The following is a 60,948-nucleotide window of genomic DNA, read 5'->3' on the forward strand; positions in this document are numbered from 1 at the left end:
GCGTTTCAGTCCTAAAGCAGAGCTGGACACTCCCCACGTGCTGGTCAAAATGGGGCAGCACTTTGGGGAACGTGGATCCCTCCTGGCCTAAACTAAATGGAAACAACTGAAACTTGGACAAATTCATATATGGACAATAAACACTCTTCTGCCAAGGAGGCTGGGGTCTGGACCACCAGTAAGTATTTATCACACGTCCGTCGCATGGCAAACACTGCCAGGTGCTGGACAAACAGCTGCCAACAAAACCAACACGACCTCTAGTTTTGCAGCACTTAACGTCTGCTTTAGTGGACAATTACGAAATAAAGTAAAGGGGACAAGGGTACATGGTCTTAAGTAGCGGGAAGGGAACAGAACAGGGCAACGTGGAGAAGGCGACGGGTGAGTGAGGATGAAAGTCTACGTGCGCCTGAAAGCTACTGAAGACGTGAGCTTCCCCTTAGACCTGGAAGCCAGGGAGAGTGAACGTGTTCTGATGGGCAGGAAGAGAGGCTGAGGCCGAGGAACCAAAACCCAGGATGGTTCTGAGACAGGAGAAAGCCTGGAGAATTAAAATAGAAGAAAAGAGGGTGTGGCTGGCACTTAAAGAGCCCAGGAGAAAATTTAGGGAGGGCGGGCCATGCCGGGGCTGATGGACCACAGTAAGCAGTTTGGATTTTACTGGATGTCCAAGGAGAAAACACTGATGGGCTTTTGCTCTGATATGTCCTCAAACATCCCTCTGCTGCTTTCGAGAAAAAGGACTAGAAGCAGAGGGGCCAGGTGAGACATTATGGTGGCTTAGACGAGGACGATAAAGAAGATGGAGATGAAGATAAGGCAACATCTGGCAACATATTTCATGGCAAAGTCAACAGGCAGGCACTTGCCCTCCCCTCCCCTCAATTAATTAACCGTGGAAAGGCACGTCACTGCAGGAGCAGGCGTGGGCTGACCTCAGCCCTCCTGCTTATTTTAAACTGCGGTGGCAACAGGTCTCACCCTCCAAGAACTAAAGAAAAATTCTCCTGGGGCCAAAAGAGACAACTTGGAAATTCGCAGTGAAAAGTCATAGCTATTTCGTAAGTGTAAAAAAAAAGTCGAAAACACATTCTGAAGATTCGGGTAAATAAAAATTTGCATGTTTCTCTTTTTAAATAAGCCTGGTAACAGAGCTGCTTATTTAAAACAGACAAAAGCTGGTAAATAGTATGAGGACAAATACACAGGTCAGAGTATAAGACATTAACCAAATAATGTGAAATGTGAAATTCTAGTCAAGACTGGGAAAATATAAAAGATATCTGAAAAATATATATAGTTGTGTTAAGAATGGATAAATGAGGAAAGAAACGAAAATAAGATAAAACAGTATTGGAGGGTGGTGAGATATAATATGCTACTACAGTAAAAAAAAAAAAAATCATACTTAAAAGAGAAATGCACTGAATGTCTGAATTTAGTGTAGCAGAAAAACAATGAATTACACCCAAGTGCCATGGTTTCTGCTCTACGGAGAAGGAAATAAAGTCTATGTTCAGGTATATGCTGTGTATAAGTTGGCTTTTTATGTGTCCAAATCATTGTTCCAATCAGGCATGTATTATTACATTAATTGTGATGATCATTTCAGAGACCAATTTTCTGTGAAAATCTATGGGTTTCTCTAGATATCGTAACACTTTAGTCAGAAGACTTTTTAAAATATGTATTTACCAGGAAAAATACTTTCTAATAAACAGATGAAATATAGCCAACAATATGGGAAATCATGATGCATTCAAGGATGATCCAAAACCACTGGTGTGGGCACTCACCATTTGGAATTCAGGCTGGCCAAGCACCAGGGCAGGCCTTGCCCTCATGCTGCTGGAGAGGGTCGATGGGCAGGCATCCTGGGGGCTCAGGGCAGCACCTGGTGCCCACCAGTATGGAAGTCTTTTTTGTATGTCAACAACCAGTACGGCTGCACCAGCGGAACATCATTCCTGAGCGTGTCTATCTAATACAGTCGTCTGCGGCCACCGTACACATCAGTATTTCACGGCATCGAGAGCCGCACCATGCCATGTTGTTACATGAATAAGGCAGGCTAGTAACAGCGTGTGTCTCCTGACCCTTCAGGTAAGTCGGCGTGTATGTGCAGGAATGGACAGACAGGACCGAGACGATTTATAGCCTCTAGTAGGATTGTGGGTGATTTTTTTCCCTAATGCTTATTTATAGCTTGTAAATGTCCTACAATAAAAATACAAGGTAAAATATTATGCCTAGAATATAGAATTATACTATTTTAGAAATTACAATGATTGGTAAAGAAAAATGGAAAGGGGGATGCGTATCAGTGAAGAAACTCTGATCCAGTCAAGGAAAGCTGCCCCCTACAGTTGGCCCCCTGTGTCTTCCTTCTTCTATTACCAAGAGTGACACTGTTCTAGAAATACAGCCCTATGCTCTTAAATCAGTTGATTAAGACTCTAGGTCCTGAATACTGGAATTCTACATACCTGAAGTTTTATTTTACTTTCAAAGAATCATGGAATTTTTCAGCAAGAAGGATCCTTAGAAGATCACATGCTCTGTGTTGAGGCTGGCAGACTTCCATTCAGGCATGCTTGGCAGGATGTGAATCCTGCTCTCTGCCAGGCTGGTTAAAATTCAAGGATCTGCCTCTAATGGGCAACACAACATACCCACTCTAGGTTCCCGACAAAAAGGATAAAATCAAATTCTTTGCTGTTCTATATGGATCAAAAGTTTAGTCTCAAAACATGTATTCATGGAGGGTTGCTCAGAAGAGGTGAAACCCACCTGTTGACCTACTCAGCGTATACTCTGTCCTTGGATCACACCGTACAGCGGAAGCGTCACACAGCACAATCATACTTCCTCCTACGTTTGTCACGTTAAAGAACAAACTTCAAATTAGGAGTTTGGGATGAGCAGATACAAACTACTATCTATAAAACAGATAAACAACAAGGCCCTACTGTACAGCACAGGGAACTATATGCAATATCTTATAATAAACCATAATGGAGAAGAATGTGTACATATGTCTATAACGGAATCACTCTACCCTGTTGTACATCAGAAACCAACACAATATTGCAAATCACCTGTACTTCAATAATAAATAAACAAACAAGCTTCACGCCATCACTGTGGGATTGTGATGAAAAATGCTGTTCATAATACCTCGTGGCACCAGTGTCACAAACACCCAAGGAAGGAACGTTTCCCAGGCCCCACTGCCCGGGGAAGCGGCACTTCCTCTGAGCAACAGCTTTAATTCCGTCAGGCCCGTCCTGAAGTCTTGCGGACAGCCCCGCTTCCCTTTTTTGTTTGACTTCCAGGCCGCTCTGCACCTACCTTATGACCGGTGCCGCGTGTGTGAACCTTAGTTGGTGGCTCTGATAATCGGATCAGAGCGTGAAGCCTGGAGCCGCACTAGCCACTAAGCACGTGACCGCGGGCAGTCACTTGACTGTGACTCAGTTTTCTCAACTGTAAAATGAGGGGGCTAATAGTCCCTACTCCTCAGGACTGGTTGGAGGGCTAAACGCGTAAACACAGGTAAACCACGCTGAGCAGTGCCTAGCACGCAGTAATCACTCTTATGAATTCAGACCTTTCCTCCCCTGTGAGGATACTGACACTGACCACAGGTCTCTTTCCAACGAAGGGAGGCAGCTTTCCTACTTGCCCAATGCTAACTCAGACTTTTGAAAAGCAAAAGGAAATAAGTAACTGTTTACAGCCAATGCATTTGAAGATAAGCTTCAAGTTGGTTTCAGAGCTTCCTTGTAGTGGGATGGGGGTGGTGGGGGTGGAGGTGGCTGCCTGGAGATTCACAGCATCTACGTAAATAAGAGGTTGCTCAGGAAAGCGCAGAAAATGGAGAATTAATGTCTTCCTCTCCTCCTGTCTTGACTTTCTCCTTCTTGCCTGGCATGCAGGGCAGATACAAGGGAGGCGCAGACCTCTTCCATAAGCTACAAAGAACACAAAAATGACCAGAGGGAAAGAATCTTTTGTTTTTGTTATTTTCTTATTTCCTGTTCTTGATCGACCTGGCTGGCTGACTCAAAGGACTTTATTAGCTTCCAGATACACAATAAATGGATGTTTGAGAATACAGAGAAATAACCATCATAACTGCAGTGACGATGCATTTCTAACAGTTGATGACTTTTCTGTGGACCTTTCCCCTTCGGAAAGCTTGAAGGCAAAGAAAAATATACTAGATTCAGTTTGTTTCAAGTATGGATTACAGCACGGTGAGTGATCTGATGAAAAGTTCTGTCTCGAAATTTCAAATCAATGGCCAAATGTAAATGGAGTTGGAGAAAATGGAGGTTGACAATTCTGGTATGTTTGACGTGCTGGTGGACGCGCTGCTGGAGATCCCTGGGGAGAAACTCTGTGACCACCAGTTTGCGTAAGGATCATAATCATTTCTATACAAGTGAACAAAACAAGGGTCTATTTTTCACTGGTCCTCAGTTCTGCTTTTCTTCATTCTAAGATGCTGGCCAGGGCGCAGCCTCTACCTGCCAGAATCATGGCAGAAGGAACAGGTAACAACAGTGAACCAGGTGCTGCCTCACAAAACTTGTGTTCACAAATGACGGGCATCACTTCCGCTCACATCCGTCCATCAGACCGAGTCACGTGGCCCTGCCTGACTTCCACTAGGTCGGGATGTATAATCCTCCTGCAGGAGGGGCCAACAGTGAGACCACGCCGTGAATCAGAAAGTAATACTAATGTATCTCTGTGAGGTTCATTTTTAAAAGACACAAAATGAAACAGAAAATAATAATCTCGGACTAAAATTTTAGATTACTCAAAATACAGGCATGTCACAAGGGAGAAATGGAGGAAAACATCAGGTTAAAAGCCTGATGTTATCTGACAGCTAGAGGTTAGACACTGATTAACTCTCAAATTGATAGATATATTTCAAACACGGCCAACAAAAATGTAAGCACAGAGATAAAAACCACCATCAATGAAACTGACAGGCAAAGGAGAAAAAAGAAATAATCAGGAAAGCTTAACAAATGAAAGCCATAAAAAAAAAAGCCAGAAATAAGGAAAAACGTAATTATTACACTACTCTTGTGAGAGTTAAATGAGGATGAAACAAACTCAGTGCCTCACATCTTATTTTATTTACTTAGAAAATTAAAAACTGGAGTTAACAAATTAACCTAGGCCATTTGAGACAGTAAAAGATTTTGGTACATGGTTCACATGCATTTAATTGGCTTTAGAAGTTACATGAATAAATGATAACTGGTCAGTACATAAATGTGTTCATTAATTTAAAAATATATAAGTAGCCACCTCTGGAATGGCCTTTTTCAGACCCTAAAAAGGACTTTCTTTAAAATAGTAAATAATGCCAAGACTGCAGGCTATCGGGTTAGCCTTTTCTAGGTCCATCTTTTAACTGTTCTTAGCCTCTCCAGGACACAGAAATCCTCTTGTGTTTATTAAAACCATGTGAAGTAGGCACAGCTATTCTTCCTCCCCTCCACCCTTTTTCTTAATAGACGAGGAAACTGAAGTCCAGAAATGTTAAGCAGTCTTTCCATGTTACACAGCTGGCAAGTCACGCTTGTAGCATTCAAATCCCAACCACTGACGCCGCAACCAACATTCAATTACACGGCCATCTCAGATACCACAGGCCACGTGGGATGGTCCACTCTGCAGTACAAGAACCACATTAGACCGTACCAAAGACCACCTAGAAACGATGGAAAGCTGTAACCATGCTCTCTGTTTTCCCTCACTCTTGGAAGATTTCTAATATTTAAGTTTGCAGTAGGAGCCAGTCTCCAGCGTAAGACTGCGTAAGAGCAAAATCAGGACGGTCCTTTGCTGCCCTCTTATGGAAGACGTACAAAGACACACAAAAATCTCCAGGCTCACTCTGCCCTAACTGAAGTACTGCAGGTGTACCTGGCTTCAAGTAACAGAAGAGTTTCTCGAACGGTGCAACTGGCATGTAAGAGGTACCTGATGAATGTTTACAGAAGTGAGCTGGAGGTTTTATCTGCTGAGTCTCTGATATGTACTAGAAACTTGACTTTGTAAGACTCCTACAAGTTATTTAGTTTATTTAGTTAAATGACTAAACACTTTCCAATTTCTAAAATATATTTTTAATTGAAGTATAGTTGATTTACAATATTGTGTTAGTTTCTGATGTAAAGCAAAGTGACTCAGTATGTATATATTCTTTTTCGTGACAGGTTATTACAAGATCTTGAATACAGTTCCCTGTGCTGTACAGTAGGATCTTGTTGCTTATCTAGTTTATATATAGTAGTGTGTGTCTGTTAATCTCAAGTTCCTAAATTATCCCCCCTCCGCCCTTTTCCCTTTGGTAAGAATAAGTTTGTTTTCTGTGTCTGTGAGTCTGTTTCTGTTTTGTAAATAAGTTCATTTGTATCATTTTTTTAGATCCCACATATAAGTGATATCATATACTTGTCTTTTTCTGTCTGACTTACTTCACTTAGTATGATCATCTCTAGGTCCATGCATGTTGCTGCAAATGGCATTAATTCATTCCTGTTTATAGCTGAGTAGTATTCCATTGTGTGTGTGTGTGTAAATATATATATATCACATCTTTATCCAGTCACCTGTTGATGGACATTTAGGTTGCTTCTATGTCTTGGCTATTGTAAATAGTGCTGTTATGAACACTGTGGTACATGTGTCTTTTCAAATTAGAATTTCCTCCAGGTATATGCCCAGGAGTGGGATTGATGGATTATGTAGTAAAGTCTAGTTTTTTATGGAACCTCCACACTATTCCCCATAGTGGCTGCACCAATTTAGATTCCCACCAACAGTGTAGGAGGGTTCCCTTTTCCTACTTATTATTTGTAGGCTTTTTGATGATGGTAACTCTGACTTGTGGGAGGTGATACCTCAGTGTAGTTCTGACTTGCATTTCTCTAATAATTAGCAATGTTGAGCATCTTTTCGTGTGCCTTTTGGTCATCTGTGTGTCTTCTCTGGAGAAATGTCTGTTTAGGTCTTTTGCCCATTTTTTGACTGGGTTGTAAACACTTCTCAATTTAATCTCCATGGTATACAGATTGGCATATGTTTATTTAAAATTATAAAATCACATCATGTAGCCAATTTATTCACAATGAATAAATAAAATCATAAAATTTACAAAATAAATAAAAATCGTAATCTAAAATTTTCACTTTAATCACTTATCTTAAGCACCTTTGCTTCTTTTCAAAGCCCAAATCTAACAAATAGTCAAAGTGAACAGTGCAAGTTTCTTCTTGTTTCCTGCTCTTTGTTTAGCCTGTTGGCTGTGACCACAACCTATTAGGAGAGACTTGAGCTCTGCGCTAGAACAGGCCTAATCACACTCAACAAAATCTATAAAGAACCGCATTGCTTGAAGTTTTAATGAAGATAAATAGCTACCTCCCTCACGATTTCCTCAAACTGATAAGGTTGTTAACGATTATACTAAACACTAAAGTCCATAATCTTTTGACTTCAGAACAGTGAGGGATTTTCATAGCTCAGTGGTAAAGGGAACTGTTTCACTGGCTCATGGATACGTGGTCTAATAAATGACCCGAGCGTTTCCTGGGGCCCAACCCCAGTCTGCTTCTAACACCTAAACATGAAACTAAGCCACTGCCTCTTTATCCACAGTCACAGCCAATACTGGGCCAAAGATCCCTGGATCCTGTCCAGCCCTTCCCACGCCAAGGGCTAACCAAAGGCAAATTTTCATCAAAGAAGTTTTGTAATAGATGATTTACTAATCGAGGTATCACTTAATTAGGTATAAACAACCTGTTTTCCAAAGCAAATTCTACTAAAAAGGAAACTTGCAATTGTATGAATATTTAGCAAAAACCATGTATGCACTATGTATTTCCAATTTTAAAAATTGATATGCATTTATTCAGAAAACATTTCCTAAATACATACTCCATTCTAGACAGTCAGCTATGAATGCTCAGAATGCAGAAGTGCACAGTGGGAAAGAAAGTAATTTTCATTAGAAAATACAAGTTATAATACAAAACAGAAACAGACTCAGACATAGAACACAAACTTGTGGTTGCCAAGGGGGCAGGGGGTGGGAAGGGACAGACTAGGATTTCAAAATGTAGAATAGATAAACAAGATTATAGTGCATAGCACAGGGAAATATATACAAGATCTTGTGGTAGCTCACAGCAAAAAAAAAAGTGACAATAAATATATGTATGTTCATGTATAACTGAAAAATTGTGCTCTACACTGGACACAACATTGTAAAATGACTATAACTTATAAAAAATGTTTAAAAAAAAAGAAAATACAAGTTATATTAACATCTAATGGGCTTATCACTGATATTTTAAATTAATCACTAAGCATTTTTAAATTTCTAAATTTTAATATTCATTACAACAAATATCAATAGACATAATCCTCATAAATAAAAGCTTTGCAATAATTTGTAAGGATATAAAGGTCCCTTGGTTCAAAGCCACTGAGCACTGGCATCGCAGGCTCAGGGAGTGCGCGCGGGAGGGCAGCTCAGGGGGCCGCTCTGCCAGCCTGACCGCCCGAGCGGGGCGATGACCACGGGGAAAAGGAGCGGACCTGAGATGACGTGGGTTAAGAACACTAGCAGCCCTAAAACCCTAAAGGCCACAGCGCTCTCCCCACCAGGTATTCAAAATAAAGCGATACTAAACCACAGAATAAATGTCACGAGTCTGAACAAATTTCTGAGATTTCCTCTTATTTGTTTCTTTTCTAGCTGTATTGAAACATAATTGATAAAAATGTTATAGATTTAGGTTGTACACTGTGACTTTTTTAAGGTACGTAGCATGATGATTTAATGTCTGCAGGTATTATGAAACGATGGTCACAATACAGTAAGTCAGCACGTCTCTCACCTCACACAGTCACGTGTTTCTGGCGCTGGGAACAGCTAAGATCTATTGTCTCAGAAAAGGTCAAGTGCACAGTATAGTATTATTAACATAGTCACCATGCCGTACCTTAGATTCCCCGGAACGTATTCATTTTATGACTGAAATTTTGTGCCCTTTGTGCCCAGTATCTCCCTGTTTTCCCCACCTCTCAGTCCCTGGCAACCACCACTCTACGCTCTGGTTCCACCGTGACTTTTTTAGATCCCACATACAGGTGAGGTTACACAGCGTTCGCGTTTCTGTGACTGTCTTATTTCACTTAGGATAACATCTTCCTGATTCATCCAGGTTGTCGCAAAGGGCGAGATTTCCTTCTTTTTATGGCTAAATTGTAAATATACGTGTCTTCTTTTTCTTCCAGCTTTATTGAGGTATAATTGACATAAAACACTGTGCAAATTTAAGGTATCCAGATAATGATTGGATATCTACTGCAAGATGACTGCCACAATAAAATTGGTTCATGCATCCGTCATGTCACATAGTTCCACATTTTTTTTGTGCGGTAAGAACTTTTAAAATCTGCTCTCTTAGCAACTTTCAGATATAGCTGACCATACAGTATTGTTAACTACAGTCACCATGTTGCTGATTACATCCCCAAAACGTATTAATCTTATAAGTGGAAGCTTGCACTCTCTGACCACCTTCACCCATTTCCCCCCACCTCCCACCCCGACCCCAACATAGTCTTATTGTATGTTATAGACTGAATTGTGTCCTCCCAAAATTCATATGTTGAAGCCTTAACCCCCAGTATGACTGTATTTGAAGACAGGACCTTTAGTGGGTAATTACGGTTTACTGGGGTCAGCAGGGTGGGGCCCTGAGTGATTTGATTGTTGTCTTTACACGAGGAGGAACAGATACCAGATCTCTCTCTCTCTCCCCCCAACTCTCTCTCTGGAACACACGTAGAGGAAAGGTCGTGTGAAGACACATCAAGACGACAAGACAGGAAGAGAGGTTTCGTCAGAAACCAAATTTCCCACATCTTGATCTTGGACTTCTTGCCTCCAGCACGCTGAGAAAATAAATTCCAGTTGTTTAAGTCACCCAGGCAGCTGGGCAGACTAAGTCACTGTAGGATCCAGTCATGGTCCTCCTGCGTATTTACCCAACTGAGGAGAAAAGGTATGACCACACAAAAACCTGCATGTGAATATTTTATAGCAGCTTTGTCCAGAATGGCGAAAAACTGAAAACAACCAATGGGTGAACGGATAAACTGTGGTACATTCAGACAAAGAAATATTATTCAGCAATAAAAAGAAATGAACTATCAAGTACCCCACCCCAGTGCCAAAAAAAAAAAAAAAAGACACGTGGGAAACGTAAATATATATTGCTAAATGAAAGACACGAATCTTCAAAGACTATATGCTGTATGATTCCAAGTATGTGATATTCTGGAAAAGACAAAACTATGGAGACAGTAAAAAGATCAGTGGTTCCCAGGGGTTCAGGGAGGGTTGGGGGGATGAACAGGTGGAGCACAGGAGATCTGGGGAGGCAATGAACCTAGTCTGTATGATACTGTAATAGTGGATACATGACATTATACATTTGTCTAAACCCACAGAACTGGAAGATGCAAACAGTGAACCTTAATGTAAACTACGGACTTCATGCATCAATACGATTCATTAATTATAACAAATGTACCACATTAATGCAAAATGTGGAGGTGGGAGAAGAATATGGAAACTCTTTGCACCATCTGCTCAATTTTTCTGTAAATTTAAAAATGTTCTAAGTAACATTTATTAATGTTTAAAAAATCAAATGATTTGGAAGGGAAGAAGTACAAGTGTTTTTATTTACAAACAAGATGATTAATAGATGGGAAAACCAAACAGATCTGTATAAAAGCTACTAGACATAATGAGTGAGTTTAACAAAGTGGCAAGCTACACAGCCAATACACAAAAATCACTTATATTTTGTACATCGTAGTAAACAAATGAAAACTGACATTGGACAAGCACCACGGCACTGGGAAAGCTGAACATGTGAGGATAAATTTAATAAAATGTGTAAGACATATACTGAAAACTAGGAAATACTGCTCAGAGAAATTTTAAAAGATCTAAATAAATGGAGATTTATTCTATGTTCATGGATCAAAAGACTCAATATTGTTACCACGTCAGTTCTTTCCAAATTGAACTACAGATTAAGCACAATTCCAGTCAAAATCACAGCAGAAGTTTTTGAAAAATCAGTAAGCATACTTCTGTGGTTTCTAGTCAGACATGTAAAGTGCTTTGGAGTTTTCACTCCCATCCTCAGAAGAATAAAGCTAAACAAACTGAAAATCAATTAACTCTTCTTAGAAACATGAGAGAATCAAGGTCACAGGGAAACTGTTGCCTCCCAAACTGTGGAAACAGGATACAAAGGATCTGAGATACAAAGAATCACAGTGTACTGGGAACAAGCACCCGGGAGCAGAGCTGACAGCTGGAGCCAGTGCTGGAAGGAACACTTGAAACTGTAATTGACAGACTGCTGGAGGCTTAGTGTGGAGAAGCTTGAGGGTTAAAATACCTAAGGGGGCCCATTCTTGGCGGGGGGGTGTCCCCACACTTACATGAGTTTTACTTCCAGGAGTCCTACTGTGAAGGTCAGAGAAAAACCCCTTTGTGCTCCCAGGAGGGCCTGGTACCAGAACCTACCAGCTGGGGTTTTACCTTAGCCTAACTGGCCTAAGGGGAGGGAAGTAATTCCATCCTCCCGTAGCCTTCAACGTGGGGACAGGGAAATAGTCAAATCAGGATCACTGAAAGACTGAGACCTAATTGTAGGACTGCAGGATGCTTCCCTCCCCAGACCTGACCGCAAGATCAGCAGAGCGTCTGCATAGTCAGGGGGGTTGCAGCTAAACGAACAGCGAGTGTCAGGACCTATTTAAGGAGCCTCTACCCAGGGGCAACAGAGGACACAAAAACAAGGGCAGCACAGGAGATTTTCACCTCTGACACCACCGCGGCTACAGCCAACCGTACATGAGCCCAACTCTAAGCCAGATACACGTAAAACCTCATGCTAAAGGTCCACCCGCCTCGCTTCCTCACACATGGCTTTCAACAAAAAATGTCAAGGCTAAAGGCTAAAAATGCTAAAAATCGAAAAAACATAGTCTGGAGATATAAAGCAAGCATCAGAATCCAGCTCAGATATGGCAGGAAATTTGGAATGATTAGATCAAGAGTTTAAAAAAAAACATGGCTAATATGCTAATTCTGGGGAAACAGACAACAGGCAAGGATGGGTAACCTAAGTAGGAAGATGGAAACACTAAGAAAGAATCAAAAAGAAATTCCAGGAATCAAAAACTCTGTAACAGGAACGAAGAATGGGTGGGCCCATAACAGAAGGAACGAGACCGAGGAAAGAGTCAGAGGTTGAAGACAAATCAACGGAAACTCACAAAACCAAAATGCAAGGAGAAGGTCGGAAAAAACGACATGGAGTATCCAGAAACTCTGTGACAATTGTATAAGGTATGACATGTGTGTGATGGAGCCACCAGGAAGAAAAGGACAAGGGACGGAAGAAATGTCTGAAGGAATAATAGCAGAGGATTTCCCCAAGTTAGTGACAGACACCAAACCACAGATCCAGGGATCTCAGAGAACAGGAGGAGGATAAACACCAAAAAACAGACACCAAGGTCTATCGTATTCAGACTGCAAGAAATTAAAGACAAAGAGAATATCCTGAAAGAAGCCAGAGAAAAAGACATGAATTACATCAGATTTCTCACCAGAAACCATGCAAGCACTAGTGGAGTGAAATATTTTAAATTTTGTGGGGAGGATGGTGGGGATCTCACCAACCCAGAAATCTGCACCCAGCAAAGTTATCCTTCAGAAGCACCGAGGGCCATCCCCCTGGTTCACACAGGGAAGGCAGTGATGAGGTTTTTCTCAGGGGGAGGGTTGTAGGAGAGAGGAGCTAGAAAAGGCAGGGAGAAGAGAGTGAAAGATGTGATCAAGAAAGAGTAAATGAAACAATGCAACATGGACTCTAAACCAGGCAGGGAGAGGAGCAAAGAGAAAAGAAGAAATGGAGGAGTTGATGGGTTTAGGGGTCCCAACAAGACTGAAGATGCTCATAGAGGCTGTGGCTGGAAGTGGATGTTTGAATTACTGGGCTTGGCAGAGAAGCAGGTCCAGAGTGTGACCTTACACATAGGCGACCAAAGGAAGTAAATAAAAGGACGCTGGAGAAGTTGTGGCAATAGGGTTAGAATTTTGGGTGTCAAGACCCCATTTTATTTTCCCTTTCTCCTTTTTTCTCCAAATTTCTTTAATGGAATAATGAGAAAAATTAAATTAGCTTCTTACACCCACTGTAATTACCCACCCTTTCAAACCTAAAGTAGTCTAACTTTATTAAATTAACCTTTTATGGTGGAATTAAATTTTGCTTAATATAACAAGTTATCTTACAGCTGAGTGGAATTTGCTAGGTTTAAACAAGAAAGACATGAAAGACTTTTAATAAAAACTGAATGTATAAAAAAGTAAAGGAGAAAGGTGCAGTCACTGTGGAAAACAGCTTGACAGTTCCACAAAATATTAAATATAGAATTACCACATGACCCATGAATTCTGCTTAAAGATATACAATTGACAGTTGAACAACATGGGTTTGAACTACAAGGGTCCACTTACAATGTGGAGTATAATAAATTGAAATTTTTTTTCCAGTGAATACACACTACTGTGCTACACGACCCATGGTTGGTGGAATATGAGGATGCAGAATCACGGATATGGAGAGCTGGCTGTAAAGTCACATGCTGGTTTTCAACTGCGTGGAGGGTCAGCACCCTTAACCCCTGCATGGTTCAAGGGTCAACTGTACATCCAAAAGGACTGAAAGCAAGAATTCAAACAGATATCTCTACACCCATGTTCACAGCAGCACTGTTCACAATGACCAAAAGGTGGAAACAACCCATGTCCATCAGTGAATGAATGGATCAAACCAACTGTGGTGTACATGCACATAGTGGAATACTATTCAGCCATGAAAAGGAAATAAATGTTTATATACACTACAACGTGGACGGACCTTAAAGACATTATACTCAGTGAAATAAGCCAGACACAGAAGGACAAATATTGTATGATTCCACTTTTACGAGGTAGCTAGAGTAGGCAATTCACAGAGACAGAAGGCAGACTAGAGGCTCCTGGGGGGTGGGGGAGGAGAAAGGAGGAGTTAGTGTTTAACGGGAATAGAATCTATGTCGGGGGTGATGAAAGGTTTGGGCATAGACAGCGCTGAGTACACAGCGTTGTGGATGTAACCAATGCCACTGAACTGTACAGTTATGAATGGTTAAGGTGATTTAAAAAATTTATAGTTTACCACAATTTAAAAAACTGTTATTAAAAAAAGGCAAAGAGAAATAAACAGTTTCTTATACAAATAAAAATTGACAAATAGATTCTAAAATTACGTGGGAATGGAAATGGAAAGGACCCAGAATAGCTGAGCAATTCTGAAAAAGAACAAGGTTGGAGGTCTTGCAGTGCCTGATTTCAAAACTTGCTATAAAGCTACAGTAATTAAGACAGTGCAGTATTGGTGTAAGAATAGAAATGTTGATCAATGGAATAGAACAGACAGTCCAAAAATATAACCATGTGTATATGGCCATTTGATTTCTCAGCACGAGGACCAGGGTAATTTAATGGTGTTGGAACAATTGGGAATCCATATGGTAGGAAAAAAGGGGGGGAATTTGACTCATCTTACACCATAATGAGAAAATCACTGGACAATCTAAAACTACACAACATCTAAAACAAAACATAAAAAAAAAGCTTTCTTTTACTGAAAATACATTTCTTGTGCAAGAAATTGTGTTATAACAGATTTCAAGAAAAAATACAATTAGTCACATATAGTTAAGATTAATATGACTTAAGAAGGGCACTGAAACAGAAGATGTTTCAAAGCAGACCAGGCAGTTAAAATAAGAAACTCTCCTAAAAGCGGTCAACTGTATTCGGTAGTGTTTTTTTAAATAATCAAAGCATTTCATAATTAGATTTATTTTTATACATAGTTTAGAGAAGTTAATTATTTTAAAGGTCTCTATTAGATACATATTTACCTAAAACTATTATCAACCACCTTTCTAATCAATATTATACCTTAGATCATAGTACTAAAAGTAACAAACTTCCCAAGAGTAATATTTAGATAAAAATTAGCTAAATACTTAAATGAACAGAAAAAAAGATCAGTAAGAGGATTAGTGAGAAAAATCACATCACTAAGAAGATAAAAGATTGTACCAGTTTTTTCCTTCATAAATTACTAACTCAAGGGAGGCGGGTGTAGCTCAGTGGCAGAGCACATGCTTAGCATGCACAAGGTCCTGGGTTCAATCCCCAGTCCCTCCATTAAAAAAAAAAACAAAACTCAAGGATAGTACAGATTAATGAAAGATGTGGACAGTTGTATTTCCTCTTTCATGTTTTCTGAAAATCTAATTATATAAAAAAATTAAGAAAGATATGTATAATACTTACTACACAGTGAAGAAGGGACAAAATTATAGCGGTGCTGGACCATTCAATGGGGGAGGGATAGATTAGGAGTTTGGGATTAGCAGATACACATTACTATGTATAAAATAGATAAACAAAAAGGACCTACTGTGTAGCACAGGGACCTACATTCAACTTCTTGTAATGAGCTGTCAAGGAAAAGAATCTGAAAAAGAATATATATGTAGAAGAATATATAACTAAATCATTACATTGTACACCTGAAACTAACACTGTAAACTGACTACAATTCAATAAAAAATAAGAATTAAAACAATAAATAAAGGAGGGGAGGATATAGATCAGCGGTAGAGCACACATTTAGCATGCACAAGGTTCTAGGTTCAATCCTCGGTACCTCCATTAAGATAAATAAACCTAATTACCACCCCCCAAAAAAATAAATAAATAAAAATTGATGTAAAAATAAAAAAACAAATAAATATTAAGATTTTTTTAAAAAAAGGAATGGGGCATTGCTAAGTTTTTAAATTAAAGAAGTAGAAATACACGGTACCTTAGAAGAGCATTTTCTGGGACCCAAAAGTTGCTCATTCACACAGAACAATAGGAAGTGATTCAAAGCTCATTATTCTTAAAATCCTTTTAATTAACATGGAATATTGGAGGCCAGTGCAAAGTAGCAGAAGGAAAAAAGAATTAAGATAATCTGTCCTTAACTACTTGTTTCAAATCCTGTCTCTGCCGCTCACTAGCTATGTGAACCCGGGGAAATTACCTAACCTCTCCGCAGACTTTTCACCTGTAGAATGAAGACGGTGTTGCCGACTGGACAGACTGAGCATGAAGCTGAAATGAACTGCTGTGTGTAATGCAGTCATTACAGTGTCTGGCGCATACGGCTTAGCGATCATCACTATTACACTGTTATCACTCTCCTGGAAGGTGCTGTGGAAAACAGATTTCCCAGAATTGTTTACGCAAATGGTTAGGAAAGTAGATTTGACATATAGAGCCTGGTTCCAATTTCTGTGTCTGAGTACAGTGGCCAAGCCCTGCCCTCCTCCGCCCCGGGTCCCACGTCTGAGCAGGACTGGATGCTCCTACTTTGGTGCAAGTTCAAACCACACAAGCCCAGGCCGGGTCGTGGGAACCCCGCCCCAGACCACAGAAAACCCCAAGCCAGTCTCCCTTGCCTGCTCTCTCAAGCCACTCCCCCCCAGGCTGGGAGCCAGCGGCTCCCTCCCCAGAAAGCCCGACTGTGTACATAAGTTTTCCTTACCCTCTCAGTGGTGTGCAGCATCAGAACCCAGTTCTGGGTGGGTCTGTCCTCCTTCTGCTGCGAGGTTTTCCAGAGGGAGAGGAACTAACCCAAACACAAAACTAAGTATATAGAAAGGGCTGAGGAATGTGATGAGGAAAGACACGAAGTCAACTGAAAGATGCTGTCAGACACATGTTATGGTGCTAAACGTGTTTATGAAAAGCAACTATTATCGTATTTCAAACCTTCTAAAATATGCCAGTAGCAATAAAAAGAACAACAACTACAGCATCCCTCAGAACCTGTGGGGGACTCGTCCCAGGACGCCTCAGATGCTAAAACCCCTGGAAGCCCAAGGCTCGTACACGGAATGGCACAGTGTTTGCACAGGACCCACACACATCCTCCAGCACGCTGTACACCACCCCTGGATTACTTATAACATCTAACACAATGCCAGTGCTACGTAAACAGCTGATGTGCAGCAAGTTCAAGTTCTGCTTTTTGGAACTTTCTGGAATTTTTTTCCCCCTGAATATTTTCAAATCCTCATGGATGCGGAACCCATGGACATGGAGGGCCGACTGGCAGGGTCTAAGTTTCTCTGTTTTATACACCTCAGGATGTTATCAACATAGTCAAAATATACAGCGATTAAATGGCAAAATAAGTATATGGTTGGGGGCAGGGGTTGTATACTTCTATGTCTAAATTCAAGGTCCATTTTTAAAACAGTAACACAGAATATTTTAATTTAAAACATTTTTAAGCTTTTTTATTTCATCCATTAAGTTTTGCCCCCCTCTACTGGTTCTACCTTAACTTTAAATGACTGAAAATAACCTGTGTGTCAAATTGGAGCTAAAAAAAAAGAAATGTTTTTAAGGAAAAAGCCAGAAAAAAAGGACTGGAAGGAAATATATCAAAGTATTAATCAGGCTCATAGATAACTTATTTTTCACTTTATAGCATTCCGTAGTTTCTGGATCATCTTCTAACAGCAACATACCAATGCAGTTTCGCTGCTGTTGCCATTTGGTTCTGTTTTCTTCACATTCATTGGACAAATGTGAATAGGAATTGTGGGTATGGGCATTGAGATGCGTGGGAATCTCAGGCAAATTTTTGTTTGTCAAAAAAAAAAGCACAAGGATATATATAGTATGTTTAGACGATCTATAATCTTCAAGATGATAATGAAGGCCAATCAGAAATACTCACTTTAATTCTATGAATCACAGTGCAGATACAATATAAACCCGACCTATATATTCGCAGATTAATATACATCGTATCAAAAGTAAGTCCTCTAGGGATAAATAAAGCAGAAGAGTAAAGTTACAGTCTATAAAAGGGAGCAACACGGGAAGACGGGAGCACTGTCCCGAGCCTCAGGCACCCTGGCGTCCCCTGCGGCCCCGTGGTTCTGTTCCAGGTGGTCCCCGCTCTCTTGCAAGTGCTTTGCCCTTGCTCTCAGCGCGTTTACTTTACTAACTCCCAGTAACTCCTCTGGACATACTCTTAGAGACTGCAAAGCGCTTTTCATGTACATGTTTGTAATTAGGGCAACTACTCATATTACCCATATAAGACGGCAATGCAGCGGAGTTGTCTGACGCATTCCAGGCCGTCTACAGACGGCTCCTTGTAGCAGTAATATTTATAACCAGACATTTGTTCCTGGCAAAACGAATGAACTTGTTTGTAGTTAAAAATTAGAATCATCTCGCTGGCACCTCTCCACAGTAAGGGTATACCATTTCAGAGTTTACAAGCCACTCTTATACGTTAGGACATTTAATCCCAAACAAATCTAACTTTCCAAAAAATACTGCCTAGGACCTAAACTTGAGGCAGTGCCCACCAACCAAAGGAAATAAATGACTTCCTTCTAGCAGGGTGGGCCAAAGTTGTCATCAAGACAGGTGAGACTGCTCTTCCACTGAAGTGAAAAGGAACAGGCTGGTGACCATTCTCTCTTTCGAGAGACGAGGAAAACACAGGAACATGTCCATGGAGACACAGTGGGCCAATAACCTAATTCTGCAGCCGACTTCTCTCCCTCCTGCCTTCTCTGCTGATAACCACATCCACAGCAAGCAGTCGGTCATCAGGTTAATCAGCACCCAAGTAGGCAGCGGCCAGCCTTATTTATTCCTAATAGTTCGTGAACATGGCAGAAGGCTCTAAGGAGGCAGCCAATAACAGGAGGAAACAATGACAGAAACCAACGACTTGTCCCCAACGTATGAAAGCGGCATGAGTCCTGGAAGCTTCGGTTTTACCCTTTCTCTGGTCTTTGGGAGGCTGGTCACGCATAGCTGTCCAGCATCTATTTACTGCTTTGGATTCACTGCTACTTGGTTGTAGTTTTCAAATTACGCCTAATTCCTCCACCATTAATTCTTGAAAGCAAACGTCTGCCCGATTAAATTTCACAATAATTTCCAACTAGAAAACATTACAGAATACACTGAGGCAAAGTAACTTGCCAAAAAAGGAGGTAGAGCTCCTGGACCAGCGAAGGTAAAGAGAGGCGGCAGGTGAGACCGCAGCGGGCGGAGGGCGCGCTGCCTGTGGGGAAGGGCCCCCCCGCCCCCCGGCCCCCGGCCCCTAACCCCACTCACGGAACGGCCTCGGCCCTGCACACTTCCCCAGCGAGATCAAGAGCCCGCACGGCCTGCGTCGCCATCACCTCGGTGGGCGTGCACCTCCCGGCTCCGGGCTCTGCGCGCCCCGCCGCGCTGCTCCAGGGGGTGCGCAGCCACGCCCCCAGCGTCGTGATTTCCGACTGCCCAGCGGAGGGTCCGGGTCCTTCAGCCGCACAGAGGGTGTGTGCAGGCCCGGTGTCACGCATCGGCTGCTGGGGGAATTGCTGGCCATGGGGGAACGACACACACTATTTCTCAGAGCTGATCTTGCTCTGCCTCTTCTCCGGTGAGTAAACGCGTTGTCCCACCCAGCGCGAGGCTGTGTTGTGTCTCCCTTTGCAACTCCAATAGCAGCTGATGAGCTTTGCAGTCCTGAGCGAGTCCCAGTCCTCCCTGGCCTTGTCAACCCGAGCACCGTGTGATCCCTCCCTATTTTGTCCATTTGACTAACTTTTCTAACTACCACAGCAGTTCTCAAAGTGTGGTCCGTGAATCGTTAGGGGGTCCCAAAATGTTCTCATGGGGTCTACAATGTCAAAACGACTTTCAAAACAACACTAAGACGCTGTCTGCCTTTTTGGCTGTGTTGACGTTGTACTGATGATGCGAAATCAAAGGTGGGAAAACTGCTGGCACCTCAGGGCACAACAAGGAGGTGGCACCAAACTACAGGACTTCACCACTGTGCACCACGGTGAAGGGGCTGCAGGCTCGTCAAGACATGCAGAAAAGTTTCTAACTCTTCAAAATTGTGGGCATATATTCAAACAGAGGTTACAAGGAGACAGTATAATGCACACACTAGAAAATTATTTTCTACTCCCACATAGTTGTACTAAATTCTATCAAACTGCCTGAAAGTATGCAAGCTACCAAAGGTTAACTGTAACCAGTTGCACCACGAAACACAGGCGCCATGACTGTCCACGTCCAAAAATACAACTGGCTGAATTTCATTTAAGATGAGTGAATAAGAACAGCAATGATAAAAAAAGAAATGCTCTAAACTTCCCAGTAAAATTGTTCTCCAGAGACTTAAATGAGTTATCGTAATGAGAGGTCTCCAGAGACTCCGTTTGTGCTTAGCTTCACAGGAAGCCGAACACTCTGGACACTAGAAAAAAACAACACTGTGATGACTGATTCCTCTGTTCCCCCCCCCCATCATTTTGTGCCAAGAAAACTTCTTCCACATCAAACACTGATGATGACTTCTACTAGCGCGTGAAAAATTAAGGGTCTTCCCGTTAAGTTCTATTTAGTCATCTCAATTACAGTAGACATGTGTAAATCCAAAAGGCCTCTTTTGACGTTTACAATGTAATTTAAATACAACTTTGTTCTAAAATATCAGGCTACATAGAAGGTTCTTTTGGGGAAGGGTATAGCTCAAGTGGTAGAGCACATACTTAACATTCATGAGCTTCTGGGTTCAATCCCCAGTACTGACTCTAAAAATAAATAAATGGCTGTACTAATATCAGATGAAATGACCTTTAAAATTAGAAAAAATGTTACTAGATACTACATATAAAATAAACAAGGTCCTACTGTTTAGCACAGGGAACTATATTCAATATCTTATAGCAACCTATAATGAAAAAGAAGTTGAAAATATGTTTGTATGACCAATCATGCTGTACACCAGAGACTAACACAATGTTGTAAATTGACTTCAATTTAAAAAAAAAAGTTACTAGAGAAAAAGAGGGACATTTTGCAATGATAAAAGTGTCAATTCAATAGGAAGATATAACATTTATCAACATGTATGCACCTAATAACTGGGGACTAAAATACATGTAGCAAAAACTGACAGGAATTTAAGGGAGAAACGGACAACTCAACAGTAATTGAGGTGTTTAAGACCCCACTTACACCTAGACGTCTCATAGCCTCCTAAACTCATATGGCTGAAACAGAACTCTATTTCCTCCCCATTTAAAATCTGCTCCTCCCTTAGTCCCTGTCTCTGTAAGTGGCAATTGCATGCACCTAACTGCTCATGCCAAAATACCTTTAAATCACTGTCTCTCACAACCCACATCCACTTGATCAGTGAATTCTATAGCCTGTCCTTTCAAAATATATCCAGAATCCAACCACTTTTTTCCACTTCCACCCTGGTCTAATCCACCACCATCACTCACCAGGATTTACACTCCTAACTGGATTCCACCTTCCTTCCCCTGGTCCCCGGCTGTCTATCTCCACACAGAGGCCAAGTGAACCTTCTAAAACATATTAAATCATGGCATTCTTCAACTAATATCCTATTGTCCTCATGGTACTGATGTGTAAAATGAGGCTCAAAAGGTTAAACAAGTTGCTTGAAGTTGCAGAGCAAGTGGTGAATCCAAGGTCTGCCTGACTTGAATGGTCATGTTGTAAACACTACTGTAGACACTGTCTCATCAGAATCATTACAACAGCGCAGGACAACTGGCTAGACACCCAGGAACAAACAAAAGGGACACCACATAGTCACAAAAATGTTTACCAAAATTAGAATTATGTGAAAATTCTTGGGCATGTTATGTGAAAAGGCAAACTACCACATTCCATACAGGAGAACAAGGAAATTTAATATTTCATATGGAAATAGGCCAGAATAAGCCTATATACTAACGTCGGTTCAGTTGGGGTAATGGAACCCTAGGTGGTTTTCAGTTTGTTCTCTTTTGCCTTGTTACATTTTCCAGAATTTAATGAATGTTCTAACTGTATCAGAACTGCTTTAAAACAAAATTTTCATGAAACAAAGGGAAAAGTTTTTGTTTTGTAATAAAGGAAAAACTCAACCCAGTGTCTTCCCAAACATCTACAAACCCCAAGCCTAGATCTAAACTAGATAAAGCCTCATGTATTACCTAAAAGGCCATCCACATTCTCTTAATTGACACCTGGGGACTCTGCACGGGCCACTTTTTCTTAAAGGACTTAATGATCCTTTTTACTTTTGTTTGCTGCCAGCATTATAAGGAGCCTATTAAGACCTTATCGGGAATGATGCTGACCAGGTAGCGGGGAAGGTCCAAATTTAATAACCCCTCTCACGGGAGCAACGCCATTCAAAAGCATTTCCGCACTATCTGCAGAAGGTTTGTCTTGCAGGAAAACACTAATACTTGTAAGGCGGGAAGCCCCATTAAAAGACCAGCAAGGCAGGACCCCCAAGCAGGGCCACTACTCCTGCCAGCACCACCCGGTTCCCTGGCCCAGAGGCTCTATCTCACTCTTTGCCTCTGAACTTACTCCTAAAATTCTATTGGTTCCCTGAGCTCACTTTTGATTGGTTATTTCCTTCACTCCTGATTGGTTATTACTCTCACTTTTGATTGGTCCTCTTCCCTAACTTCTGATTGGTCCATTTGTGATACTTTATTTGCATGGAGCTCACTCCAGATTGGTTATTTCTCTCACTCCTGATTGGTCTATTTCTACAAAGCTTGTTCCTAGTTGGTCAAGTTTTGTTATACTTTATTTGCATATGATACTGCAAAGTGTAAACTGGCAGCCTATAAAGGCCTGTGTAAATGTGCAGAGGAGTCCAGAGCTTGGAGTGTGAATTCCGTTGGCGCTGATGGTGAAATAAGCCTACTTGGTGTCTCGCTGGGATCCAGGTTGCTGTCACAACTGAGCTGTAACATTTTTCGCAACGCTTGGAAGATAGTACGAAAACGTCCAAGTGTGCAAAAATGCACGCTAGTCCCCGAAACCTTGCCCAGTGACAAGTGAAAGTGCCTGGCACCGTCTGGTAGTACGGCGACAAGCACTAAAGATCCCACGGTCCTCGCTGGCAACAGCGAGCGGACCTCAAATACTACTCACCACCCCGACCGCAGTAGCGGCGTCTTGAGGGCGGGCTCGCCCCGGTGAGGAGGCGCCCCGGAAGACAGCAGCTGGCGGCTTCAAACTGATGCTTTAGGGCGGGGACGGGCGTGGACGGGCGGGGACCGCGGCCGCCGCTGTCCTCGGGCCCGCCCATCCCTCCCCGGGCGCGCGCGCACGCACGCACGCAGGCACGCCCGGATCTGGGCGGTGCGCGGGCCCAGTGTCCCAGGCCGAGAAACCCGCGCTCGTGGAGGCACCGCCCCTCCAGGGACTTCCGGTGGGCGGGGTCAGCCTATAATCAGTCCCCCGGTTCCCGTGGGGTCCAGCCAGCCAAAGGTTCCCGAATTCTGGCAGGAAACCAGCGAGGATGAAACGATGGACTTCAAGTTTGAAAGTGAAAAAATTGCGCTTAAGTTTGTCGCTTGATAAACGTTTGCTGAATGTTTCAAGTAGTAAGTGGATGTTTGCTTTAAGTCCGCCTTCAAAGAACCCCGTTTTTTCCAAAACTGCAACAGTTTGGGGTGAGTCCGCGACAGATCCTGCTGCTCTCCGAACGTAGTGCCTGCAAGCGAACTTGGTGAGAAATGTTTAAAGGAAATTTCTTGCCAGCATCATCTCCTGAAACTTTTATTTGTTTTTAATCTTGAATGGTTTGTCCAAGTCTGAACTTCAGCCAGTCATAATTAGGCTTCACACCTGAACCTTAGTTCCTATCTCCCCCACCCATCCTTCCTCACACTCGATATGCTTAATCTCCGCATTAAGCATACTGCAAAGAAACGTAGAGCAGGGGCGGGGGGCCAGGGCGATCATATTGCGGCTGAAGAAGTTGAGATTGGCTTATGAGCTCTCCAGGAGCAAGGAAGAGATAGCTTCCAGACCCAGAGAAAATAAGGAATTTCTGGGGGCCAATCCAGTGCTTTCCATTACCTTTATTCAGAAACCATTTGGAAATCAAAGAGCTCTGTGTGTGCGTGCTAAGTAGACGCCAAATAAATGACATTTCTGTGGGAAGCAGCACAGTAAGAAGGAAGAGGACAGGCTTGAGAGATTCAGTTCAAATCATAGACTGGCTCTTAAAAAGTGAGTCATCACAAGCAAGTTACTTTGTTTCTTAGTGGCAGTTTGCTAGGCTTCTTTTGCCTTAAAGTATATTATTCCACTTTATATCCAAGATGAGATCTCTACAGGTTTGCGCTCACTTCCAATAAGATATCTAATAGGTTTGTACTACATGCACTATGTTCTTTTATTTTAATTTCAAAATTATTTATTTAAAAATAGTGTAGGGGGAGGGTATAGCTCAAGTGGTAGAGTGCATACTTAGCACGCAGGAGGTCCTGGGTCCAATCCCCAGTACATTTAGGGTCCATTTAAAAAATAATAACAACTAAATAAACCTAATTACCTCCCCCTCCAAAAATTAAAAAAAAAATTTTAAACGTACTAATTTTCTGCTATTTTAATAACATATTTGAGCTATAGAGAATATAATAATCTGTAAATACAAGGCTGTATACGTTAATAGCTTTGAAAAAATATAGGGATTACAATCGAGAGGTAGGAACAATTAGAACTCTGAAATCCCAACCTACACACTATTTGTATGTAAATATATGGTTGAGCAGATAAACCATTCTTAACATATTTCTGAAAACTATTTCCTTTGAAAGAAGTCTTCCAAGTTATATCTGAATTTGATTATTAAGGAGAAAGAGGGAAATACTTCCTAAGAAAACAATATAAGGACTATAAGAAATGCTTCAATGGGTGTGGGGTGGGGGGTGGGGGAAACCCACAAAAATCAATAAATATCTAAGGACTGATATAGTTTTCCATATTAATAAAGTCCACGAGGGGAAAACGCTTAACATTTTAACACGTTTGGGATTCAGCCAACTGTGGACTGACTTTGTAAGAATATTTGTAACTCTCCTTCTGTGAAAATCAAAGAGATATATAAAAAGCTCAGATATTCAGAGCTCAAATTTCTAGGTCAAACCTAAACTCAGTTATTACAAAAATGAAAGTGATCATCACCCTGCTTTGAAGTTCCAAAGTGTGGAGAAAGACAGGTTTTTTGGTTTGGTTTTTTTTTTCCTGAAAGAGAATGTAAAAACCTACGTGGTGTTGAAAGCTCTCCAAGACACAATAAATGTCTTCTTATACAGTATTTAATTTAATCTCATTACTGTAGATGCCATTATTATAGGAAAACAAAATCGCATAAAGTTACTTGGACAAAAATGCCACTTAAAAATTCAATTTACAGAACCCGCGAACCTGAACAGGGGTAACGGACTTCTGAGCCCTTACCCCTGGATTTGGCAAAAGCTCAAACGAAGTTCAAACGTTTCAAATAAATGTATCATTAACAGTCCCCTAGGTTCTAGGTTCAGCCCTGCCTTTCCAGTATTCTCAAGATGCTCTTCTACACGCTTTCCTTTAAGGCCGCATCAGACTGAGTTATCTAGGCAGCGAAAAGGCGTTTCTTATGCCCCCAGCGCTGCCCAGAAGCAAGATCATCGCCTCGTCTGCCCTCATTTGAGAATCTTAACCCAGCTCTGGGCCCCACTGTGAAACCAGTTCTCGGAACCGCACCCTCGGTGCAGACAGCTCTCTGCCGCCGCTCCCTCTCCATCTGATACCGAGAACTAACCTCGGGCTCTACACTGGCGAGAGCGCTCACCCAATCAACGCTCGCCCTTGAAGCGCTGCGGGCGCCGGCGCAGCCCGCCCCGGAAGTGCGTCATGACGCTCGTGCGCTCTGTCCCCGGATGCACTTTTATATCCGGATTCTACGAGCGGACTCGGAGCTCCACGGTCCCCGCCGCGGTCGGCACATGCGCGACGGCGCCGCTCCCTCTTCCTCCGCCTCCACTGGCTCGCTCCGTCCGGGCAGCCGCCGCCACCGCCGCCGAGGAGTCAGGAAGTTCAAGATGGCCGCCGCGGAGGCCCCGTCGCTGCGGGAACAGCCAGAGTAAGTGGTCCGGGAGTGCGGAAGGCCGGCCCTGGGGCCGGCCGAGGGGGGACCAGCGGAGAGCTGCCCGGGCGGGCGGGAAAGTTCGGGCCCAGAGGCCGCGGCCAAACTTTGCCTCCCGCGCGGCGTCGTGGGGCGCGGGCGGGCGGGCGGCCTCCGCGCTCCGCCCTCCCGGAGACCGCGGCTGTTGGGTCGAGGGCGGCCGGGCCTGCCGCGTCGTTGCCCTGGGAGGCGTGGGCGCTAGCGGCCTCTACAGGTCCCGAGCGCGAGGCCCCGGCGCGGGCGCGCCTGCCCGCCTGCCCTCCGCGGGGACGAGCGGGCTCCCGGCCGCGGCTCGGCGGCCTGGGTGCGGGGCCCCCGAGCAGCAGGGCGGCAGCTAGCGAGCCCTGAGACCTCCCCTCCGCAGGCGGTTCCCGCGGTGGTCCTGCTGCCGGTGTCCGTCTTAGGACTTGAAAGCAGAGAGAAGGGGTGCTGGGGCCGCCCTCCTTGACCCTCCCTGAGCTGTAGTTTGTGGCTGGCGGGCACTTCATTCTCCCACCCCGTGCTCTTTGCTCCAGCATCCACCCGCTATTTTTCCTCCTGCCTATTGCACTTAATTGCCAACTTGCAAACTTGAGGCAAAGTAAGAGCAAGTTCTCGGTTTTGAGGCCTCGCGTTTTTGGCCAGAGTTTATAGCCCTTCTTTGAGAGTACAAGAGGAAGAAGTAGTGGAAATTGTTAGCTACCTCCAGCCCCCAGCGCCTCATGTCTGTAATTAGGCTAATACACGAATCGATGCGGCGGAGTGGAAACATACTTCTGTGTGCTGCAGGGCTCACCGTTGCTTAACTAAAACCAATATGTTGTTTTCTGTGTTTTTGCTAGGAAAACTCAAACAAGAACCTAAAAGAGAATGGATTTTAAAACAGTATTCCTATAGCGACCTTTTTTTGTATCAGCGTTATCTGATTTGTTTCCAGCCATCTTAGGAAAGAGGTAAATGTAGTCTCCCAGCGAGTTTCGACTGAGAGAGGGGAAACCTCTGCCACCGGCCGGCCCCTCGCTTCACTGCTGTGCACCCGGTTCTGGACTGCTCAGTCCTTTGCTTTACTCAGCCGGAAAGAGAAATGCACGAGGTTTTTCACTAAAGGGTTTTGAAAGCTGAAATTATCTTCACAATTTGACTTAAAAGAGAGCAAATGGATTCTGAAGTTTTAACTAGACTTTGCCTCTTTTTGTTTCTCAAGTTCACTATGCGGCAGAGTTCTGGTCTTTGTGCTTATACCATACAAATCTTATGCTTTGCAGCTGATTTTTCTAGTAATCTATTTAAAGTTCTGTGGTGTTATGTCCATGTATTTGAGTTCAGGGGGACAGTTCAGATTCGTTTTGAGGAGTGGTTCAGCCTTTTTTTTTTTTTTAATATTCAAATAACACTATGTTTAATATTTATGCTCCTCCAATATAAATGGCAGAGATAGTCTAATGCCACCCCTCTTTCCCCAGAACACTTGGTATACATGGACTCTCTTGTCTATGTCCCACTTTGACTTACTTGAAAATGTTTAACAAAGGAAATGGCAGTGTGATAAGAAAGTAGGTACCATGTTGGCAGCTCATGGTGAATGCTGGAATGCAGTGTCTGAACAGCTCCCAAGAACACTGAGGAGTTCACGTTCACAGTTATATGGAATCTATTCCAAGTAGGATTTTTAGAAATATATAAACATACAAACAAACATGTGAAATAGTGTTTAAGCTCTCTGAAGGCTTTTTAGTGGCTTTTACATTTGTCAGTCTCTTTAGCTCAGCCTTTCTGATGGTTTTTAAACATTTAAATTTTTATATGTAGTAACTTAATTGCACTTACCAAGACCTGTTCAAAGCACTGATCAAATCTTAACGCACTCAGTTCTTATGAGAACCCTCTGGAGGTGGGTACTGTTATTTCCCACATTTTACAGGTGATGAAACCGAAGCACAGAGAAATTAAGTTAATTTGCCCAGGAGCACACTAAGTCAGAGAAGCAGGATGTAAACCCAGGCAGTCTGGTTCTGGAGCCCTGCACCTCACTTGTGCTGTATGGTCTCCCACTGTACATTGTGGCTCCTTTTAAAAATGGCGGGTTCGAAGTCATTTTTATTCGTTTCCAGGTCCCAGAAGGTCCATTTTTTTGATATGACAGTTCTGACTCTCTGAAACTTACTTTCCCAGACTAGATTTGGAGAAAGTAGGTGTGGAAAGGTTCTTTTTAAGACTAGTTGGTGTTTTGAACTCATTCTTCTTACGTCTACGTTAGTTCTGTATTAAAGTAGTTTAACTTGTCAGAGAAACAGGCTTAGTTATTTCCCTGTGTAAAAAGCAGTGGCCTTGCCCTTGCTCTCTGAAGATGTTATTAAGAATATGCTTTTTAAAAAATAATGTGAAACAGGAAGTTAGAATAGCACTAGCTTTTGGTAACAGGGCACTTAATTTTAAAGTTGTTTCATGGTGCCAGATACTGCAAGACCCGGTTTGTTTGAAGGGTGAAACTTGTGCGTTGCGTTTAACCAAACACGTGAATAAAGACTGCTAGACACTCCCGTGTTGTCTGCGCCTCAAGTTCAGCTTTGTTTCCAAATGAGACTTGAAGGCTGTTACTCAGTAAGTAGCGTTATGACAAACCTGTCGTAGACCAGCTAGGTATAGACAGACCTGCCAGATGTGTAGTGTTACGCTGTAAAGCACAGATGGGCAAGTGCAAATTTTTATACTTGGCATTTATATACCTGTATTTATTGTTGATATGAACTATCCAAGGAATACTGTCAGACTTTTTGACCAGAGACATTTTCCTAAAGCTTTCGAAGAAAGTTGTTGGATAATGGACCTAAGTTGGCTGACCCAGCACAAGCTCGTTCATTCCACGTGATACGTTATGGGTGTTATTGACCCACTGAGTTCAGGTTCTCCTCATTCACCTAGTCCGACTTCAGTTTCTCTGACATTTGCCTTGAGAGCTCAACTGAAGAGACAGAGGGTCTGCTCTCTGCCTGCCCTCAATGTAGGAGGACTTCGCGGTGTCAGGGTTAACCTAGCTGGCCCTAAGGTGCTAACAGCATTTTATTAGTAATCTAGTCATTATTAATTGAGTTAACATTCATTAAGTTACGGTGGAAACGGGTCACTCGTGGGAATGACTGAAGTGACGCTGGGCGTTGTGATGTGAGCCTGATCTTCAGAACTTGAGGAGCTAGGTTGTGTTTTGAAGGAAATTACATCCTTTGTGGGTAAACTCTTAAGAATTCTGATTTGAAGCTCCTTGTAAGACTTGTAAAGCATTAGAAAAGGGTTCAAAGGGCAGATTTTCCTTGTGAGGAGATGATTAGGTCATTTGGGTTATTGCATTCAGGAAACAGGTGTGTGCCCTGTGTGCGGCACTGCAGGTATAACTGAGCGAAAACAGTGCTTCCCATCGAGTGCCGAGGGTGAGTGCCGAGGGTGTGGTATGGCAGCGCAGACCGGCTGTGGTCAGAGCGCTGCTTCTACGTTGGTCTGTGTAAATCTTTTCTCTGACGCGGCAGATACTTCCTCAGTACCTCCTCTACCTTAGATAATCTTCTAGGCCTGAGGGATAGAGCTGTGGACTAAACAGATTAAACTTCTGCACTCATAGAGCTTATGTTGTAATAGGGAGAGACAAACAAGAATTATATTAGGTGGTGGCAATCTGGAGAGAAATTAAGCAGAGAAAGTGAGTATTTGTGTGGTACGGGGGGTGGGGGTTGCAGTTAAAACGAATTGATCAGAAAAACTCCACTGAGGCAGTGTAACTTGAGCAGAGACCTGAGGTAGGTGAAGGAACCAGCGGTGTGGGCAGGGAAGAGCATTGCAGGCCCTGCAGGGGGGGTTGCCTATTGATGGGGGGTCGGTGTTGGGGGGTTGGGCCGATTGTACGAGGGTTTAAGTTTTCACTCTGAATGAGGCAGGCGGCAGTAATTTCACTCAGAGTGGTGATACAACCTGATATTTTAAAAGCATCTTCAAGCAAATGCAAGAGGTCTGACTTCAAATGTAATTACCAGCCTTCCCACCAGCTGGACGTACACATGACCTTGGGTGAGGCCCGTAACCCTCCTTGAAGGTGGGGTGTCATCTGTCACAGGGACATGGAGAGACGGTATTTCTTGGGCACTTTGTGAGACAGCCTTTTGTACGTATGAACTCACCGCTGCAGCAGACCTGTGATGTGTCAGTACTGTTAGTTCCCAGTTTCTGCAGTGGAGGAAAGTGAGGCACAGAGGGGCAGCTTGCCTGTGCTCGCACGGGGTGTGTCGTGCTGCAGGCTGCGTTGAACAGGCAGTTTGACTCTTGAATTCATGCTCTTGACAGTATTCCTTAAAATCATTCTTGGGGCCATCCCTGCAGCTCCTCAGTGGCATGGTGAGTAAATTTATCCAGTATCTGAACATTCATAACACTTATTTTTTGGGCACCTGGTTTGTGCTAGGCTTTTCTGAGCCTTGACATCTGTTCACCTGTGCGGTCCTCACCGCCCGCGTTGGGGTTGGCACCACTGGTCTTAAACTTGCCTTTGGCTGCACAGCTAGTGCGCAGTGGGGTCAGGATCTGAACCCAAGTGGTCTGGCTCTGGAGACTTCACCACCCAGCCATCCTTTTTCTTGAGGGTACTTAGATGGTCTTTAGATGGAGTTTTAGCTTACTGATGAGAATTTTGTACTTTAAGTATTTAGATTTTATATCCCTGAAAATCATTCTCAACCTCTAAGAAGGTTCTCCATATCTGTCTCCATATCTTGAATTAGCCTGGTTCCATTTTTCTCAAACTTTCCCCCTGTAAGTCAAGGTTCAGGAAAAGAGACACACACTCTTCTTCTGGGTTGTGGGCCGGAGAGTCCAGGGACCAGGATGGTTGCCTCTTATAGCCTGTAAAAGAACACAGAGTTGAAATGTCTTTGTATCTTCCTAAATCTGTGATTTCCTCCCTCCATACTAGTCATGTTGGGTTTTGTTTGTTTGTTTAGTACAAAGATACTACACTTTTTCCAAGTCTTTGAGAAAACTTGATGATCCCAGAGCACTAGAGTACTTGTCCTGGGTCTTTACACCCCTTTAGAGAGAAGTCAGCCCGAACTAAAACCTGACTCAACCTGAACACAGCTTCCTCTGCAGCTGTCTCTCATGCTGTTTCCTTTCCCACAGTCCATAGTACCAGAAATGGACATTGGCCATCTGACACCCACAAATTCAGAGTTCTTTCCATGTGGTAGTTATATGTTCTCCACACCCTTTCACTGTTGTGACTAGTAACTTTCCAAGTGTATCTCCAGTGTGTTGTCCACACACCCCCCCCCCCAGCCCCTTCCCTCCTAGTTTATTGAAGACTGAGACCTGGCTGGAGGACCATAATGGACCAGTGTATTGCAGACAACCCAGCCAGCACCCCAAACTTACAGTTCCTGGGTGTCTGACTATTTCAGCCAGATCTTGGAATCTCGTACTATGTCTTTTCAGCTGCTGGAACCGGTCCACTTGAGATCCTAACCTCCATTAGACCAGTTTCTTCCATGTTTGACACCTGACAACACTGATCTGCTTTAGTTTGCTGTATTATGTAACTCTGCCTTCTGCACCATTTTTCCTGTATCTGAAATACCCCTTTACCCTTCTGGTTAGTTTCTTATTCTTTAGGACAGTGTTATTTCTCCTTATTTTTTTAATCCATGTATCTTGTTGATAAACCGTTTTTTCTCTCCCCTCAAAGTGCCTGCTGAACAAATAGCTTGGGTTTTTCCTGTCATCTCCTATGAGGTACCTTCCTTGACCACTTTGGGAATGATTTTAGGTGACGTCAGTGTTCCCATAATGAATGTTCTTATTCATGTCTTTGTCATTGCAGTTCTCCAGTGTTTCATGTGACTTCCTTTTCCACTGGTCTGTAACTTCCTTGAGAGAGGCAAATGCTGGTCTTGTACAGTTTAGTTTCCCTGCTGCCTGACTTAATGCCTACGTTATGTGTGGGGGATTTTTTTTTTAATGTTAAAAGAGATTGAATAGATTCATTAATTCTTAACTTGCAAGGAGCTATTTGTAGTATATGTCGCAAATAATAAACTTACTAAAAGTATAGGAGTGTATAATTTGGAGGACTTGGACAAAATAATCCATTATCTTCTACCAAAAATAGTATGATGGCCTGAATCCAGATAATTTAAAGTCTGGTTTTGGTCTCACACTCTAGGACATGATGGTTTAGTATGGTGTGACTTTAATGGGGAAAGTTAAGTACTGCTTTATTGTAGCCTGCGTTTAACCTAGGATTACTGAACAGCAAGGATTTAGCAAAATAATTTGGAATCATAAACTCTAACTCAGCATAGTCCAAACATTTACGCACAGAAGCACCTTCTTTAGAGAGACTAAATAGTCTGCTGAACAAATATTTGGTTGAACCGTATGAAATTGCTGATGTTGGACTGTTGGCCTGCAAAAGACCCTTTGATATGTTTCAACGAAAACTAGATTTGTCCCGCCTTATCCAAGGGGGATACCTTCCAAGACCCCCAGTGGACGCCTGAGACCAGGGATAGTACCAAACCCTGTATGTACTGTTTTCCCTATACGTACATGCCTGTGATAAAGTTTAATTTAAAAATAAATTAGGCATAGTGAGACATTAGCAACAATAACTAATAATAGAATAGTTACAACAATATACTGTAATAAAAGTTATATGACTGTGGTCTCTCTCTCTCAACATATCTTGCCCTACTGCACCTGCCCTCCTCCCCCTGAGGGTGTGAGAGAATAAAGTGTCTGTGATGAGCTCGGGGGGCGGTGAGTGACGTGGCGTCGGGCTGCTGTTGGCCTGACCAGATGTCAGAAGGCTCGCCTGCTTCCAGTGACCCTGGGTTATCAGCCGTGATGATGTGGACTGTTGACCATCAGGAGCAGACGGTGGCCGTGGCGGGGGGTCCTGGGCAGGACGGTGCAGGATTTTATCACACTGCCCAGAACAGCGCTGGATTTAAAATACGAATTGTTTATTCTGGAGTTTTCCATTTAATATTACTAGGATGTAACTGCGAGTAAAGCAAAACCGTGGAGGGTGTGGGGAGTGGGGGGACTACTGTGCCGCATGGTGGCCAAGTGACCACTTAGCAAGCCTCGAGTCCTCACCCCTGGTCAGTTCACTTTGAAGTTTTAGCCCACGGGGTGTGTTCACACTGTCGGCATCAGCCCTCGGCCACCAGGGCCGGACAGGGAGCGCTTGTTTTGGGTGTAGCTCAGTGTTGGCTCTGGAGATTTTTTTTACATGTGTATCTCTGAACTTTAAGTGGAGAAAGAGATTCGTGTCTTAATATACGTCATTAATGTTTTGTGGAAAACCAGAGTTGGGGGCTTCGTTGGTGTTGAGTTTGAGGGAAATGCTGGTTTAAAAACCAGGTCACTGAGTGACTGTTTAACCAAGTATTAACAGTTCACTGTACCTGGTTTGGATTTCCTTTTTCTATCAAGTATAATCATGTTAACCTCCCCCATTATGTATTTCCTCTAATGCTTTTGATGTTTGAGTTTAACCACTAGAAACTGAAGTTAAATCACTATTCATTTCAACTCACTTCTTGCCATATACCTTTGAAGTAAAATATTTCAGTGGCTAACTTCATGTGTTACATTGAGGTGTATTTTATCATTACTATTATTTTGATAAATGATGTGACTTTTAAATATGTTTGATAATTTATAGGATGGAAGATGCTGATAATTCTGAAAAGAGTGTAAATGAAGAAAATGGAGAAGTATCAGAAGACCAATCTCAAAATAAGCACAGTCGTCACAAAAAAAAGAAGCATAAACACAGAAGTAAACATAAGAAACATAAACATTCCTCAGAAGAAGATAAGGATAAAAAACATAAACATAAGCATAAACACAAGAAACACAAAAGAAAAGAGGTTATCGATGCTTCTGACAAAGAAGGTATGTCTCCAGCAAAAAGAACTAAACTTGATGATTTAGCTTTGCTGGAAGACTTGGAGAAGCAGAGAGCCCTGATTAAAGCTGAACTTGATAATGAGCTGATGGAAGGGAAGGTGCAGTCTGGGATGGGGCTCATCTTACAGGGCTACGAGTCTGGCTCTGAAGAAGAGGGGGAGATTCACGAGAAGGCGCGGAACGGGAGCAGGCCCAGCACTAGGCCTTCCAGCACAAGAGGGAAGCTTGAACCTACGGACAATAAAAACAGCGCGAAAAAGCGAAGTAAAAGCAGATCCAAAGAACGGACTAGACATAGGTCTGAGAAGAAGAGAAGTAAGGGAGGCGTTGAAACAGTCAAAGAGAAGACAACGAGGAGTAAGTCCAAGGAGAGGAGGAGGTCCAGAAGTCCCTCCAAAAGAAGCAAGTCTCAGGATCAAGCGAGAAAGTCGAAGTCTCCCGCCCTGAGAAGGCGCTCTCAGGAGAAGAGCGGGAAGGCCAGGTCGCCCGCTGACGACAAGGCCAGGGCCGAAGATAAAAGTAAGTCGAAAGATAGGAAAAAATCCCCAATTGTAAACGAAAGTAGGAGTCGTGACCGAGGCAAAAAATCTCGATCCCCAGTTGACTTGAGAGGTAAATCCAAAGACAGGAGGTCACGGTCCAAAGAGAGAAAATCGAAACGGTCTGAAACTGATAAAGAAAAGAAGCCAGTTAAATCTCCCTCTAAGGATGCTTCCTCTGGGAAGGAAAACAGGTCGCCCAGTAGGAGGCCTGGTCGCAGTCCTAAAAGAAGAAGTCTGTCTCCGAAACAGCGTGATAAAGCGAGAAGGAGCCGCTCTCCGCTCGTGAACGACAGGCGGTCCAAGCAGAGCAAGTCGCCCTCCCGAACTCTGTCTCCTGGACGGAGGGCCAGAAGCCGGTCCCTGGAGAGGAAGCGGAGGGAGCCTGAGAGGAGGCGCCTGTCTTCTCCAAGGTAACTCGGTGTCAGAGCCTTCGCGTCCCCCCAGCGCGTCCCACTGGAAGGAGAAACTGGAGCCTGGGGCGGTGAAAGTGACGCTAGTGAGCTCTGTCGTGTCAGCGCAACGCTGACGGTCGCCTGTAGTAATAGTTGCGGTTTTGTCAAGTGAGCGTCTTGACTGGGGGTGATTTATAAATATTGAACTTGGTGACACAATTGGTTTTCTTTTTTTTTCCCCCTAGGTCTTTAATTTAGTGTCTGATTTGCAGAATCACTCCCGTAAATCCAAGTAGTTTGGCTGAGAGAAGTCCGTGTGTACCCATTTATGGGAAGGGGAGGTCGTTTCTAGGGCCGGGATTACTTGAACAGTATAGGCTGAAAATTTTACCTTTAAAAACGGAGGTATCAGTTTAAGGATTGTGGTCTGTCCATTCTTTTTGAATTGGTATGATTTTGAATTCTAACAACGTAAGTTGAAACTACAGATTTTTTTGGTCCCAAAAACATAATTAAATTGAAAGTGGAAATTTTTTTCTGTTACTAATTCATGTACTTGTAATCTTGTTGATGAGTTTAGGAAGAATAGGAGATGAAATGATTTTATTTTTTACCAGCAACAGTGAAAATTCATATTTATGTAATACATTTGCTCCATCATTTCTTTTCTCATAAATTGTCATGATTATTTCTCATGAGGTGGAGTGATTCTCATACTTAACTTCTCGGTCCATTTTCTCACTTACAAATTATTTAGCTTACCTAGGACTGTAGAACCAATAAGTAAAGGAACAGAAAGGATTTTAGCAGGGAGGGGAGGGCCTCATTTAGCCAATTTAAACTACTTTAGAAACTGGTTTTTTAAAATTTCTTTTATATTCAGTAGTTAGGCATGTGAAATTAGCAACCAGGCTGCACTTGAAAGAAAACTGGCGTCTGCCGTGTAAAGGTGTTTCGAATTCCTGCTTGTCTGCTGCTGCTGCCAGTGCTTACTGTCTGCGGGTATTAATGCAATACGGGTGTAAGTAGGCATCCCCGGGAGTTTTAAATCATTCTCATTTCTGAGAAGCTTCAAGAATACTGTTTTCGGAGCGCTCTGTCTTGAGATAGGCTTTACTTCTGAGTGTTCTGAAGAATTCTAGGATTCTTTACTCCTCTGTGATGTTGTAATGAAATGGCCCCCTGCCTTTAGTTTTCGGCGTGGAGACAGTGTTACTGAATTGTGTTTCCTCAGGATCCTGTTCAAAAGTTGCTTTCAATTTGAAAAGAAAATTCTGAGGAGTTTGTTAGGGACCAGAGTTGAATATTTGAAATCAGTTTCTTTTTAGTTACAGAATAGATACGTGCTAAAGAGAAATTTAAATTGTCCTGGAAGCCTGTGAAGTCTCTCCCTCTCTCCCCCACTACCACTCCTAAGAAAGCTGTTTGTTTCTAGCCCTTTTTCTATACACGTACAATTGTATGTGTATGTTTTTTCTTACAAAAATGGAATCACACCATTTATTTTAACAGTGACTTTCTTTTTCATGAAACACAACTTTGCAGTGCATAAAGATAATTTTTAATTCTTTATCTAACAGCAAAATGATTGTTCACAGTGCAGATGTACCTAATGTATTTAATCAGTCCCTTGTTGAAACTGATGAGGATTGGGGCTGGTTCCAGTTTTTCGCGATTGTATGCAAAAATGTCCATTGATTATGTGTGAAGTTTCTTTGTAGAATAGATTCATAGAGTGGGATTTGGTCTGAGGTTACATTCATTTACGTTTTAGGAAGTTACTGCCACATTTACTTCTAGGAAAGTTATACCAATATTTACTTCCATGCCTAGATTAACTGTCCTTTTCCCTGAACCCTCACTTACAGTTCTCTGTTCAGAGACTCATGTTGATTATAAGCTGCTTTTATTCTTAGTTGATATATTAGAAATAAAACTCTTAATTGCAAAAATGTTAAAAATTTAGAAAGAAAACATCTTCAAACCAAGGGAATGGAATATTATTACTCACTTGGGCACATTTTATTTGAGTTGTTTATCTGAAATTAGAATCAGTGGCTCTACCAATATAAATAATCTTTAATAATTCTTCAAATTTTGAGACCAGAGAAAACAGACCTTCTATTGCATGTGTGCTGTGTCACCAAAATGTCATTGTGACCATCGAAATTTGTTTTGTTGCAAAGTACACCCGTCTGTGCCTACTGTCTTTAGGTTAGTGCACCCTTCCTGAAGGTGTTCTCGACATGTGGGGGAAATCGTTTATTCTGATTTGATTTATTCTTCCCTGAACTTGTCATTTGGTCCTCTTAAGAACACGACCTCGAGATGACATCCTCAGTAGACGGGAAAGGTCGAAGGATGCCAGCCCGATCAGTAGGTGGTCTCCAGCCCGAAGAAGAGCAAGCAGGTCTCCCGTCAGAAGGAGGTCTCGCTCCCCGCTCCGGCGCAGCCGGTCTCCCCGAAGAAGAAGCAGGTCTCCTCGGAGAAGGTAGATCCCTTAAACACGTGTTACCCGTTTGATCCATGCAGCTCGGAATGTTTTTGAAGCTCCACGTTAAAGGCCTTTTTTCTCTGAAACGTAGCTGTGACCCCATATAGTTTCCTGTTACCAACAAGTGATATTTCACACACACTGATTTTTCTTTAATATAATTTTCCCTCAAATTTAAGTAAGTCAGTGTTCATTAGGAACTCTGTCTTTTTCAAGAGTTGGACATTTTTTCTGTTTTTCAAGAGGTAAATTCTGATGGAGCTAGGTTCAGGATTTTTCTTTTAATAGCAGGATAGATCACAGGAAGTAAGTATCCTGTCGTTTCGTAATTGCAGCTCTGTGCTTATTGTCCTGTGAACTTGGGTAACTTGGGTTTGGTCCTCTGAGAGCACCTAGCTGGAGACGATGACCTCAGTAGCCGTGAAAGACTTTGGGCAAAGACCCCTTTAACTCACAGCAGTAGAAACCCCTCCCTGTGAAGCATGTGGAGCCAGCAGTTGGTTAGTCAAAAAGGTTGTTTTTTAAAGCAGGGAATCATTCTGAAAATCCATATACACATTAAATATTTTGACCTAAAGCATAAGTAGACAGACGTTCATTTGCCAGTCTTTTATCATTTTTAATTAAACTAGTGCATGAATATAGTTTTGAAACACAACACACGAAAGGCTCATGTTGAACCAGTGGATATATCTTTATGTATCTCAGAATTTTTGCATACTAGATTCTCAGAAGTAGAAATGCTTTGTCTGAGAGTGTGTGTGTGAATTTTTTGAAGTTACTGCCGCATGCATTGCTTTCCTGTTTCGGAGGATCCTGCTTTTTTTAATACCGTCCCTCGCACATTTCTGCCTGATATCACATTTGCGGACGCACGTGCTCATTGTTCACGCAGTCATTGTGATCACCTGCATTTCGTTCGTTGCTGAGCAGGTCGTCGGGAGCAGAGGGGACCAGAGGGCCTTCCTTCCCGGGCTCGTGGCCTCCAGCCCAGGCTGACCAGTGGGCCAGCTTAGACGGTTGTCGCTGTAGGGCTTGCTTCCCCTTTTCCCTAGTCCTCGTTGCTGTTGTCACTCCGCTTCCTGCGTCCAGGGTCTTCCTGCGGTACCTCCTTGCTCTGGTAGTGCCTCTCCGGTATCTTCTTGAGCAAAGTGCATGGGAAGGACATCTGGGGGGACCTGCATATCATTCTCCTTGCTGATTTGTCAAGGAATAGAACTCTAGGTTGAAATCACTTTTTCTTTGGAAGTTTTAAATTGTTACCCTCTGAGTTCTTATTTTCCGTCATTGCCGTTGGGAAGTCCTCCTCTGCTACCTGGGCGTCTCTGTAGGCCTCTCTTCTCTTTCTCTGCACGAAGTGTCCTGTGTTCTGAAGTTGCGCTGCCATGTGTCTTGGCGTGTGACTGCTGCTTCCCCTTCCTTTTGCTGGCGCTGCATGGGCCCCTCGGAGCAGGGCAACCGCGGCCGCCTGTTCTGGGAGCTCTTCTCTCGCTTGTGTTGTGTTGCTCGCTGTCTCCCTGGTTCCTTTCTCTTTTCCCCAGTGGGACCTCGTGTGCTGCTCACTGACTCCCCCTCACTCATCTGCTTGTCCTTTTGTTCTGCTTTCAGTCTTGAGAGGCTTTCTTCTTCTATCCGCTTACTCTTCTATTGATTTTTTTTCCTCTGTGCTCATAATTTTTTAAATTTCCAGGACCTTGTTGACTATTTTTTAATAACATTTTACTCTTGCTTTATAAGAAATAACGTCTCTTACGTCGAAGATGATAATGAGTTTATTTTGTGGAGTTTTTGCTCTTTTTAGTTTTTCTCTTACCTGTGCGGTTTCTTCCCAGATTCCTTTTGCTGCTTGTTCACTGTTTCCTTTGAAGACTGTCCTCCAACAGCAGGCTCTTTCCTTGTTGTCTGTTCTGATTTAAAAGTCAGGCGCTGAGAAAGCCGACTGGAGGCTTGCTTCCATCTGACAGCCTAGAGCTTGAGGGCTGGTGAGGACTGGCGCGTCGGTGACTGAGGGTCTTGTCTTTGGGCTGGTGGGTTTTCCAGTCCTCCCCCCCACTCGTGAGTAACTCACGGCTGCCAGCGGGGCTGGTCTCTTTCCCGCACCTCCTGGTACTCAGGCCCGTGTTACAGCCGCCATCTCTCTGTCAAGCGAATGTTGAGTATCCTGCCAGAGCGTGGAAGGGGGAGCTGGCACCTTCCACTGTGTCAGAAAGGGGACTCTGCCATGCCGAGCTGTCCCTCGAGGGTGTGAGCAGTTCTCTCAGCTTCTCCCTCCCTCCCACGCCGCAGAGGACGCGGTGCCCCCGGCTCTGGGCTCTTAGTTCCCTTGTCCGTCCCCGTTGGACCACGGCTCAGATTTCATTGCTACTGCTTTTCTGCCCAGTTGGCACATGTCAAGATTTTGTTGGCATCTCTTGTCACATCTCTTCACATTCTCTGTGGCTGAGCATTTTACTTTTCCATCATCCCTTTCACTGTTGTTTTAGTGAGGTTTCAGAAGAACTGAGATGAACGTGCTCAGACGTGACAGTATTAGCAGGGAGTTGCGGCCCGCTGCGGGCTTCCGGCCTTCTCCGCTCGGTCCCACAGCGTCTTTCTAACACCAGCGTCCGCTTCGGGCTTGAACTCCAATGCCAGTTCCTGTCTGTTTAACAGCAGGCGCGGCCTTTATGCGTTTGTAATGGTGTCCGAGGGCTGTGTTAGACCTGGAATTTTTGTCAAAGACTTTGTCTTTCCCGTACCTTAGCAGTGATCTTTTTTAAAGCTAGGCTTATTGAAGCATATCATTTACATAAAGTAAAATTCACCCCTGTTGGGGTAGAGTTGTGAGTTTTGGCAGACGCATCTAGTCACATAAGATACAGAACATTTCCGTTGCCCCTCCAGGTTCCCTGGTGCCTCTGCAGTCAGTCAGAACAGTAGCTGCATTTTAGTTATCTTTAGTTAAGCTGATTATTCCAGTCTTACTATATGTTAATTTTACCTTAAAATTTTAACTAACTTTTTTTTACAGGACTTTTTAGTTTTGGGTTCATAGCAAAATTAAGCTTTTGAAAAGTACATTGAGTTCCTGTAACACCTGTAGCCCGAACACACTCGCAGCCTGTCTGACTACTTGACCGGTAAAAAAAAAAAAAAACACACACGTGTCTTCTCCTCAAATAGGGACCGAGGTCGGAGAAGCAGATCACGCTTGAGAAGGCGGTCTCGATCTCGGGGGGGTCGTAGGCGCAGGAGCAGAAGCAAAGTGAAGGAAGATAAGTTTAAAGGAAGTCTTTCCGAAGGAATGAAAGTGGAACAGGAATCTTCATCTGATGATAAGTAAGAATGAAACTTACCATAATTTCCTTTTTCCAATTTAGAGAAACACTTTGATTTGGAAATCTTTCATTTCCACCTGAATGTTTTAAGCAAATCCATCAACGTGGTCTCACATTTAAGTTAATCTTCGTGCGTACTTTATAGGTTATGTGACAGGTCGTGGTATCTGAACACAGAGGTCTCAGTTTGGCTGGAGTGGGTGTTGGGCCTTTGCTGCGTCACGAGCCTTCTCTGCTTTATTTTCACCAGGAACCACCAGTGTATTAGACGGTTCTGCCAGTCTTAGTTACCGGTTTGGGGGGTGCGATTTGTATACTAAGTGTTTTATGTAAAATGATACATACTTTGCAGTTGAGGCCAGCTGGTGCCAGATATGCCTGTTAGATTGTGGAAAATGCAGAAATATTTGTGTCTAATAAAAGTGGGGAAAATTTTTTAATGCAAACTTAGTTGTCTAAATGGAACATCTTAAATAATACTAAATTAGAGCAGTGGGTCTCAACTGGGGGTGACTTGCCTTCCCGGGGACTTTTTGACAATGTCTAAAGACATTTTTATTTGTTACCTGGTGGCTGGAGGCCAGGCCTTCTGTGTCTTCCAGTGCATAGATGACCCCCACAGCGAAGCGCTGGCCAAGCGTCGCAGTGCCGAGGGGAGAGGCCCTGGTTAGAGCTAGGTGATAAGGAAGTTGGGGGGGGGGTGGCACACGTGGATCTGATACCTTCAGAGCTCGGGTCCTGGGAAAGGCTGTGCTGGGAGGGAGCATAAGGCCCGTGGGAGGCTGGGCCGGTCGGGGCGGGGCTTGGCGGTAGACCGCTTGCCCTTCAGATCATATGCAACTGTCTACGCGTGCATTTTTGGTGGGGAAGGATCTCTATAGCCTTCTCAGGCCCCTGTGACCCAGAAAAAGTACCAATTTACATCTCTTTCCCAGCCCTCTCTCTAGGAGTGAGAAAAGGGGCTGGAGAGGGAAAGTGCCTTTACCACATGGCACAGCTAGTGGTGACGTTTTTAAACTTCAGGATGTTTCTTTTGTTCCCTGTTTGGTGCCGTGAAACAGGTGAGGAGGTTACGTTACCTGCCAGGGCTCCAAACCAGGACCGTTGAGAAGCAGGGACAGAGTAAGGCGGCTTAAGGCTTGCTTCGGACTCACTGGTGGCCTGCGTTTTTCAGCTCTTTTAAATGCACATGAGTTATGGTCTTGGAATCTCAAAGGATGTTTGGAATTAACTGCGCGCGTGTGTGTGGTTTTTCTAAGCCTTGAGGACTTCGACGTGGAGGAGGAAGATGAGGAAGCCCTGATAGAGCAGCGGAGGATACAGAGGCAGGCGATCGTTCAGGTGCGTGACTTTAGTAACAGTTTGATCAACATTCCTTAAATAATCACTGTTTTAACAAAATAAAGGTTTTCACTTTAACGAAGAAGTGATAGTAGTAGCAATTGAACAGGCCTTGGAAGGAAGTATATGTAAACTTGTGAGATTTGAAAAGATGACAGTTTCTTCATAAAATTAAAATAGGCGTCCTTGTTACACATAAACAGGACTCGGATGGAACCTCTTGTGTAAGACAGAATGGGAGCTTTGCTTTTTCTTTTTTTTTTTTTTTAAGTTGATGAACAGGAAAACCATCATAAATGAGTATAAGTTGGAGGAATTTCATTTGGCAAAAACATACCCTATTATGTGGGAAAATTTTTTAATGCCTAATGAGATGGATTTTCTGATATAAATGTGATTATTTAAGTTGAACATCTCAAGAGTAATTTGAAGGCTGCCCGAGAGCCAAGAGACGGGGAAAGGGGGGGTGGTGTCATGCACAGGCCTTACTGAGAAGGCGGGCCGCCTCCGAGGGCTGCCAGTTCTCCTTGGCTGTCCTCAGATGAAGCCTGGCCACTCAGTCCTCGGAGGGCGGCAGTCCCTGCAGAGTGCCTTCTCACCATCAGTGATGGAAGGTGAGTGGTGGGGTTGAGGGGAAGAACAGCTCGCCCAAACATACACAGCAGACCATGAATCTGGTGACAGTGTCTCAGAGCAAAGGAAAGGCCTGGAACCACCAGAGTACGGGGGGCATGGCTGGAACTCCAGGGGAGCCACGCCTTTCTGGGGCACTGGTGAACCTTACTAAACCGGTAGCCCTGAAGACTTGGTTGAATCTTTTTGTTCTGAGCCAGGCCCGTAATCCCTTATCTCCAACCTTGGGGCCAAGAAGTATTTGCATTTTAGCGGGTGATGTGGTTCATGTGTGTGCATCACGTAGCCCCATCGTTGGGCACGCTGAGTGTTCCCGTAGTGAGGCATACTGTGCTCACACGGGGGAGGCACGGAAGACTTCAGGGCCTCGCATCTGTTCAGGTCAGGTTTCGGCACCTTGTGAATGTGCACCAAAGAAAAGAGTACTTAAGAGTTTTGTGGATTTGAAATTACGTGTAAGGGATTGTGGGCCTAATTCAGTTAAGACGTAGATACCTTTAAAGTTTGTTGATATTATCTGACACTTCGTGTTTCAATGCAGCACCTCTTAGCAAATATAAAAATCTTCAGATAAGATCTGGGTTTGTGGAGATAATGCTGTGTCGTTGCTACAGAAATACAAATACCTTGCTGAAGACAGCAACATGTCCGTGCCGTCCGAGCCCAGCAGCCCCCAGAGCAGCACGCGCACGCGCTCGCCTTCCCCGGAGGACATCCTGGAGCGGGTGGCTGCGGACGTCAAAGAGTACGAACGGGAGAACGTTGACACGTTCGAGGCCTCGGTGAAAGCCAAGCACAACCTGATGGCCGTGGAGCAGAGCAACGGTGAGCCGGTTAGGGTTTGCTTCCGCTGGCCGTGCCTGTCTCCTCGCAGCTCTTCTCCCTGCTGCGTCGCAATGAGGGTGTATTTGGGGAGGGAGACGCGCCCGGGACTAGGAGTGTGTTGCTCCCGCTGGTGCAGGAGCAGCGTTAAGTGCTTTCATTAGTTCATGTAACTGTGCGCCCGCCTGCCCCCTGCCTTCTGCGCTGCTTCCTGGAGTGCTTTACAGCGGATCCCAGCCACGACTTGATCTCATCCGTGAATGCTTCAGTTTGTACTTGTTAGATACGGGCTTTTTAAAAAGCATGACTCGTACTTGGTAAAATTGACTTTGCATATCTGCTGTCTAATTGCAGATGGTTGCTTTGACTCAGAATCCAGAATGAGACACACATTGTATCTGGGGTATCTGTCTCTTAGGTCTCTTTCTCAGTGGTTTTCCAGCTGTCCCCATTGAGGTGCCCCCGCACCCCAGCCCAGCCCCTCTTGCCGTTGACTTCGGGGACTGTATCTGGGCACCTTTTCTACTCTGATGTTGTCTGACCTTAGTCTTGTCATTTGCTGCCCCTGTCCTCTGTATTTCTTGGAAACTAGTAGTGGTAGAGACTAGTTTAACTTTTCCATCCAGAGTACTTGGTACATGTGTCCCATTGGGTGGCATGTGGTGTATGGCTGTCCTGTTTTTGTTGAGATGGTTAGACAAGACAGGCCTCTGGGTCTCCTCTTGGCTGTCACCGTGCAGTTAGCCAGCAGCCATCCTTGCTTAGATCCATTATTTCATGGGGAGGTTCCACAGTGGTGATTTTTTTACATTTCCGTCATTCCTTTTGAATTACTAGCTCTAATTCTGTAAAAGAAGTTTCCATTCTTTGATTATCTCAAAATAGAATTTGTGCAGGAAAGGCATGACAGGCGTCTGATTATTCTCCTTTGCTAGCCCGGTTTTGGCATGGAATAGGGCTGGCGCCCCCCAGAGGTAACCAGTGAGACTGTGGAGGCCCTGGGGTCGTCATGCACTTCCTGTGCTGGAGTCTGCTGCTGCCATTCTCCTGACGCTCGGGCTGTTTTCCGTCGGGGGTGGGGGGGGTGCTTTTAAATTGGTCTCTGGTGTCTTTTTGACCCAAACCCTGCAGTTTTTAACATGGCTGTCTTTCTAGGACAGGGGTCCCCTAACTTTCTGTAAAATGTCAGAAAGTAAATGTTAGGCTTTTGTAATTATTTCAGACTGCTCCAACTGCTGGACTCCACTGTCGTGTAGAGTGGCCTCGCCCCCGTATGAGTGAGCAGGGCCGCGTCCCCAGGACACTTGGTGGATTGAATGTCATGTGGTGTTCACGGGTCACGAAATACGCATCGTGTTTTCCCCCAGACCTCTCCAAATGTAAAAATGGGCCATACAGAAAAAGTGAGGCCGAGGTTGCCGACTCCTGTTCCACCACAGTGAGTGATCATGGCCTCACCTGTGGGTGTCTTGCTCTAGAACAGGATCAGCTGGTGCTCCAGGAACCCTGGGTCCATTTAGTAGGAAATGCCCCTTGGAAACTACAGGGCACTGAGAGATGCCCATTGCTCCTGGGCCCTTCCACCAGACCCAGGTAGGAAACACACACGCTTTTGGACACGAGGCGGATGTTGCCGATTTGGATTTGAGGTTTATAGGGGTTTTGCTAACTTCCTTGACTTTACATTTTATCTTTTTTGCGGTGGAAAAACTTGGTTCCCTATAAACATGGTTACTTAGGTTATTACTTTGAAACTTTCATATGTATAGTCATCACTGTGATTATCAATATGAAATACATTGAATGCAATTAGGAAATGTAATTTTCTTTCTGTCCTTGGGATGCAGTCCAAGGTGTATAGTCAGCAAATCTGTGTCTTAAAGTTAATTTTTCTGTCTGGTTATACCACCAGTTTGATAAGTTTTGGATTATTTTCATTCACTTCTGATTTTTAGGGATAATTTGGGCTTTTAAAAAATTATTTAAACATTTCATATAGGTATGCATTTGCATTCCATTTACACAAGCACACGAAAAATCACCCTGTACACACTTACCTGTCTGAGAAGACCTTCATTCCTTTCTACAGCCGTGTAGTATTTCAGTGTGATGAGGGTGTCAGTTTACTCAGTCTTCTAATGGGGGTGTTTGGGTTGCGTCCTGTCGTTGCCTGTTGGTTGGAGCATTAATCATAATTGCATTGTGCATTAAGGCTTTTTTTCCTACTTGCTACTGTGTCTTTGGTTTCCTGGAAGTGGACTTGCTGGGTTTGAAGAGTCAGTGAATATGTGATTTTGCTGTGTATTTCCAGAGTCCCCTCTATGGGGGTTATACAGTTTGGCCATCCTGTAGTCAATGTCTGAGTACTTTTTTATCCAGGACCTTGTTAAGAATATTGTCATACTTTTAAATTTTTAGGAAGCTCATAGGAGAGGAGAGAAATGCTATTTCATTGTGATTTTAATTTGTGTTTCATTTACTGTGAGATTGGGCATATGTTCATATGCTTAATGCCATTACGTTCTTTTTTTTTTTTTTTTCTTGTTCTTTTTTTTTTTTCTAAAAACGCCTAATTTTTTTTTTGTCCAGTTTTTTAATGGAGTTATTAGACTTTTTAGGAGAGAAATACAGACAGCTATCTATAGTGGGGATATTAACCTTTTGAAATTTAAGCTGCAATTTAGAAATAAGACTTTTTTAAAGATGAGCTTTCATTTTAATAATTATTACTTAGCTAATAGTATATTAATTTAACTAATGTTAGTGAAAGTATTAGGCTTGTCAACCTTCTGAAATGCATTCTTTTAGTAAAAAGTGATAGCTTTATAGATCTTAAGTGTTATAAAGTGATTTTAAGTTGGGTAGTAATGAAAAACTGATGTGCAGGTGGGGAAAAAAGTTTGAATTGCTGGTAGTGATTTTCCAAAATTACTATTTGTGGTTTAATGTGTCTCTGCATTTTTCAAATATTCATGCTAATTCCTATTAGTTTACCATTATTTCCCATTAAGGTTCATCTCAGAAGAAGCTGTTGGCACCTGATATGTTTACAGAATCCGATGATATGTTTGCTGCATATTTTGATGTAAGTAATTTTAAGTCTTAAAAATACAATTGTCAAATAGAAAAGCATGTGTAACAAATGTGTTTGAGTGGTATATACACACGTAGAGAAGGGTAAAGCAAATTAACGTTAACATTGGGGCAGCCTGGGTGAGGTGTATCTGAAATGTCTTGTACTAGTTTGCAACTTTCCTTTAAGCCTGAAGGTAGGTCAAGTTTTAAAACAAGTGCAGTGGGATAGTCTGAGAACTTCATTAAAGTTAGCACTGAGTGACTTAAGTGTGTAGATGGTTTCTTTTTAGACAGCTGTTTTCTTGGATTTACAGATGTGTGGCAGGGAGAGGCTGGTTGTAGTGAGGTGAGACAAAATGATGCCAGTAATTTCCAGGCCTGTTTGGAACAGAGTCCTCTTCGGGCTCCCCTCGTGTAGGTGATTGGGAACTTGAGGGTTTGGAACCTAGCAGAATTCATTGAAGAGTTGGAAATGTTATAAGGAGTGGGTTAACACATTTTGGTATTTTGGCTATTTTATCAGTGGTTTTTCTTGAACAACTTTAAAACATACTTAAAAGTCTGAGACCATTTCCATCATAAATTGAAGAGAACATGAGAAGTAAGGAGGCTTTGGTAAAGGGAGGTGGGGTGGGGAGGATGGACATGAAGAGGGAAGTTAGAAGTGGAGTGAGATCCTGGAGACACCGGTGAGTGATTTAAGTGACGTGTCCCTAATGTGACACGTTGCAACAAGAACACACGAAAAAGATGAGTTAAGAGAGGATAGAGTGGTTTTGAGCCAGTGAAAGTACCGGCACCCATCACTTGCCTGGACGATGTTGAAGGATTTTCTGGGGGGGGTTGGAGAGGGGTCTGTGACAGAGACTTGAGAAGTCCCAGAGTTCCTGAGTTCCCACGCAGACTTGTCCAGTGCCGCCAGTGACGCTGCACACACAGCCGGGCGGAGTGGCGGAGTGTTGCATGGACGGGGCAGGGAAAGACATGCAGGTTGATAGGGAGTTAGACACCGGTTTTCCTGAGTGCGCCTCTGATGTCTGTCTGTCTCTCTGTCAGTAGCCATAGAAAATCAGGTGTGGTTTTGAGATTTTACTTTCATCTATAATGCCCCAGGCATGTTCCTGGAAGTTTCTGAAGATTATGTGTTAATTTTTTTCCCTGAGCATTACTGTATGCAAGAGACTTTGGTGTCGTGTTTTAGCTGCATCACATTTACATAAGTCATAGTAAGAGTTTATTGAAGTTGGCATAAAATGGTTTTATCAGATCATGGCAGGGTTTGCCCGTGTTTCTTTTGAAGGAAGTGCTTTCACTGTCTGCCTCGTCGACGGCTAAATAGCTCACATTGCCGCCTTCATTTCAGAGTGCGCGTCTTCGGGCTGCTGGCATTGGGAAAGACTTCAAAGAGAACCCCAACCTCAGGGACAACTGGACTGATGCCGAAGGCTATTACCGTAAGTTCACGGCGCACTTCAGGCTCCTCGTAACGTTCTGTAGAATTAACGCTGCTTGATGCCTGCACACTTGGGAGGACTCTGCAAGTAGCATCGCAGTGGCATCACTTGTAAAGTGTGGCACACGTGGCAGCTGTGTGAGCCCGTGCTGTGTTCTGCCGAGCAGCCCAGAAGCATCACAAGTTGAACCAAGGTGAAGACTTGCTGTGCAGCTGAAGGCTGCGCAGAGTTACTTTCAGCCGTGAGATAACCCTTCAGAGGGTAGGGTGTGTCATTTGCTTGTCTTGAACCGAAACCAAGAAAAACGACACACCAGGACCCTGGGTGCCAGCCGTGCGGTTTGTCCTACAGTGCGCGCACAGCTTCCCTGCTCGCTGTTAAGGTCGTCAGCAGTTGCCGGGACAGCGGAAACGCTTGTAACGGTTGGAAATCGGCAACTTTAACCACAGTATGCCGGAGGCACAGGGGAGGCGAGGCCTGGGGTCTCCGGGGTGTCCAGGAAGACACGTTTGACAGCACTGTTTCGCCTGCTTCTTGATTTATCATGCGTATCTCATAGTTTTGCCTGGTGATCTGTTAAGGTCAGAATTCTAATTTTTTAATTTATCTCTTCAGGTGTGAACATAGGTGAAGTCCTGGATAAGCGTTACAACGTGTATGGCTACACCGGCCAGGGTGTGTTCAGTAACGTGGTCCGAGCCAGGGACAACGCCAGAGCCAACCAGGAGGTGGCCGTGAAGATCATCAGAAACAACGAGCTCATGTGAGTCGGGGCCGCGGGACACGGGACACGGGACGCAGCCCTTCCCGCCCGGGCAGGCCAGGCGTCGGGCCCCGTGGCCTGTGTAAGGCAGGCACCGCGCGTGAATGGCTGGGTTTTACCTCACAGCCACGCGATTCGGGTGTGAAGTTCTGGGGCTGCGGGCCAACGGCACGTGGCTCAGCCCAGTGCGTTTCAGCACCCACTCTGTGCACCAAGACCAGCGTAGACATCTGCCTTCTGCCGCTCGTCGTAGGGCTGGCCTCGCCGCGCCTGCCTCCCACTGGGGGCCAGAGGTGAGAGACAGGACCGCGCTGACTAGCCGTCCCCGAGCGTGTGGCGGCTGCGGGAGTTACCTGCAGCTTCCGTCTGTCGCCTTTCCTTCCATCGGCGGGGAGGTACCTGCTGTCTTGTGCGCTCGGCTGTAGTCTGTGCCGCCCACCGAGCGGCAACAGTCAGCTTACTGTTGGTCTGAGAACACTAGAAAAAAGGGCTTAGGTTTACACTAAAGTCCTGGGCTTCCCTCGGCTTAGAGAGTTTTTTTTGTTTGATGGAAATCCCCAGCTTCCACATTACAGACAGTAAATTTAAAATGCAGACAAATTATAGCTAGAATTTCAGAGGATAGTATTTACATGAAGATGTTCTGAGATTAAATGTGCGAGATTGATCTCCCTTCAAGTGTGGTGGCTTTGTTCCTCGGTGTTTCTGTTTTGTTAATTGATTATTCTGGAAATCAGCTATGGAAACAGTATTTGGCTGAGTGTTAATTATTGTGTGAATGATACAGAGACTTCTCAGTCCTCAGCAGATCTGTTATTAGTACTTTAAAAAAACACAAACTAAACTTGTGATACATCAGACTGGAACTAACAAATACTTATTATTTAGTTTTCCTAAACTTTGGATGTATTCTGTCCTGACCTAATTTTCTTTTTCATTTCAGGCAAAAAACGGGTTTAAAAGAATTAGAATTTTTGAAAAAACTTAATGACGCTGATCCTGATGACAAATTTCATTGTTTGCGACTCTTCAGACATTTTTATCACAAACAGCATCTCTGTCTCGTGTTCGAGCCTCTGAGGTACGTGTGAGAACGTGTACGTCACCCAGAGAGCTGGCCGCTTCTCCCCTGCCAGCCTCAGTTCAGGGATGCTGGGATCGATGCTCTGTGTCCCTGACTTTTCTCCAGTTAGCTCTAGTTTTTGCTTTTTATTGATGAAGAGCTAACTTCTTGAAAGTCATAATGTGTGAACATGAACTGGCTGTGTTCTGGGTGCCGCACATTTACCTCGAGTGGCCTTCAGCTCGGCAGAGAGAGTCTCTGAAAATTAAACACTTTAAGGAAGGGTTGAGCTGGAATGAAAAGACATGAGCATAGTGGGGTTTGATCTTCAAAAGTATGGCTTCATTTTTCTGCCATCAGCTGTAAGCCCATTCTAAAATCAACAGGGATTTTTACCACTGCATGTCTTCCCTTCTGTTTACTTGGAAAATAGTGTTGTGTACACAGTTTCATGTGCTCGCCTTTCAGTGTAGAATCTAATTTATCAAAAGTTTGGGCAGCGGGTGGGGGGGTGGGTTCTTGAACCAAGTATTTTCATTGTAGTTCGTGTTTTGAACTTGATTTTATTTTATTTCCATTTTGCATTTTAACCCCTAATTTTGGTTTTTCTTTTCTTTCTTAAAAGTATGAATTTACGAGAGGTGTTAAAAAAGTATGGTAAGGATGTTGGCCTTCATATTAAGGCTGTAAGATCCTATAGTCAGCAGTTGTTCTTGGCACTGAAACTCCTTAAAAGATGCAATATCCTCCATGCAGATATCAAGCCAGACAACATCCTGGTAAGTCAGAGATCAGCGGCCCTGCCCCTCTGGGTGGCCTCTCACCTGGTGTGGTTACCGCTGTGTTGTGCTAGAGGTCGCGTCTTAGGAGAATAATTCAGCATACGAGTTACCCGTTACTATGCTTGACCAGCTTTTGCTTCTTTTGGAAAGTGGGCCGTGAAATGCTCTAGTGAAGTGTAAGGAGAGCGGGAGGAAGCAGCGCACTGTCTGCGTTTTCCCTCCTGACGGCGGGTTTAGTGCACGCAGATCCCGGGGCGCCGCTGCGCAGTGACGGTGGCGTCCTCTGGTGTCTGGGAAGGTGCTGCGATGTTACTGTCTTGAGATGCGTATTCACAGTCCTGGACAGCGTGAGGGACACTTAAGGGCGTTGCCCGCTCGGGACGCGCGGAGTTGCGTTCCGGGTGTCCGGGGGGTCCCTTGCCCTCTGTTCCTTGTGCTGTGGAAGCTGCGGCTGCCGGGGCCGCGCCCAGGAGAGCTCGCTGTCCTAGCTGGCCCAGCCGCTGGGCGGGAGGCACAGGCCTCGCTGTGTGTTTGAAACTTGGAAGTAGACCTCGTCACCGCGGAGGGGTGGCGCGTGCGCAGCCCTTCCCTCCCTGGCCCTTTCTTCGTGTCTGTTGTCGGTGCGTCCCGGCGGGGCCGTGCTCACGGCTTGCGGGGTGCGTAGCTCGTCCGTCAGTAGTTAGCATGTGCCACACGTTAAAATAAGATACCCCGTTAAGGTTTGTTCAGGACTCCGAGGCAGTAGCTTGGCACTTGATTCAGAGTTCTCTTTTTCCTTTCTTTTTTTTAATATCTTAAAAATACCCCCTCGCAGATGAGCACGTTGACGCTGTGTTGTGCCGGGTCTGAGCGGGCGACCTACCGCATTTCCGATCTGACTCGGGTGAGGGGGGGCTGGGTGACGGCAGGGAGGTGGCAGGCTCGGTGTGGACGGCTTGCAGACCTGCCTAGTCAGCTTCATGGGTGACTTTGACCTCTTTCTCTTTTTTACATTGCAAAGTACACCATCCCTGTCACGGAGTGTGTGAACTGTGTACAAGTGAAAGGTAATTACTCAGGGAACGTCTGTGTGACCACCGTGGAGGTCAGATAAGACATGGGTGAGGATTTTAGGAGCTCTTGTTTTTACAACTTTGTTTTTCTTCAAGTTTTGCTAAACTAGTGTAGGTTTTCACATGGATTCAGACAGCTTTCCCTTCTTCCTGAGAAAGGAAAAAGTAGACGTCAGAGACCATGTGGGGCTGTTTGTCCATGAAAATGCAAAGCGCTCCGCCCAGGTTGCAGCTGTCAGTGTCCTCCGGGGCCAGCAGAGGGGAGAGCAGATGTGGGCCCTGCTGTTGAGGGCGTTTGTCAGTCTGAGCTCCGTGGAGAGATGATGATTTTAAAGCAGCCCTGGGGTTTTCTCTGGGTTTTCACGCTGCATCCTGAAGTCACTGAATGCAGTTTACGTTTAAAAGCACTTTTCCATTTGAAGATTCCTATATCCCTGATCCCCCAGAGGACCAAGAGAGCGGTGACTGAAGTGGCAGCTGTAATCCTGTCTGTTGTCACCGTCCTCTGGACGTCAGCTGCAGCGGGTGGTCTGTACCGCGCCTGGAGAGACTGCCTGGGGCCTTGGATTTACAGTGCTGTGTCTCTGGGGCGGGAAAAGCAGGCCTCGTTCAAGTCCCAACTCGGAATCTGTGTGTGTCTCTTTTGAAGGGGGGAAGGGACTCTGCACTGTGAATTGCCTTCACTTGCTAATCCCGAGCCTGCCTGTGACTCTGACTCATGAGTGGCGCAGCCATGGGAGCAGCTCCAGGCCTTGTCGGCAGGTGTCACTGTCCCTGTGTGTGTGGAGTGTTTCCGAGGGAAGAGGAGCAAGTGGCTGATACAGTGTTCGTGTTCCATCAGTTTTGCCAAACATACTTAACGTTTCCTGACTAATACCTTCTTCATGTTTAAGGGATTTTATATTTTTTATACTCGAAGTGAGTAAATTTGGGATGGCCCAGCAGCTACGGATGGAGAATGTTTTTACGCTGTTTTGTCTATAAATTTAATCTGACTCCTCCTGCTTTCTTTGCCATCATAATTTTCTGGCAAACGAAAGTTAACTTAAGTCAGTTGTAGGTTAATCTAATGAATGTCTTCATGTTCCCTGTAAGTAGTAAGTTGACTTTATGCAGGTTTTCTGGGGATTTTTAGAAGTTACTTCAGTGCTTTCTCTTAACTACTCCTTTCTTTTCTAAATAGTATTGGTTAAAATTAAGTTTACTTGGTATTACCCCTATTTTCTCACTGAAGAGGTTCTCTTACTAATTATAATCAAATATTTGATAGCTCATAATTATTCATAATTAGGAAATTAAGTTATAACATAATTTAGGGCTAAGTTAAAAATAATTAAGGAGTCAGTGAGTGACTTTGTCCTCAATATTAGAAATAACTTCTCAAAGCCAATTATTTTTATCTGATTATTTGTCTTAATTATTCCTGGCATGAGTTCAACTTCATGATAAAATATTTTGCAGGTTAATGAATCAAAAACCATTTTAAAGCTCTGTGATTTTGGGTCGGCTTCACACGTGGCAGACAACGACACGACGCCCTACCTTGTCAGTAGATTTTACCGCGCTCCTGAGATCAGTAAGTGTCCTCGGGTGCTCTCTGGCCCGGGCCGTCCTGTGCGGTGGAGGCCGCGCGGTTGAGGCTGAGCACGGTTTTCCGTCACGCTTCAGCCGCTGCACGAGCCATTCGTCCCCAGGTGGAATGACGTAGAGTGACAGGAGGCTTGGCCGTGTCTGGCAAGAGTAGCAAGCAGTTGTGGACAGTCCTCCCCTTGAGAAGACTGCTCTTGGTTACGCAAGGTCTGATCGTCACATGTATGAATTGCGTGGGACCTTTGTCTTTTCTTCCTGTTGCCTTGGCCGAGGCTGGTTGGCACGTCTGCCAAAGATGAAATGAAGAGAGAAATGCGTTTCCCTCTGCCCTTCAGTGCCTTCCCCACTCCCTCATGTTTTAAGGTTTTAAGTGTGAGTCTGTATTAAGAATTAATAGGAAAGAACGTGAAACTAATGCCAAAGTGGTGTTAAAATTGTGGATCTAGAGTCCAGGCTAAGTCAGTCCCCTGTTAACGGAGATGAACAGCAGCTCATTGGTTTCCTCCACGTGTGCTGACGTCTGGTTTGCTTCAGTTATAGGCAAAAGCTATGACTACGGCATAGACATGTGGTCTGTAGGCTGCACCTTGTATGAGCTCTACACTGGAAAGATTTTATTTCCTGGCAAAACCAATAACCACATGTTGAAGCTCGCCATGGATCTCAAAGGAAAGATGCCAAATAAGGTAGGGTGTTCGTGCGAGCCTGCTCTCCTCGGGGCCTTGACGGTGCCTTCCTGTAGACACGTGGCTCTGAGACAGTTTCAGAGGCAGGCACCTGGCGACTGTGACTCCTTAGCTCTTCCTCATTTCTGGTGTGTAAATTAGTGCTTCTGAACAGCCAGGCGCTCTTGAGAGAGAAGACGAGAACTGCCTTCTCCTTTTCTCGTCTGCAGTCTGTCTGTGTGCTTTTCTTGGCCCTCCTGAATCCTAAGCAGGAGGGCAGGGGCCTGCTGTTGGGCAGAACTGGAGTTGAGGAGGACAGCTGACGCAGGCACCTGGCCGCGTAGATGGGGCTGTTTTCACCTCCCCCTCCTTGTGCCTGGCCGTCACACCGCGGGGGCCCTGGGAGCACGGCCACACTGCCACAGCTGGGCGGCAGCAGGTGCAGGCCAGGTGGACAGACAGGTCAGGACGGCCTCGGTCATCAGGATGAGTGGGGGGAGGGGATCAGAAGGGGCACTTGATGGCGGTCAGTTGGAAGTTATTTGGGGAAGGAAGAGGGTTTGGAGGAAACTCACAGGAAATGACATCTTTTTAACCTAAAACCCTTGATGCTTGAGCTATAATATCAGTTTCTGTTTGATTAACACAAATTAAGAACTTTATAGACATTTTATAAAAATGTCTGCAGGCTGTATTATGGCCTTTTATGATTTCAGCTTTTTTGCTGAATTTGAGAGATTTATAGATTTTTCTCCCTATAGGTCAGAGGCCATTGTGTTTTTTAGTTATGTCCAAATTCTGTTTTGTTGGACTTTAGACTAAGTTACACAGAAATTAGCTGTCTTGACATTTGCTTTAATGAGGTCTGACCTGTGTCATTTTAGGGCTGTTAGAACATAATTTTAAAAACGTCGTTAGGTTTCTTAACTGCCGGAAGAAAAGGCCCCAGTTGTCTAGTACGTTTCCTCTCTCCAAACAAATGATTTTTAAGTTTTTATTTAATCCTCAGTTTCAAATAGTGAAAGCCTGGCTCGTGTTGTAACTGGCCTGGCTCGCTGCCTGGGGAAGCACAATGGCACCTCAGTAGGTGGTTTCAGGTGCGACATTTGCCAAAGATGTTACTTTCTGGAAAGCAAGGAATCGGATCATTTTCAAATAATGAAACAAACCCAGAGAGAGAATGTTTGTGTGACTTGTTACATGTTAGCTGGTCAGTAGACCAGACTTTTCTAAGAGCTCAGAGCCCATGTTGGTTTTGCTTTATTGCCAGATGATTCGGAAAGGCGTGTTCAAAGACCAGCATTTTGATCAGAACCTCAACTTCATGTACATAGAAGTGGATAAAGTGACAGAGAGGGTGAGTCTCCTGTAGGTGTGGTTCATTAACTGGCCATCTGTTAACGGAGTGAGTGCGGGGGGCGGGGGTGGGTGCTGTTCTAGCAGATTTGAATATTTTAAAACACTAAAAATAATTCCGTCTTGCTGTTGACCAGTTCCTGAACAAACATCAGATTATGGAAAAGATGAAGAGATTTTAAAATGTTTTCCTAGTAGAATGAGTTTATTTTTACCACATTTAGGCCCTTTTCTCTCCCCTTGGATCGCTTTCTCGGTCTGGCCTCCTGTCCAGCTTGCAGTGCTACTGCCAGAGTGGTCTTTTTGAAAACAAATCTGATCATATCACTCTGCCAGCCTAGAAGTCCTTCAAGGGCTCCCTATTACTTATAAAATAACGTGTTTCACTCAGAAAGACTCCGTCCTCAGCAGTAACCCCGCTCCTGGAGTGGGCCCAGGTTGGCTGCTGTGCGGCCCCCAGGCCTCCGTGCACGCACCGCCCCGACGTCGTTGTCTCTTGTTCTCCCTCCTGATTCACAGCACCTCGTGGTACAGACTCGGGTGCCTGCCTGCCTGTCACCTCAGAGCAGGGAAAGTGCGGTTCAGACACAAGTGCTGACCGTTCATGACTTTTCATTACATAACGTTCTTTTGAATTCTTATAGAATTCCTTTCTCTGGTCATTTTGATCTTAAGTTACGTATGTTTAGTGACTTATTTAGAGACACACATTTAAAAAATTATTTTTAGGAGAAAGTTACTGTCATGAGCACCATTAATCCAACCAAGGACCTGTTGGCCGACCTGATTGGGTGCCAGCGACTTCCAGAAGACCAGCGTAAAAAAGTCCACCAGCTGAAGGACTTGCTGGACCAGATCCTAATGTTGGACCCAGCTAAACGGATCAGCATCAACCAGGCCCTGCAGCACGCCTTCATCCAGGAGAAGATTTAAACGAGACGAAGACGCTCCCAGGGTTTGCATAATTAAATACAAAGACTGAAGAAATTTCACAGCAGTCTATTAATGTATATAAACTTATAAATATTTCTCCAGCAAATTTGAGGAAGCATGATATATTTGAATTAACACCAAGGGTGATATTTCTTTTAGAAATGTTAGTTTACTTGTTTTGTGTCTTACGTGAAGTTTCACTGTAGAACTGTTTTAATTGCCAAGACTGCACAGAATCACAGTGCTAATGTAAGTGGTTGCAGCTCACAGGAAAGACAGAGCATCTGTTACAAAATGAGTAGTAATGCTGGGTGGTTGATCTATTTAGCAGAGTTGGCTTCATTGTGGTGTTGAGGTGGGATGGCCAGCATAAATGCTGTTTATATTCACGTTTCCCTAGGTGTGTGCGCAGGCCACAGCAGCATGCCCTGGGTGTGGTCAGTGCCGCAAGGGGTCTGTTCCTTCTTGAGCCTGCCTGCAGGGATGGTCTCCTCTTTTAAAGCAGGTTGTGTACAACATTCAGTACACTGAAGGTAAGCTAAACCATCAACATCACTGGTGTTTTAAGATGTTATTTTATTGGAACAATTGACAAATGAGGGATATTAGCTTTGTGGCAGAATTCCCTGCATGTGTGATAACTGATCTTGTTTTATTTTTGGCATTGCAACTGTGGCATAGTTACAATTTCTGTTCTGTTCATCACATTTAAAATTGGAAGAGTATGCGCTTGATGGATAGAGCGCCTTCAGTGTACTGTTTCTTATTAACTTTAATTTTTTTAAATCAACTTGCTATAGACTTTATATACATTTTGTTAAATACAGTTCCTAGTGACATAGAAACAAGGCGTAGTTTTCATTTACTAATAACAAATGTTGAGGCCCGATTCTGGAAGTCCTCATGTTTAAAATTTAGCTAGACAACATAATGAAATTTTTAACTATTTGTATGTCATTTTGAAAGTGTACTGCTTTATGGTAAAAGTGTTTTTCATTTGTTCATTGTTTTCATTATTTGTGATCATGTTGTCTTTCAATACAGGCATAACCCTCCCACTCTTGAACAAAGCAGCTGCTTTTTAAAAGCGGTAATTGCTTCTTTACCTTTTATTTCTTTTGTAAATGAAGCTTTTCTTTAAGAATGTGACTTTAAAGTGTTGTCTATTGCATAAAACAGTTGACACTCACTTATTGTAAAGTGAAGATTGTTCTACTGCATGTGAAGTGGACCATGCAGATTTCTGTATGTTCTCAGTATGCATCACTAGATAATAAAGTCTTTTGTGAACAAGGCATTTGTAGCCATTTTTAAAAGTTTTTGTCTTCAGTGCTGGTAAGTCAGGTAAACCGTATATAGTTAAGAGCAACCTTGTGTTTTTTCCTTTAAGTCTTAACTGAAAGAATTATTTGTTAAAGATGTGAACCTAGCCACAAGTTTATCATTTTATTAATAATTAGGATCCTAATCATTTCACCAAAAAATTCTACCAGTATTGTCAGCTTTCAGTGTAGTGAGGTAATTCCTATAGGTTACGGGGTGTAATTCAGGATTTAACTAATGTTTCTGCTATTTTCTCACTTTTCCTTCTGATGGTGCGGAAAGAGAAAAAGGAAAACGGGGCACAGGCCACTCACCGCCTTCTCCAAGGGGTCTGATTTGCTGAGACACCAGCTTCACCTTCTTAACAAGGTTATTTCTGACAGCATGTGTAGATAAACATTTAGCAACAATTTAAAACAAAATCATGTAAATCAGTTTGGTTTTGCAACACAAAGGAATTTGTATTTTTAACATGGTTGAAGAGAATTTTTCAGAAATGTATGTAATCTTTTCTGTTTGGGTGGTAAAATTTATGCTTGTCTCCCTGAGGAATGTGGAAAAATAATCAGATTTTAGGGGTTTAAGTAGTATTTAAAAATTGTAAATGGGATTTTTTTATTCACCCAGGCTCCTAATTACAACACACATGCACATTTTGGTGCATCCAAGAATGGAAAAATCAGAATAGCAGCATTCTCCTGGTGGGTTTTGCTCCATGTGAAGGTGATAGATGCCATAATCATGATAGCCAGCTCTGACTCCACCCCGACTCCTTGTGGCTTAGACTTAAAGTCACCTAGATGCAAGGTGGTGTTGGCCTCCAGGCGTGAAGCCTTTAAACAAGGCATCACGCATGCAGCCCTCGTGCCGTAAGGACGCAGCAGCGACGTCCCACCGTTACTTACTCTGGTGACGATACGCTGCCTGGTCAGGTCTTCTGTAGTTTTTTCACTCAGAATAGTTACCGTTTGATGTTTCTGGTGATTTTCATGGTTCCATTTTTATACGTAAATGTTTAAGTAAGTTAACTTCCACTAGAAACCGTTCATCTTATGCCTTCAAAACTGTTACATGTTCTTTAAAAAACAAAGTTGCTTGTTACTTGTTCTTTGTGTTTTAGGTGCAGCTCAGTGGAAGATGATGACACCAGAAGACATGAGCTAAGGTTTCTGTTCTGTAAAAGATTAAAAAAAAAAAAAAAAAGAGAGAATCCTCCACTTAATTCTGTCTGGTTCTTTAGTTGGCAGCGTTACGATTTGGGTTGCTTTGCCGTCTGGGACTCAGACCCGCAGAGCAGCCGTGCTGTGCCCGCTGTGAGGTGCTTCCTGCCTCCCTGCCCCGGCCCTAGAACCAGACCTGGGGTCAGATGCAGCAGCGTAAGGGGCATGGGTGGCGAGGTTCCACTTAGACGAGGTTGTCAGCTGGGCTCCCAGGGTGGTTAGAAGACCCCGCCCGTGGGGGAGCAGTCTCCCAGGTAGCTGGCGGCCCCCTTGGCTGGTGCCCAGGGAGAGACTGCACGCCGGGAGCTCTGCCCGGCCCCTGTGGCGCTCTCCGTGTCTGCGCCCATCCAGGGCTCCTCCACGGGCTCGGAACAGGCCCGATATGCAGAGCCACTGCCCCTTTTCTTTCTCGAGGGAAATGAGGTGACAGTCCGTAGATCTTTGATGTTCCCGAATTCGGCATTCCTCTGCTTATCTATTTGAAAGGAGCCCCAAGAACGGTCTTTGTCCTGCACACAGCCCTCGTGTCCTAATCTGCGGCGTTGCCGCAGCTGGAGCCCGGGGCTCTGCGGGGCCGAGGCCGGTGGTGAGCTGTCCTGGGCCGCCTGCGCTCCTGGGCAGTCGCTGTGTGGTCTTCAGATAGGGTTCTCTTGTGAAGTTTTTGCTTTATTATACTTGATGGCAGAAACGATGGTTATCAGAAATTAGGCTAGAATTTCAAGCTTTTCTAGGGAGGGAGCGTCTTGTCATTAATATTAAGACCCTCCTGGCATTTGTAGTCACCCTGAAGTCCTTGTTAACAGTGCCTGTATCCTCGTTCCCCAGCGCCTGGTTCATTCCAGTCTACTTCTTTTTCTCAGAATAATTGTGTTTGAAAAAAATTTTTTTTGCCATTATAATTACTACTTTCTTTTCCTAATAACTAAAACACTCAGGACATTTTTACAGTACGAAAAAATTGTATAACTTGCGGGGTGTGGTAGAGGCAGTGACAGGGGACGTTCTCAGACGCTTCCTCATCTGCACTTTATCATCACTTCGGAGCAGAACTCCGGCTGGCGAGGTAGAAGGGAAATCTGAAAGTGAAACAGGAGTCGCCTGTCTTCAGATTTAGGCCAAGCGGTTAAGGAATCCCCCTTTTAAACACTGAGACAGGAAGGAAGCCCCAGGTGTTCACGTACGCGGTGCTTTCTGTTACGATGTCATTAGACATCGGGCTTCACACAGTGCTCTTCATAGTGTCCTAGCTCAAGCGTATATTCCATGTGAATTTTACCATTTTCCAAGATGAAGTGTCCTTATAGAAATGTTCACTACGAATCTGTGTTTTTTACATGGCAATTAATGTGCACCAAGTTGAGTTTTGAAAATGTTTTCCAGTTATTTTTACGTCATCATGGCATCTGTGATTTTTCTTCTCCTTCTACGTGTAGGGTAAGGGCCTGTCCTCCTGAAGAGCCTTTCCATTTAGTGATCAAGATGTGGAAGCTGATCTCTCAAAATAGCGCGTGCCCGAGTTGCTCCCGGTGACACTTGAATTGCAGCTGGGATTTCAGCAGCAACGTTCCCAAGTTGACTTACTAGGAAAACTTAATAAAATATGCCTCTTGTTACCATACTGCCTCCTGATTGTTTCATTGCTTAAGCTTGGCATTTTACATTTAGTTTAAAGTTAAAAACACCATGTCTTACCTGATGTCTCTCTCACCAATCTTCGCAGAGGTGCTTTGAAAGGCATTTTGTGCCCAGAGATGACTGGGAAATGCCAGGTCCGAGTTCTCAGAAGACACGGGCTGTGTGAGCCTCGCGGGTGGGGAGGGGAGGATGTGCCGGAGGCTGGCCGCCCGCCTGCCGGCATCTGCCTGCCGGCATCTGCCTGCCGGAACCTGCAGCCTGGGAGCCGCCGAGTGA

The 60,948-nt window shown here is 44.0% G+C and overlaps 1 protein-coding gene across 4 annotated transcripts; it reads left to right on the forward strand.

The window, feature by feature from the left end:
* The first annotated feature begins 26,040 nt into the window (after window positions 1–26,040).
* PRPF4B (pre-mRNA processing factor 4B) lies at window positions 26,041–60,655 on the forward strand. 4 transcript variants are annotated; one of them, XR_004313347.1, is made up of 19 exons: window positions 26,041–26,243; window positions 33,973–35,172; window positions 37,469–37,645; window positions 40,811–40,966; window positions 42,225–42,306; window positions 43,554–43,764; window positions 46,773–46,846; window positions 48,200–48,290; window positions 48,906–49,053; window positions 49,997–50,134; window positions 50,742–50,895; window positions 53,412–53,526; window positions 54,075–54,226; window positions 55,476–55,562; window positions 56,291–57,027; window positions 57,539–57,584; window positions 58,100–58,186; window positions 58,938–58,982; window positions 60,471–60,655. XR_004313347.1 is itself a non-coding variant. In XM_032462425.1 (15 exons), the coding sequence occupies exons 1-15, from the start codon at window positions 26,041–26,043 to the stop codon at window positions 56,492–56,494; spliced, it is 3,192 nt and encodes a 1,063-aa protein (XP_032318316.1). In that variant the 3' UTR covers window positions 56,495–60,655. The 4 variants fall into 4 exon arrangements, 1 of the variants encoding a protein (XP_032318316.1); XR_004313348.1 differs by having other exon boundaries at window positions 56,291–56,568; window positions 56,895–58,186; XR_004313349.1 differs by having other exon boundaries at window positions 56,291–56,516; window positions 56,895–58,186.
* The last annotated feature ends 293 nt before the right edge of the window (window positions 60,656–60,948 follow it).

Source organism: Camelus ferus, chromosome 20 (assembly GCF_009834535.1).
Source record: "Camelus ferus isolate YT-003-E chromosome 20, BCGSAC_Cfer_1.0, whole genome shotgun sequence".
Classification (NCBI taxonomy): Eukaryota; Metazoa; Chordata; class Mammalia; order Artiodactyla; family Camelidae; genus Camelus; species Camelus ferus.

What these genes read in the sequence shown, in the direction of transcription:
- PRPF4B (XM_032462425.1), top strand. Translation starts at nt 26,041, where the DNA reads ATGCACTTTTATATCCGGATTCTACGAGCGGACTCGGAGCTCCACGGT. An exon ending in TCAAGCCAGACAACATCCTG is followed by an intron (nt 50,896 to 53,411) that starts GTAAGTCAGAGA and finishes AATATTTTGCAG; the next exon opens with GTTAATGAATCAAAAACCAT. An exon ending in AAGGAAAGATGCCAAATAAG is followed by an intron (nt 54,227 to 55,475) that starts GTAGGGTGTTCG and finishes CTTTATTGCCAG; the next exon opens with ATGATTCGGAAAGGCGTGTT.